The sequence below is a fragment of the Oryx dammah genome, unplaced genomic scaffold (assembly GCF_014754425.2).
Source record: "Oryx dammah isolate SB20612 unplaced genomic scaffold, SCBI_Odam_1.1 HiC_scaffold_12, whole genome shotgun sequence".
Taxonomy (NCBI): domain Eukaryota; kingdom Metazoa; phylum Chordata; class Mammalia; order Artiodactyla; family Bovidae; genus Oryx; species Oryx dammah.
Genome location: NW_024070196.1, coordinates 53,165,221 through 53,228,023, shown reverse-complemented (window position 1 = coordinate 53,228,023; position 62,803 = coordinate 53,165,221). Strand labels below are relative to the sequence as shown.

Sequence of the window (62,803 nt, the reverse complement as noted above, 5' to 3'; positions counted from 1 at the left end):
AGATAATTAGCCTGACCATCCAAAAATGAAAAAACATAAAACACTCTGAACAAGTAGTAGTATTTGAGGTACCCAGATGAGCACAGGGCCTCCCAGTTGGCGCTAGTGGTAAAGAACCTAACTGTCAATGCAGGAGACTTAAGAGATGCAGGTTTGATCCTTGAATTGGGAAGATCCCTGGAGGAAGGCATGGCAACTCACTCCAGTATTCTTGCCTGGAAAATCCCATGGACATAGGAGCCTGGCCAGCTGCAGTCGAGTGGATCACGAAGAGTCGGACACAACTGAGGCGACTTAGCATGCACACACACAGATGAGCACAAAGGCAGCCTGATGAGAAGGAATAAGAACTTATCACACTTGCACTGAATCCTGAGTGGCCTTCCCTAGTGAGGGGGCTGAGTCAGGTCAGGTCTCTGGGCCTCAGTTTCCTCATCTGTAAAATGGTATTTGGCTCACAGGCATTAGAAATGGTATGTGTGAAAGTACTTAGCTCAGCATCTGGCCTATAGTGGGTACTAGATAAATGACAACTGATTTGATCAGTTATATGTATTCAACAGACAGAATGTTCTCCCAAACAGTCAAGTACTTTTCAAAAGTCTGGGGCAAACAGCTATAGGGTAACACAATAGCAACCTATTAGCTGTTATGGGTTTGGGTGGTGAGTGACTTAACCTCTTCATGCCTCAGTTTCTACATCTGTTAAATGGGATTATTATTATTGCCTACCTCTTAGGACAGTTATGAAGAATGTGTTCTTAGTGAAAATAACAACACTCTGTAAGTCTCAAACTGTTCTCACCTGTCCCAGGACTGAAAACACAATAGCAAACCTGCCGGGGAGAGTTCCCACCATGCCAAGCCCCTGGCATAGGTCATGACCCCACTCCTCTCTTTCCCTTTGAGGATCTATCCTCGGGTCTCTGGTAGAGACCCAAATGCCCATTGGCTATTTACTTTTAGTTTTCTCCTCTTCAAACATCTTCTTCCTTTAACCAAACCATTGATTCTTTTTCTTTTATATTGGACTATAGCCGATTAACAACATTGTGATAGTTTCAGGTGGGCAGTGCAGGGACTCAGTCATACATATACATGTATCCATTCTCCCCCAAACTCCCCTCCCATCCAGGCTCCCACATAACATTAAGCAGTGTTCCCTGCACTATACAGTAGGTCCTTGTTTGTTATCCATTTAAAACATAGCAGTGTGTACACATCAATCCCACACCCACTATCCCTTTTCCCCATTCTTCCCCCTGGGCAACCAGAAGTTCATTCTCTAAGACTGTGAGTCTGTTTCTGTTTTGTAAATAAGTCCATTTGCATCATTTCTTTTTAGATCTGCATATAAGGGATGTCATACAATATTTCTTCTCTGTCTGATTTACTTCACTGAGCATGACAATCTCCAGGTCCATCCATGCAAATCACTGAGTCTTATACCTCTACATTAAACCTCCTGCAATTATACTGTTCTGATTCTTCATTCCCAAATGTTTCACCAGGAAAAAAAAAACTAATTAGCTGTAATCCAGACAGTTATGAGTTTGGGGGTCACTCTGATGTTTCCAAATTTCCATTTAACCTACTATTCCTTCCTGAAGAAGCCAGGCTCCAGTCAGCCAATCTCAGTCACAGACGGCCGGGAGCCACAGACTCTTTTTATTAGCTTTGGATGCAGGCCTGGCAGGGTGAACATGCAGCAAGCTGAGAACAGTGTCAGGCAGGAGACTTCATAGGGGTGCCAACTGTGCATTCAAACAGGGCTCTGTGTTTAGAAGGGCCTGTACCTGGTTTAATGCTCTGCTTAAAATATAGGTCTGATATTTTTATTTTATTCTGGGCCTCACAATTTACGTAGCTGGTCCTGTCAGGTGTAATGATGTCTGGTTTTTGTCACACCACCTCTTGGACTTTCGTACAGAAAGATCTCTTCTTAGATTGGAAGGAGCTTAAGTACAATGACCAAAAATGACACTGGATGAGAGAATACATGGGAAGAATAGAAACTGATAATAGTGGTTACTTCCTGGGAGGAAGAATTACATTTTACTACACAGCCTCTAACAATATTTAAGTTTTACTGTCTACATATATAACCTTTCAAATAATTTTAAGAGTTTTAAATATCAACATACTAATTAGTGTCTCTATCCACACTGAGTCTTTTATTTTCACAGCAGCTGTCTTTGGCCAGTGAACAATCGCACCCTCATGAGTAGGAGTTGTTTTACACTATTTCAAAGAGCTCTGGGGGTAAATTGTTTCCTATCCGAAGGTTTAAATTTAACAGAGAAAGAGCCAATGATAGAAGTTGCAGGATTTGGTTGGTTCCTTGTTGCTGTTCTGGATTTGAAACACAGGGATTTTTCTGTGAATTGCCGAAGACAAATTCAGAAACAGAACAACTGGCTTCTGCTTAATTGAAGGGATGAGATATGTAAATAAGATACAGTGCATATTTGAGTGATAGCATCCACACACCTCTGAGCTTCAGACCCTTTCTCAACTTATAATCACCTTATTCATGATGAATTCCTTATCTCACCCCTCATTTACTTAGTTAAGTAAAGAAAAAACATACTCATGCAGAAGAGATGAGAAAGTCAACACCCAGAAAGTGACTGAAATATGCTCCTTGTCATGGGTCCAAAAATCCATAAAAAGACCTCTTCCGTCTTTATCTCTAGTCAGCGATTGACATGTGCTTGCAGGCACACACAGGCCCACCACGAGCAGCAGTCCAGCAGAACAAAGCAGGGCAGCTTCAAAGGAAAACTCAAGCCTCTGAAAAACCGGCCTCAACCCCCTTGAGAGGTCTACCAATACCCACAAGAGCTCTTGTCTGAGCACAGATGCAAGATGAATTTTACACAATGGTGGAGATTGTGCACGATTTCTAATAAGATATTGGCAGTTTTACCCAGAGAGAATATAATCTTTAACACTTGCACTAATTTAGCAATAAACCAGGCATTTATTAAGAAAAAGTCAGTATCCATTCTATTTTTTCAAAAGAAGAGGGAAAACAAATGTGCTTATTTTAGCAACAAAATAAGACAAGACTAATCAGAATACAGTTTACTGGTAAGACAGACGTCATATACATCATTTATGTGGAGGGAGAGAGTATGAACAAGTCCATAATCTTATACTCTGCACAGGCATCCAGCGGGGGTGTTCTCACTAGAGAAGATTTATCAAGGGCACCCCGTGAAAGGGCAGGTCCTGATGCAGCTGCCGGAAGAGCATCGCACACCGGTTCCTCTCCTGAGTCTTCCCCAGGGTGTGGTAGAGTCTGGCCTGGAAGTAAACGACGTCTCTGATTTGCTCTTTGCAGTCGACCTTTGCAAAATAGTTCTTGGCTTCATTGAGGTTCTCAATGGCGGCCTCCAAAGCTATTGGAAAATGGGGGAAATACCACACATTTTAACTCAATGCTTCACATGTAGTTTTCAGACCTTCATATCTATTTTTATTGATTTAGCATGTACTAGAAACTTTTACATTCTACTCTTTGAGAAAGAGAAAAAAAACAAATAAACAAAAAACTAGGTCTTTAGTCCTGCTTTCCAACCTGGCACCTAGTTCTGCAGGGTTATAATAACAATTCACTTACCTTCAACCTTCATGTAAGCACGCAAGTGAAAGAACTTTAAATGCTGCATGAAATTTTCATGTGTACTTGTGAACACTCAAAATTTTACAAGTTTTTTGTAACAGTATTACCTAAAAATCTTTGTATGGTTTCCTACCTTCTGCTTTCTTCAGTGGCTCACAGGAAGCTGCTGAAGCCACTTGGCACTTGGCCACCAAGAACATGGCCCGGCCTTTGTCCAGGACAGCCCCATCAGCCAAGATGGGCTCGATGGCCATATGGAGAAGACTTAAGGCCTGTTCTGGGATTCCAAGGATGAGCTGAAAAAGAAACATCATGGTGCTATACACACCCGCACCCACTGCCCACTACAGGAAGGGCTTCATTTCTGGCTCTGCTCTCCTGAATTGCAATGTCTGGCTTACTTTCTCCTTAACATGTACTATCTTTAATGTGTACCACACTCTTCGAGAACAGAATGCATCACCATCTGATTTCAGACTACAATAGATAAAGGTGGGAGTAGTTATTTATACTATAGAAAGGTTTCTGTCTTTACAAAAATCTTTTACATTGATGATTCAAAAAGGCTGAAGTAGCTGTGTAAGGGAGGACTTCCCTGGTGGCCGGGATTCCCTCATAGCTCAGTTGGTAAAGAATCCGCCTGCAATGCAAGAGACCCTGGCTCAGTTCCTGGGTTGGGAAGATCCTCTGGAGAAGGGAAAGGCTACCCACTCCAGTATTCTTGGGCTTCCCTTGTAGCTCAGCTGGTAAAGAATCCACCTGCAATGTGGGAGACCTGGGTTCGATCCCTGGGCTGAGAAGATTTCCCTGGAGAAGGGAAAGGCTACCCACTCCAGTATTCTGGCCTGGAGAATTCCATGGACTGTATAGTCCACGGGTTGCAAAGAGTCAGACATGATTGAGCAGCTTTCACTTTCCCTTTCCCTGGTGGCAGAGTGGGTAAGAATCCACTTGCCAGCGCAGGAGAGCAGGAGATGCAAGTTTAATCCCTGGGTCAGGAAGATCCCCTGGAGAAGGAAACAGCGACCAACTCTAGTATTCCTGCCTGGGAAATTCTATGGACAGAGAAGCCTGGTGCGCTATAGTCCATGAGGTCACAAAAGAGTCTGACATGACTTAGCGACTAAGCAACAACAATGTGTGGATCCTACCAGATTGATATACCAGGGAAGAAACAGTCTCTTCTCTCATGGTCTTTACAGACTACAGGGGGAGACGGAAAACAAACGCAAAATGCAATTTAATTTCCGAAACATTTCACTGAACACATGACTTCCTTATTTCCTTATCTGTTCTCTTGTTAAATCGAGCACAGCTCTGTGCCAGCTAAGTCATTAATACCATGCAATATCCTCAGTGAAGAGGTGCATCCTCCTTTGTAAACACACAGCTCTATAAAGCCAGTGCCACTGGGAGGCATCAGCTTGTCACCAAGTTCACAACTCCAGACTTCACGGAAGGCTTGCACAGTGAGACTCCGTACCCAGATTTCAATATTGAGAAGCAAAAAAGCTCACTTAGGCTCCTTTTCAAAACCAAAGAGTAGTAACAGACTCACCAGTTCTCGAGTACTAACATGTGCTATATAAACAGCAATCAGTTTACCTGGGCAAAAGCCAAGTTCAGCACCGTTTTGGAGGCCAAGTGCTGCAACCGGTACTCCTTGGAGAGAGCCAGGGCCTGCAGGAGCACAGGCAGTGCGATGGTCGGGGAGGAAGACCGCCAGTACAGCTCCGCCACAGAGAGCAGGACACTGCCCGCAAAGAGGAAGGCACATGTGAGGAAAACTAGCCCGAAGCACCTCCGAGGGGAGATGCACAAAAGCCCCCCCTTACCTGATCACCATTTCCGTGTGCCTGGTTCTCTGACAGTGGATCAACAACTTCTGTAGAAGCTTGTGTGCCTCTGACATTTGGTTCTGAGCCTGTAGGACAACTGCTTTTCTGATACAGAAAGAAAACAGACGCGAATGGTTATGTCACTGTTTTGCGAGAGTTTAAGTAGAGTCAGCTTCAGGGTTAGAATTGCTGTTTCCTCAATTAGAATGTAAACCTCCCAAGGAGAATAATTGCATCTGATATAATTTGTGTTAAAAGAAAAAAAAAAAGTGTATGTGTGTCTCTGTGAGCACATATGTCAACACACACACATATACATGCACACAAGAAAAAAATCAGGAATTAGAGATAGCATGTTAGTGATTATCTCTGAATAACTTAACTTTCTCCATTTTGCTTATTTGGATTTTCTAATGGCCTGTAATAAATAGGTAATAAACAGAAAAAAAATTTTTTTTCCTAGGCCAAAGTTAATAAATTAATTCACGGACAAAACTAATAAAAATAAAGCCATTTGAGAATTACTTCATTCTGGGGTTGAAGAGTTTTTAAAATTTCTTACCTATATACACCCTCTATGCTATTAAGAGCTGTGATTCCTGTAACAAGCGAATTAGCTAAATGATATTTGCCATCATTCATTGCTCTGTCAAACTGTATTTTTTGATCACACAGCATCCATAACTAATGAGAAAAAAAGAACAAAAACAGAATGATAGATGTTCACCTCATTATTCAATAGAAACAAAAGTATTTTGGCTCACTTAGCAAATATCCTTGCAATTCACACACATATTTTTTTAGACTTAAAAAAATTTTTTTTAATATTTCAAGTATTTAAAGATAAAGCACTAAATAAAATAAACACGTGTGGCAATCATCAACTTTGTCAAATCACAATATTTTGCTTTATTTGCTTGAGATACTATTACACTTTGAGGTCCTTTGAAAATTCCATTCTCCTCTCTGTTTTCAAAGGAAACATTTGATTTGTTATCATTCCCATTCATGTTTTTATATTTTTACAAAATATCTACTCATCCTGAAACAATATATAGTATGATCTTACATTTTTTTAAACTTTGTATAAATAAATAGAATCATACTGTATGCATTCTTTGACAACTTGCTTTTGAGCTCAACATTATTCGGGGGGGCGGTGCTTATGCATGTTAATACAAGTAGTTCTAATTTCTTTTCACTGGTGAATAGTTTTCAGTTGTATGAAAATGTGACAACTTATTTATTCTCGTGTTGATGGTAGTTCCAATTTCTCACTTTTCTGAACAGTGCTGCAGCAGACACTCTCCTACATCACCTGGGTGCAATACTTATCCTGGGTACACAGCAAGCAGCAGAAAGGCTGGGCTGTTGGATATACACACCTTGTCCTTAACACAGAGCCCATTTGTTCTTTAAATGGGTCACACCAGTTTACACTCCCCCCTGGCAGTGTATGATATCTTATTGCTTCACACACTCACCAACAATCAGTGGTGCCAGATATTTTACTTCTGGCCCATCTGATGGTATGAAATATCTCACTGTTTTTTCATTTGTATTTCCCTTGATCAATAGCCAGGTTGAGTACCTTTTCATCTATTTATCAGCCCTATATAGATGTATTTTGTAGAATGTGAGTTAAATTGTCTTTTTCTTTACTGTGCACCTTCTTTAAAAGTGAGCGCTACCACAGAAACACGCTTAATTCTTTTTTCCGCACAGCATCCTTGGGTGCTAAGCTTCTATTTAGTTTGCTCACTGCCTTTCTGTCTGGGTACTTTGAATTTACCTCAGTCTGCTGAGAGCAGCAATGAGATCCCAGCACAGCTTATAAGCAGATGGGCATCCATACCATATCTACTGAGGTGGGGCCAACAACCCATGTGAATGGCAGCCTTCCTCTAGGGACCAACAGTAGGAGATCCTCAGGCCATCGCCTCTTATGATTTCAAATTCTCTAATCGTCTGAAGACTAAACTGGATAAGGGGAGGAATAGAAAGATGACCCTCGTCATACATTTTCTTGGCTCCATCAGAGATGGAAATCGGTGCAACAAGGAACAGAGAGCCTAGGACTGCTTTATAAAGCTCATTCCCTCTGGATACAACATCTGCCCAAAAGGTTGGCAGCTGGAGCTGCCAAGTAGAAGACAGAGTAACAGAATGGAGACCTAACTCTTGATCTATCAAAGGACAATCTATTAGAGATATAAGGAATATTCATTTAAAACCATGAAGACAGGAATGAAAAAATATCCTACTTTAATCTCTTTTCAGAGTTTATTTCTCAACCTTGAACACATCTTACAGTGTCTCCTATGCTGTCCAGACGTCACAGAAAGGAAGCAAGGGGAGATGCTACAATGTTCTATTTCAACAATAATACAGTACAAATGGTCTTTTCAAAAATAAATTGATGACACACAAAAGGCAGGTTACCTGGGCATGCTGACTATTAGGTGGGAATCTCTCCTTCAAGTGCTTTAATACTTCTGAAGCGGCGGCGAAACAGCCCTGAGAGAGAAAGCCACAGTTTGTTTAGCAGACCTGTGCTGATGCCCTGCCGGCTGCCCCACCCACAGGATGTTGCTGCGACTCACCTGTTCTTGTGCAGCCCTGGATGCCTCTAGGCAGAGACTGGCAAATATCAAAGGGCCTTTTTTTTTTAGGCTCTAACGTATTTCACGTATACTTAAAATCATTTTTTAAAATTACACGTGTAACACATGTTCACTCTAGGAAAAAAACTTACAAAATACACGCGAACAATGAGAAAAAACACAAATTACTTTTAATCTCACAGAAGATAATCATAGTAATTTCTTGGCACATACCCTTCTGAACTTCTCATATGCACATGAATATAAAACATGTAAGTATTCCAAAAATAGGTATATGTACCATTTTTATATATTGTCTATAGTACTCTTTACCACACAGTAGGCACTCAATAGATATTTTTTCAATGAATGAATCTTTCCAGTGTCAACAAGCTCAAATCTATACACCATAGTATTTTATTAGGTGAATAAATTATAGTCTATCAAAATAATCTCCTTGCTTGGAATATTTTGATTGCTTCCAATTTCTTCCACTTTGAAAATGCTAGAATGATTATCTTACTGCATATATCTCTTCATACTTGTCCAATTATTTCCTAAGGATAATACCTTAGAAATAGAATTGCTGGGCTAAGTGGTAGGCACGTTTACGCTTTTTGACACATATATTACTAAACTGGGCTTCCCTGGTGGCTCGGACGTTAAAGAATCTGTCTGCAATGCAGGGGACCCAGGTTCAATCCCTGGGTCAGGAAGATTCCCTGGAGATGAGAATGGCAACCCATTCTAGTATCCTTGCCTGGAAAATTCCATGGTTAGAGAAGCCTGGTGGGCTACAGTCCATGGGGTCACAAAGGAGTTGGACACGACTGAGCAACTAACACACACACACATTACTAAATTACCATATAGCAATGTACCAAATACTTTCCTTTTGTTTTTATTTGTCTTACATTTTGGCTGTGTGGCATGTGGGATTTCCGTTCCCTGAACAGGGGTCAGACTCGTGCCTCCTGCAGTACAAGCAGAGTCCTAACCACTGGATCGCCAGGGAAGTTCCCTCGGAAATATACCAAGTACTTTCACACCGGCATTCTGCACCTTTATCCTCCCCTTATATTTAAGCTTCTTTCCCTACTTGTTTGGTGAAACTGGTTACTTCACTGTATTAATTTTAATTTCTTTAATGACTAGATTGAAGTTTTTTTCATGTTTTATAATCACTTATGTTTTTTTCTGTGAATACATGTCCAAGTCTTTTTCACATTCCTAAATTGCTATTTATCTTATTAACCAAAAAGCTTTTCAATTTATCCCAATCCTTTAAGTAATTTATCTTAAAAAAAAAAAAGTTTATTTATTTTGGTGTGCCAGGTCTTAGATGGGACATGCAGGATCTTCCATCTTCACTGTGGCATATGAGATTTAGTTGCGGCATGTGGGATCTAGTTCCCCGACGAGGGATCAAACCTAGGCCCCCTGCATTGGGAGGACAAAGTCTTAGCCTCTGGACCACCAGGGAAGACCCTGATTAGGTAATTTATCTTCAGTCTATATAGAAGCTCACTTAAGACCACAAGTGAACTTCTATTTGAAGTGGATGAAATGGAAAGTACAATTGAATTACAACAGAAGATCATTAATCTCTGGCAAGATTAGCCAGTTATTTTCATGACTACCCTACAGAGTTGGGTGTGTGGATGGCTGTCAAACCTTCAGGCCAAGTAGAAAGAACAGTACACAATTGGCAATACTCGTCCAAAACATTCCCATCGTGACCTGTCACTTCCTGAGGCCGGGAGAGGAACATGACACAATCAATCAGAATTATGCAGAGAGAGCAAAGGGGGCCAGCTCTCTCAACACTTCCTATGGACTGTAGGAGGAAGCTTGCCAACAGCAGCTCAGACCCCATCACTTCTTTACAGGTTCACCCAAGCGCCAGACACTGCCATATACTACAGGCCTACTGCTGCTGCTAAGTCGCTTCAGTCGTGTCCGACTCTGTGTGACCCCATAGATGGCAGCCCACTAGGCTCCTCTCTCCCTGGGATTCTCCAGGCAAGAATACTGGAGTGGGTTGCCATTTCCTTCTCCAATGCATGAAAGTGAAAAGTGAAAGTGAAGTCACTCAGTCGTGCCCAACTCTTAGCGTTTTAGCGACCCCATGGACTGCAGCCTACCAGGCTCCTCCATCCATGGGATTTTCCAGGCAAGAGTACTGGAGTGGGGTGCCATTGCCTTCTCCGTACCACAGGGCAGCATCCAGTTTATCTGGAGATCAATTTCAGGATACAACTTGAAGCACACACAAAGGAAATAAAAGCAAATAGAAACTCGTGATAAAACTGCCTTCTCTGCAGCTGGCCAAGCTTAATTTCACAGGTGTAAATCTAATCTGTGTAATTGAAAATGTAACAGTCATCAGCCCAGTGGGTTTATCTACATGGTCGATGTTCTGACATTACAGAAGTCTTTCTAAGGCAGGTTGAAGAGCAGCGGGGAAAGGGACTGAATGGAAATAAAGCAGCCACTGTCTTCTAGCTGTGCAATTAGAGGCTTCCAATGGAACCAGGCGATGAGGAGGGCTTTCACAGATGCCCAGAGATGGAAGTGGGGGCAGGAGATGGAAAGATTAATATAGAGTCAAAGAGCGAGATTACTTTTCAGGTCTAACCCCCAGTAAAAATCACAGAACAATTAACAACTGGCCTTGGAGAAAGTGTCAAGGCTAAAGAAGTGAGCCAAGACCAGATTTTTGTCAAGTAGTTCTCTATTCCAGCAGAAAAGAAATAATTTCTACCCTACATAACCCAAAAAGGACCAAAGGGAAGTTATCTCACTGTTTATTTTTACTTTTTTGGTTGTGCCACTTGGCTTGCAGGATCTTAGTTCCCCAACCAGGGAATGAACCTGGACACTCGGCAGTGAAATCGTGGACTCCTAAACACTGGACAGCCAAAGAATTCCCTATTTCACTGCTTAAGGCTCGAGTCAGTAAGAAAGGGGCTTCCCAAGTGGCTCAGTGGTAAAAGAATCCATCCACCTGCCAATGCGGGAGATGCAGGTTTGATCCCTGGGTTGGGAAGATTTCCTGGAGAAGGAAGTGGCAACTCACTCCAGCATTCTTGCCTGGAAAATCTCATGGACAGAGAAGCCTGGCAGGCTACAGTCAATGGGGTTGCAAAGAGGCAGACATGACTGAGCAACTAAATAACAACAGTGGGGAGAATACTATGAGAGAGAGTCACCAGGGGACACTTTAAATGGGTGGACTGTGGGGCATGGAATTACATCTCAATAAAGTTGTTGGGGGGAAAAAGTCAACATGAAGCTTATACCAATACCTAACTGAATGTGCCCTCAGTCATTCGTTACAAATGCTCCACTTAGCCAAGGCACCAGCAGAGGAAAAGAATCAATGTTAAAGAGGTTCCAGTGCCATTACAAGGAGAAAGTGATTTATGTGCAGCATTCCTGGAGGAAAGCAAACGGCAAGCGCCACTGGCTTGTTTGGATGTTAGGAAGCATGGGTGATGCTTCCCAGGTACAAGAAAGCAGCTGATGGAAGTACAGGAAGATGCCATTGGCCAGAGCTCATTCACGCCCTCTGTTTCCATAGCTAGTTAGAGAATTGTAAAATGCTAAAATATATCCAGCAGAAAGAAGTATTTACAGACTTCTGAAAGGGGTGGAAACCACTCAAGGATCTTCAGGCTGAGGATTAAAGAATATTGAGTGCTATGATGCAACCTAGCGATCATTATTATACCACAAAGAGGTGGAGAAAATGATATGATCAAGGAAATGCACTTACAGCAAGGCAGCAGTTAGTGAGTTAGCTCTAGATAAGAGCGTTCCCCGACCTTTTCTCATGAAAGAAGATGTTTTTGAGCAGAGGGAAAAGAAAGCCAAGAGCAACATGAGCAACCCTTGCATCAATCCCCTATAAAGAGATTTATGTAAAATTACTTGGGCTGTAAGTCAAGGTTATGCCCTACTTCCAATGTCTTTCTTCGGAATCAGTAAGCCTTGGGTTGAAGATCTGACACTGACATTCACTGGTCGTGGGTCTGGGACTTCGCTCCTGAGAACTCGGTTTCTCTTCTGTGAAATGGGATGATACCAAAGCTGACCTGATGGGGCTACTGTGAGGAATATGGATGGTCACACATGGAAATCACTGAGCCCGGCACAGAACAAATATACGACACACTTTAGCTGTTATCATTTTAGCTGTGTTCTTATTATGTTCTTCCCTTTCCCACAAACACACAGCTCTTCCACCCTAAATTTCAAAGGCTCCTTTTGATTCCATCTGTTACCTAGAAATAGCTGATCTCTTAGTCCCTTCCCTGATGCCGGAAGAGGTCCTCAGCTCCACAACCCTTGTAGACTCTGTACCCAGTCCATTTCTACTCATGGGATTTCACCATTCCACCACCTCCATCCAACCAGAGCAGTCTAGTGCTTTTGTTGGAGGAGACTCTTGAGAGTCCCTTGGACTGCAAGGAGATCCAACGAGTCCATTCTAAAGGAGATCAGTCCTGGGTGTTCATTGGAAGGAATGATGCTGAAGCTGAAACTCCAATACTTTGGCCACCTCATGTGAAGAATTGACTCATTGGAAAAGATCCTGATGCTGGAAGGGATTGGGAGGCAGGAGGAGAAGGGGACGACAGAGGATGAGATGGCTGGAGGGCATCACCGACTCAAAGGACATGAGTTTGAGAGAACTCCTGGAGTTGGTGATGGACAGGGAGGCCTGGCGTGCTGTGATTCATGGGGTCTCAAAGAGTCGGATGCAACTAAGCGACTGCACTGACTGACAGGAAAGAAATGGCAGAGCCTGTACTGCTCCAGAAGCATGCTGGCCCGGTCCCCTGCCTACCTGCTCCGCGTGTAGCTCAGCGAGGTGACAGAGCGCCACAGCAAATGACTCTGTGTTGTTCTGCTGCACGCCTGCGTTCACTGACTCCAAGCTGTTCATGCTCAGCAACATCTGGGCTTGCTGCAGGGCCATAGTGCTGGGGAGGGGACGAAAAGGCATCCCCGTCAGTTGAGAGACCCAGGTGCCCCTCAGCTACACCCTACAGTTACCCCGAGAGGAAATGGGAGGAAGTGACGCCTCTCTGCAGGTTCTGGTTCCGTGAGAGCAGCTGTCTCCCAATGCCGGGACAAGGAGAGGAGGAAAGCAATCTAGATGTGCGGCCTCAAAGGAAACACGTGGTGGTTATGATGCAACTGGGAGCTCCAAGTTCCAGACCTCCCCCCACCCCCACCCCCGCCTCTAATCTTCCCTGGGGCCACAGTGTGTTAATTCGCTTTCACGGTAAATTCAGACCTGATGCCATCTTGGCACCAGCTGCTCTGACAGTGGAAGCAGTGGCCAGTGTCCGCATCTGTTTCACACCACACTGTGCCAACAATTATTCCAAGTACAAAAACAAGACTGATACAATAGGCACTTCCTTTCATCACTGAATTCCTAGAAACAGCAGATTGTCTAGGTGAGAGGTGAGGTAGCAACAGGGCTCCAGGATTAAAAATCTGGTTCAGAATTTACTTCCAAGCTTGGACATGAATGTGAGCAAACTCTAGGAGAGAGTAGAGGACAGAGGAGCCTGGTGGGCTGCAGTCCACAGGGTCGTAAAAAGTCAGACATGAACAGCAACAAAGGAGGCTAAATGGGAATTACACACCAGGCCGTAGATGGTCCAGAAAACACACCCTGTTAACAGGGAACCAGCTTTCATTACATAACAGCTTTGGGGTTAAGAGGGTGTTCGACTTGAGTGACCATGGCCCATGACATCTCAGAGCACAGGGGCATGGTGTTTAGAGTCCAAGGACCTCAGTTGAATGTGGAGGTCCACACTTGTTAACTCAATTGTTATCTGGGGCAGATCAGATGTGTGAACCTTCTCCTATGTATCTGAGAATGGAGATCACCCCCCAAGTCACCTCCCAGAGCAGCTGGGAGGAATAAATAAAAACAGGCAGAGAAGGAGCTTCTCTGGTGATCTAGTGGTCACGAGTCTGCCTTGCAATATAGGGGACATGGGTTCAATCCCTGGTCATGGAAGATCTCACAATGCCTCAGAGCAACTAAGCCTGTGGACCACAACTACAGAGCATGAGTTCTACAGCCCTTGAGCCACAACTACTGAAGCCCGCCTGTCTGAGAACGAGTGCTGCACAACAAGAGAAGCCACTGCAATGAGAAACCTGTGCACCGCAACTAGAGAGTAGGCCTGCCTGCTGCAACTAGAGAAAGCCCGCACGCAGCAACGAAGACCCAGTGAAGCCAAAAATAAATAATTACTTAATTTTAAAAAGAAGTAGATTTAAAAAAACGAGCATAGGAAAAACCTTTGCAAAGTCTGTGTGCAAAGTAGAAAATATTTTAAAATTTTAAAGCACTTTGTTTAACCCCCTGCACAAACAACCTCCATCCATTTGGCCCTCAGAGCACTAGTCTGCTGGCTTCCGCTCATCTGTAAGAGGACTTGTGTCCTCGCAGCCTTGATGGCGGGCTTGAAGACGCACCTACGGCCATAGAGTCTCCAGATGGCTGTCTTCTGGGCGATGCTGATATCAATGAGCTCGGACAGGCTGTGCTTCCAGTGCAGGAGGTCCGAGTCCTTTAGGGCATCCATAAGTTTGTTTGCCGTCTTCCCAGCAAAAGCTCTCTGCTGAACCAGGGACTGTATTCCTAAGGAGGCGAGGTACTAAGGAGAGAGACAAATGCACAACTCAAGATAGAGACGACAAGACAGCATCTGTTTTGCTCTTCAGAAAGTTGGCCTATTTCAACACGTGCACAATGACATCACTATTTATAAAGAAAGTACCTGCAGCCTGACCCTGACCCATATGAGGAATGTTCCTGGAAAACTAGAGGATGGAAGAGAAGCTAATGGTACAGTGAGAAGGGCCAGCTCTGAAGTTAAATGGATCTGGACTTAAACACTGCCTCTGCTCCTGACTGTGTGACCTAGGACCAGTCACTCAGCTTCTTAGACAAGCCTATCTGTAAAATGGGCATCAAACCTATCATGCAGACTTATTTTAAGGATTAAAATGACATAGTATATGTCAAACACTGCTGAGTACATTATGTAGTAGGAGATTAAGGAAAAAATGCCTATTAGGGGCATAACTATCTCTTCATTAACTTCTGGTATAATTTTCAAGGATGAAAGCTCAACTAAAAACAAGTCCACTTAAATCCATAACAAAAATTGTGCTTACAAAGCCTATCATTTTTTTTTTTTTGAGACAGAATAAGGTTCTTTGAGCAACAGTAATCCAGATTCTACAGTCATTACTATTTCATGTGTAGGACTTGTGCCCTTTCAATGCCCCTCAGCATCTGTCATTGGGGAATACAGGTTTACTGGTTCGTGGCTTTGTTTATTACTTAAAACAAGGATCAGTAAATTTGTTCTATAAAGGGCCAGAGAGTAAATAATTTAGGGTTTTCAGGTCACATTTGGTCTATGCCACATATTCTTCTTTGTTTTTTTCCCCCAACTATTTAAAAATGTAAAACCCATTCTTAGCTTGAGGGCCATACAGAAGCAGGCAGTGAGCCAGGTTTGGCCCGTAGGCTATAGAGTTTGCCAGTCACTGGTTTAAAAATAAGTCTTTCTTAAAATTTTTCTAAATAAAGACGTGGAAGTTTAGTGCTGATCAATATACTAAACAAAGATCTCATCAAGTTGATAAATGGAACTTTCACGGATGTTATTAGGTAAGAGGAGGAGAGAGAAACCTATTCAAAGAACTTAGTGGTTTGATTAATAATTAAGGTCACATGAAACTACCAAGAATAAAACCACCCCAATTGTTTAAACAATCTCATAGAAAGATGAGCCTTACTGGTAACCCAAAATGTACAGCTTTCTTCACAGAATGTTCCAGCAGAACATGGCTATCAGATCTCTTCTGTCCCAGCACGTAAAGCCAGCTCTGGCAAGAGAAGTCATCAAAATGTATCAAAACAACAATAATGGCTAATGTTCTACTGAAAGCATCAGCATGGTTGTAAGAACAAATTAACAAGGGACAAAATAAGCCCTCTAAAACACACTTTCACAAATTATGAACTGAAATGAAACCCATCTAACACATTAAAACCATCAGACTGAAATAAACAAGCCGTTTATCTTCTTCACCTCTGAGAGCCATGAGCGGCAAATGTTCCAGAAAAAAAAGACATGAGGCCCCCGGAAGGCTTGGAAGTGAGAAAGTGAAATTCTCAGGTGGTTGCCGAACTGGGTTCTACTTGTTTGATGATGTGCTTGGCGATGACGCTTTGACAGCACAAGCTCTTATCCAGTTACCAGGTGCTGCAAACACATTTCCTTCATGCCAATGTCTGGTGCAACAGTTTTACATGGCAAGCTGCATTTAAATTTGTGCCACTGTTTGCTGTGACAGTTTTGCATGGCAAGCTGCATTTAAATTTGTAGACAAGAAATGCCCCCAAATGAAATGGACATCAAGAATTAAGAAAGATAAATACAGCTGGGTTGCCTTTCCTGAATCCCCCTGACCATCCAACTAGTTTCCCATCACCACTGAGGACCTTCCAACTGCAAAACAACCTAATTCATATGGGATCTTTCAGAGGCCAACAACCCAACCCACGGGCAGAACTTCCAAGACAGGAGGGTGGCCTCACCAAGCAATGCTGGAGACACACGTGATCGTTGGACTCCTGGGCAATCCTAATCGCCTCCTGCAGGGCAAGTTCTGCCTGTTGACTAACGACAGACTGAACATTAATAACTCATTAACAACCGCAAACATGTGTAAGCAACGGTAACAGGAAGTCATCTGTATGGTAATTCACCAGCGTGCAGGCCTCTGGGTTGGAAGTTGAAACCGTGGGCTTACTCCTCAGACAGCCCCATCCCAGTAGCAAAAGAAACAGTAACACTAGAAATACAGAACATGTCCCTTCTAAGGTGGAGTTCTACTAAAAGGGACCTGAAGTACTGGGTTTTCCCTGTCTCAGCGCCTAAGTTTTTTTTTTTTTTAGTTGTCTAATGCTGAGGGCTTCCTCGGTGGCTTAGCATTAAAAGAATCCTCCTGCCAATGCACAGGTTCAATCCCTGAGATGGGAAGATCCAATGGAGACGAAAATGGCAACCTGCTCCAGTATTCTTGCCTGGCAAATCCCATGGACAGAGGAGCCTGGGGTGCTACAGTCCATGGGGTCGCAAGAGTTGGACACAATTGAGTGACTAAGCATGTACGCGTGTAGACACACACACACCCACACACCACACACACACACACACCCTGCTGAGGGGAGGGACAAGGAGAGGATGTAAGATTTTACTTTTCATCACCTTCCCTTCAGCATTATTTGAAAAATTTTGTGAACTATGGCATTTGATATGTCTATAATTTTTTTCAAAACTAGTTTTGAAAAGTATTTGGAAGATTTTCACTTCTGAGATTTCGTTTTTATGCTCATGTGGTTACTCTCCATCTGGGATGTCTCCCCCAACCTTGAAACTTTTGTGGAAATTGAGTCAACTATTCTTGGCCCTGGGATGATTTGGGAGAATGGCACTGAAACATGTATACTATCACGTAAGAAACGAATCGCCAGTCTATGTTCGATACAGGGTACAGGAAGCTTGGGGCTGGTGCACAGGGATGATCCAGAGAGATGATATGGGGTGGGAGGTGGGAGGGGGGTTCAGGATTGGGAACTCATGTACACCCGTGGCGGATTCATGTCAATGTATGGCAAAACCAATACAGTATTGTAAAGTAAAATAAAGTAAAAATAAAAATTAAAAAAATAAAATAAAATGCAACATGGCAAAAACAAAACAAAACAAAACTATTCTTGGCCCCACTGAGACTTCACTTCTGAAAAAGTCCATAGAAATGGTATCTGCTTGCAGTGCTTAATTAAATATTAATACTATTGTATACCACCCTCTATTTAATGTTAGTTTTATTTCTTTAACCTGCAGGGGGCACCAGAGATGTCTTAAACTTGGGGTTTCCCAGGGGCAAGTCACAGAAGTTCTGTAAATGCTGGGTCACTGAGATCTCAAAATAAAATCATAAATTCTATGGGTATCACTTATGTAGGGAAAATTTTGTTGAAAATTTTCTTTTAATAAGAGCAATATTAACTTTGTTAATTTTAACAGGGAGAGCTGAATTCTTCCTCAATACTATCTGTTTGGATAAAGAAACATTTTAACCTATTTTATATTTCTTTTGAAGTGAAGTCGCTCAGTTGTGTCCAACTCTTTGCGACCCCATGGACTGTAGCCCACCAGGCTCCTCCATCCATGGGATTCTCCAGGCAAGAGTACTGGAGTGGGTTGCCATTTCCTTCTCCAGGGGATCTTCCCGACCCAGGGATCAAACCCAGGTCTCCCTCATTGTAGGCAAAAGCTTTAACCTCTGAGCCACCAGGGAAGCCCCTATATTTCTTTTAAATCCCTTTTAATGCTAAGATGCACCAGGCTATTTGAAGGCAGGAAGCATATCTTCACACAGAGGCCCCTTATAAATACCAGTCAATTTAACTTTGTTGAACATCTGATGACCAAATAAATTATGTTATGTTTAGAAAAAGTCTTCTGGGAGAATTGTACAGATAGGATGCTAAAACAGGACTAAAGAAAGATTATTTTTCCCAGACAGGAAGAAAAAGTAGATTATCAACACAGAAACTTCAAAGTTTCTGGCAAATCCTTGAAGAACCAATGATTTTCCATTGCTGCTCATCAGAAACACCTCTGATAAAAATTTTCATTAAAGAGCAAGAAGCAAACTGGTTGAAATATTCGAAACATGCTGGATGTCACACTGTTTGCAAAATGCCAGAGCAGAAAGATCTGTAGCCTCTAACAACAGCTTCCTATGTCATTCAGAGTAAAAGCCAATGTCCTTACTTGGGCCTACAGGACCCTAAATGCTCTGACCTCTGCCACTTCTATGACCTCATTCTCTTCTATTCCCCCCTTACTTATGTCACTCTGACCACACTTCTTGTTCCTCCTCAAACATGCCAAGTAAATCCTGCCTCAGGGCCTTTGTACTTGCTGTCCTAGGCGATATGAATACTCTTTCTCCAGATACACACACAGATTACTCACTCCCTCAAATCCTTTATTTAAATCTCTATTCAAATATTAACAAAGGTTAGGGAGGGCCTTAATATTTAAACAGAAATTTTACAAATTGAAGATTAACACCAGTGCAATTATCTGGAAGAAGAGTGTTACTTATGAAAACAATAGCACTCATCATCTCTCTTTAATCCCTTATCCTGATCTATCACTACCTGATAAATTATGGTTAGTGTTATTTATTATTTATTTCTCCCATTGGAAGCTCCATGAGAACAGAGTATTTTTTTTCCCTCTTTTTTTCACTGCTCTATCCTTAGCACTTAGAACAACGCCTAGTACATAGATTTTTAAGAAATTACCACAATCCTATTAGCTCAGAGGCAATTATACAGTCTCATAGCTCCAGGACTAAAAATAAAGAAGCCTGGAGTTGATTAAATCAGAAATTAACTAGTAATTAATTCCATACAGTTAGCTGCCTATCCATTGATAATACTGCAAACACAGAGAAATTCTATACATCAACAGACTAATTATTTGTGTCTACCAGACTACATACAAACTTCCAAATGCAAGGGCAAGCTGTGTGTAACACAGAAACAGGTTATTGGCAAATATTCAAATGGTGTTGCTATTTATTACGAGTACATAAAACATGAAAGGCTGTGATCAAAGAGGTTGCTAAAGCTGGGTAGACAAAAAGAAGGTGACTCTTAGAATACGGAATCTCACAAAATCATGGAGTTCAGAGTAGCCTTAAACATTTTTTGGTTCAAGTATCAATCTGAGGCTTGAATTCTCTGAATGTCACCCCCGCTGCACACCTGAGCACTCTGCTGACACCTTTCTCAGAAGGTTCTATACAAAGAAATCTCCTCATAAGCAGCAAAAATGTTTTGCCCTTTAACTGGCACTTACCAGCTCTCAATCTCCTCTAGTAGTCACACCCTTGATCAATCTAAGTCCTTTTCACACGACCTTCACTACAGAAAGATATGTCAAATACATGCTTAGCTAAACTGTTTCTTTTCCAGGCTAAACATTCTCACATCCTTCCCACACTATTTATATGGCATGACTTTGAATGCCTCCACTGAGACTGTTCCCCAGGCAAGCTCCAGCTTGTCTATGTCCCTTTGAAAATGTGACAAGCAGAATTAATAGAATTTCCTTATTGTTGCCTGGGCCATGGAGCAAGGTGTAGAAGTCTCAGTTCTTGAACTCTGGACACTACACTTCTAGAAATACACACTCTAGTCTCTACTTAAAGATGCCTGTGACAGAAACCAATTTTTCTTAAATGGGAAAAAGCCATAGAGAGGTGGAGAGACCTATCAGTAATTTCCTACCTTTTCACCATTATTCACGTTGTTTCATTATTTTCAAAATAGATTCCATATTTTGAAAGACTATCCTGTTAACTCTATTTACTATATATTAATAAAATAACTGATCAATTTCCTATTTTTATTTATTAAAATCATAGGCATACCTTAACAATGGCATAAGTCATTGTCACCTCACTGAGCCCCCTGAATTCCAACCAAAAACACAAACATGTGACTTTCAGCAAGCCACATAGTCTTTTGTCAAATAAAGGCACAGCTTCCTTTTGGCTTTTTGAAATACTGAAAATAACTTTTACATACCCATTATTTCCTCTGAAAAATCCTGTTGGGAATCTTTGGCCTAATGACCTAATTTCCTTTTAATTCAGTGCCCATTGTTCTTAGAAGTAATGCAAGAGGCCAAGCAGTTAAACGGTAATGCTAAATAGTTGACTCCAGGGGGCAGACTCTTTCATTTTCTTCTGTTCAGTGGAAAAAGCTTCCTTCTTTGCAAGTTATTGACAAGGTCAGGTTGAACAATCTCTTTTTCTCTTTTCTTCCCCCTCCTCCTCTTTTTTAAAAAATACACAGCATATTTTTTAAACTTTTTATTTTATATTGGAGTATAGTTGATTAACAATGCTGTGTTAGTTTCAGCCGTACAGCAAAGTGATTTGGTTATACATCTATTAAATACATGTATCTATTCTTTTTCAAATTATTTTCCCATTTAGATTATTATGTAATATTGAGCAGAGTTCCTTTGCTACACAGTTGGTCCTTGCTGGTTATCTATTTTAAATATAAAAACAGTGGGTGCATGTCAATCCCAGACCCCCTAACTATCCCTACCCCCTACCCTTTCCCCTCTGGTAACCATTAATCATTCTTTAAGTCAAATACAGCCTATTTTTAAAAACACATCTCAATTAACATTTGAGAGATAGTTTCTTCAATTTCTACATGGACAAAAGTTACTTACTAGTGACCAAAGCGGCAGTGCAGCGCGGCCAGGTTTAGAGCTGCGTATCTCAAGCTCCGGCCATAGCCCTCTTCCCCGTTACTCTTGCTTTCGGCTCCAGTAAGAATCAGGCGGTCAAAATAATGAAGGAGGCTGTGTGTTGAACTGAAAACATCTTGGACTCGGAGGTTGTTTAAGTAGCTGAGGTAGTGCTAAAAGGAGGAACATTCAACATATTTTAAATGTTCTGTTCCTCTTGTGTTAGATTAATTCAGAGAGGTCCACTGGCTGTAGACATCCACGTATCCCCTACCCTCCTAAGTCACAGTTTAGCTTAATCTTTTCCCCACAGGCAGAGTAAAATAGACTTAAGGTATATTAGCTGGTTTTTCCCCTAGAATGTGTCCCCAAACAAAAAATAGGGAATTCCACCAGCATGGGTGTCAGACTTTTGTCCTAAATATTCATCCACTGGTTATATTAGGATCCATGGATTATACATGAGGATGGAGGGGGAATCACCTAGCTGAGGTATTAAGGAATTGTGTCAGTATAAAAAAAAGATCTTAAAACCTGAATTCATACAAATATAAAACCAATTTTTCTAAATGTCCAAATTAAAACCCAGTGAGACTTTTACTAATTTATTAGTTTTAGAAGTTAATTATCTTCTATTTTGACACTATTTTCATTTTGTTTGGTTCACTGAATTAAAACTCCCTCCAGCAGGCAGATCCCAGTTACTAAGGCAGATGTACTTCTATATGTGGATAAAGTCAGATGGCAAAACCCAGGTGCTATTAAGAAAGTTCTCAGGATAAAAATTCAATAAGGAATAGAATTATTTTAACTTAAAAAATATATACAACAACAAAAACAAAAACATTTACAAAAGAGGAGAAAAGAATCTTTGGGCCTCAAACTTAAAAAAAATCAGTCTGTCATCTCCTTCATCTCCTGTCCATAATTCACAGCATCAGAGAGATGATGAATGAAAGAGAACATCAGTAGATTGAAAAAATCCCTCCTGGGCCCCGGGGTGGGGGAGGAGCCTAGGCTAAGTCAATTACGTGCTGAGCCAACCGCAGGATTTCTTTCCAAGAACCCAGGTCAGCAGGCCAATCCACATTTACTCGACTATTCAACAGTCTTGTCCCTGCTTTTTAATTTAGGAACAGATTCTGGAAGAGGCTCACCGCTTCAGCAAAATCAGGATTAAATTTCAATAAGTTGTTCAATTCTTTCTGCAAAGAAGCTGGAGTGAGGGCTTTGGTCTCGTCATTCTTCAACAAAGAAGCCTGAAAGTTAAAAATGACAACTCTCAGTAGAAAGAAATGGCCAATAAACATACGGACATATATGCTAAACAGCATCATCTGATTACTTTCTTTTCTGCAGCTACATTTTCCTCTTTTTTTTTTTTTTAACAATCTTATTCATTTATTTATTTTTGGCTGTGCTGGGTCTTTGCTGCTGTGCGGGCTTTTCTCTAGTTGCAGCAAGCGGAATCGACTCTCTAGTTGCGGTACACAGGCTTCTCCTTCCAGTGGCCTCTCTTGTCACAGAGTGTAGGTTCTATGGCTTCAGCAGTTGCAGCACATGAGCTCAGGAGTTATGGCTCCCAGTCTCTAGAGCACAGGCTCAATGGTTATGGCGCACGGGCCAAGTTGCTCCCCACCGTGTGGGATCGTCCTGGACTAGGGATCAAACCTGTGTCTCCAGCATTGACAGGCGGATTCTTTACCACTGAGCCACCAAGAAAGCTCCTACACTCTCCTCTTGACCTTGCAGAACACTGTTTCCTCTTCCTGGAATTATGTCTCGCAACCACCAACCCCACCCACACACTCTTCCATGCAAACGCCTGCTCAGCCTTCAGGGCCCAGGTTAGATTTCAGCCACCTGCTTCTCCCATAAGCACCTACATGCTCCTATAAGCTCCCTGCACTAACCCTTCCTGCAGTACTTATTAAATTATATTAAAAGTGCTAGCTGACCCCACCCCCAGACTATAAGTGCCTTCAAGGCAGGAAGTATGTATTCATAGTCTGGCAAAGAGCCTTATGGCACACACTTGCCCTTCTCCTGGTTATCTGTTTCATATGGATGTTACCAGCAACGATTATATAAAATACGTAGAAAACTACTTCTAAATTAATGATTAGTCCTTAACTGGGTTATAGACACTTCAATTTTACCTAGACAAATTTTTCTTTGATTAACAATAATTTCTAGCTCCATTTTAATTCACTGTAGCATTATAGAAGATTCCAAAAATATGAAAAAGGATACAGAAGAAAATAGAAAAGCACACAGAAAATCATCTGTTACTCCTCCATCCAGAAATAACACCATTTTTATGTCAGTGTATCTTATTCCAGTCTTTTTTCTATGTGTGTGTATATGTATGTGTGTTTGTGTGTATATGTGCTTACACATATACACTGGTGGGCTGCCGTCTATGGGGTCGCAGAGTCGGACACCACTAAAGCAACTTCGCAGCAGCAGCAGCAGCATGCACTCTTTTTAAACAAAGTTAGAATGTATCATTTTACTATCTGCCCTTTTCAAATATACATTTGTCTCATCATCAACTGGTCTTTGAAAATACCATTTTTAAAGCAAAAGTATCAATCCTTTGTCATATGTATTGCAAATCCTTTTCCCATTTTGTTGTTTGACTTTTATTTTATTTTGTTTGACTTTTAATTTTGTCAGAACATGTACTAACATGCAGACATTTTTCATTTTTATGCTGAAAAAAGTCAAATGATCTCCTACATGTTTTCTTCCACAGTTTTTATGTTTGGAAAGTTCCCCATCCAGAGATCAGTTAAAAGTTAATATGGAGTTCCTTCTAGTCTAATTATAACTTTAAATATTTACAGTGAAGCCTTTAATCCACCTGTAAAGTACTGAGGTGCAAAGATGAGGTGAGGGTCCAGCTTTATTTTCTCCTCCAATTGTCTAGATGGGTTTTTCTAATCTGTCTAAAATTCATTTGCAGGGGTGACTCTATTATCTGCATCTAGATCTAAATATTACATCTTTCAGCAGAAAGAAAATTAATAATAAAATTAGATGAAACTTAAAAATAGACCAAAAATCAAAATTATTTGCTGAAAACAACATGAAAGAAAAACGTTCAGCTTGTAATAACAAAAAAAAAAATTCTAAAGTAGGTTCAAAAACAGTAGTAAGAAATGTCTGGGCTAAAGTGTACTGGTGTTTGCAACTTGAAATGTATCAAAAAAAAATAAGATGAAATGGTGACCAGATGGGTAGATGTATGAGAAACAGAGCGAAATATTAATTGTAGGACCCAGATGATGGGTATGTGGGTATTCGCTGTATAAGGCTTTTCAGTTTTATTTCTGTTTGAAAATGTCCTTGATAAAAAGTTGGGAAAAGGGTAGTAAATCTTCCAAATCACGTTTTGGGGCTGTGTTAGTCACACACCATTACTAAATGAACATGCATTACAACTCTAATAGAGAAATAAAATCACATACAAAATAGGGAGGGACATATAGCTACGTTGCATTGTTAGTGAAGAAAAAAGGACCAAGAGTAAGAATGATGCCGCTTTACTAATAAACCTACTCGCATAACAAACATATGTCATGACAGGAGATGGTGAAGGACAGGGAAGCCTGGTATGCTGCAGTCCATGGGGTCACAAAGAATCGGACCTGACTGAGCAACGGAACAGCAACAACAAATAATGTCAGAATTAAAAAAAAAAAAATTATGACAAATCACAGAATCAACTTACCTGTTGAGAAAGAAAAAATTCTGCTTGTTTTTGGGACAGAGGCCCACTGCAAGATACCTCCTCTTCTCTGGAAAAAAATTAAGTAAAAACAATAAAGAATTACACAATAGTGAAAAATGGTAATGCTTACAAAGTCAAATAGACTCTTCATCAGAAAAGCTTAAAAACCTTTAAATTCTCTCTTCTCAGGAATGATGCTGAATGTCCTGATAAAGTTTACACGATTTAATAAGCAGATCTCAACTCTATACAGCCTCCACCATGATCTTTCTAAAATGCAACTCTAGGGACTTCCCTGGGGGTCCAGTGGTTAAGACTCTGCTTCCAATGCAAGGGATGCTGGTTGGATCCCTGGTCAGGGAACTAGGATCCCACATGCCACAAGTATATCACCCCTGATTTAAAGCCCCTCTGGGGAATCCCATTGCCTTCCAGAATAAAGCCCACAGTGCTTACCAGGGCAGGTGCAATGCTTCCTGAGTGGGCCTACCTCTCTCTTCTGCCTTCTCATCTACACACCAGCCCTGATGAACTCCTTACAATTTCCTATCATGCCAAGATGCACACCCGCCATTTCCTTGACCTACAAGGCCCATTTTTCTATCTACTGTTTGATTGTTGCACCATCCATCATTCAAGAATACCTGAAGTGCCATATCCTCCAAGAATCTCTCCTGACATCTCTCATTTGAGCTCCCATTGTCTCCCAGAAACACGGGTCACAGCATCTAGCACCGTCACACTGGCTGTTTGTATATTCGTATATGAACACCCAGTCCGTGCCCAGGCGCACAACAGGCACTCAAGAGTTTGGGAGATAAATGAATAGTTTTGCACACTTCACTACAGATATAAGATGGTGCTGAACTCAAAAACAAGAGGATTCATCTAAAAAATAACCATTTGCCTAGAAGCTGAGATTACACAGAACAAATAAACAAGATATATACTGATAAAAATCTAAACTTGAGAAATCTATGCATGCACAGTCTTATTTTTGAGAACAGGGTATGAATAATACCCTTTTGCCACATGATTCTGAAGAAATGCTTTCTCTATACAGGATTATAATAGATATAAAGATTAATGTTTACTCAACAATATTTCTATAAGCACTCTGTCTAATACAGCAGTTCTCAAACTGTTTCATGCAAACAATATGGAAATGGGTATTCTAAAAGAAAAAAATGCTGCTGAGCTTAAATCACTTGGGGACAGCTGTATACCCTCTCCTCCTTGGAGATTCAAGTCACACATTAAATAAATCCAACAGAGAGACACTTTATTCACTTTTGTTTAATGCACCATTTACCAAATTCATCTGAACGAGGAATTCTTTCCTCACATCTATCAAGAAGGGCTAGCATCCCATAGAAAATACTCTGGGAAAAGCTGCTCTAATATTCTCTTGGTTTCACAAGGCAGCAAGTATATCAGATTCTGCAGGTATCAGAGATGCCCAGGACCAGCCCCGACCTGGTACAACAAAGATCAGTGAAACAACAGTGACCTAGAGGGAAATGGAAAGAAAATCCATAGGCCAAGTTCTCAAACAGAAAAGAGTAAAGTGTCTGGGCAATAAGATGCCCTTTTCTCTTAACATATCCCTCAAAGAAAGTAAGCCCAAGTCTTGAAATAAATACGGCAGTACACAAAAAGGCTACAGGCCAATGAGGATCTGGATGAAATGGGATACACTGCTCCCAGCCCACCCTCCTCTAAGGTCCATGATGCTCACCATCACCAGGTGCTTTATTTACTTAACGCTTTCCCCAAAAAAAGATTTGAGGTAGTTTATAATAAAGGACACAAGAACAATAAACGTTAATAAAATAGACAGAACCAAAATCACACAAAGCAAAAAGCTACAAATAAAGGCAAATAGATTTACTATAAATGAAGATCAAGTTTGGCCTCGGACATGACTGAGTGATTTCACTTTCACTTTTTTCCATGGTGGCAACAGTGGCCAACGTGAACAAGGTTGGGAAAAGTAAGTGAGAATACCACCGCCCAAACCATCCTTCTACTGACTCCTCCTGTGCTTCCTCAGGGCCTCAAATATATGCCAGAGAAAGTAACTCTTAATAGGCCACAAAGGTATTCAGTTTAGGAAGGGTGTTATTCATTTAGGAAGAGGACTCAAATAAATTTGTTTATGAATCCAATTACCAGCTGAGACAGAATTTTAGACTTACAAGTGGCTGTATATCAAAGGCATTTAACCTGGGCCTATGAAGGGCTTTAGGAGCCCATGAGCCTTGTAAAACTGCATGCAAAATACACATTTTTAATGCAAGGATAGTACATGGCATTCACCTGATTTTCAAAAGGACTCTGGAAACTCCTCTAAAGTGCTTAAATCACCCACTATAACTGAAATTTTAAAAATACAACAGGATTAAACAATCAACAAATGGGGCCAGGGGCATACATAAAACACAAGTCTACGTCCTTGAAAATACAATGTCTTTAGGGGTTCACAGTCTTGGTGAAGGCTAAGTCCAGCCCATGTGACGTGATGGCAGTAAACAATATGAATGAGTGAATATTATCGCTGCATTAGAAACGAGAGCAACCACTCCACTTGGAGTGGTGAGGACTTTAAAAGTGGGGAAGGAGTGGAGAAACGAGGAGGATGGAAGAAGGCATTCTAGGAAAGGAAAATAAAAGACGCAGAATGGGTAAACGCCCGGCCTGGTGGAGGGATACGAGCAGAGCTGGATGGCTGGGGTAAAGGACCCAAGCTGAGGAACAGAAATGAGGTCAGAAAGGTCAACTGGGGAACACCTCAGATACCAGGCCGGGAGACTCTGTCTCTGGAGATTTCCTGAGCAGGGTAGCGACAAGAGAAACGCAGGGGAGGGGAAGGCCTGAGACAGGGAACAGTTTCAAAACACCCAAGGAGGCCATGAGGACCTGAATGCTTGGAGGTATGTGACCAGAGGGGTGACCTAGCCCCCGCTCCTGACCTCACGTGCTCAGGCCACACTGTCCTCCTTCTGTCCCTCCGGCATGTCAGTCTGTCCTGTCTTGGGAGCTGTGAGTGTGCAAGAGTCTGACAACTCTTCTCAGGGCTGGTTCCTCTGTCAGCAAGCTCCCAGTCTGAAAAGGCCCTTTCCTGACAGCACTCCACAGTTACTCTGTATCCTCGAGCCCTAGGTATTCCTTTCCTGCGTGGCATACTCTGAAGTTACATTACCTGTTGATGTAGTTACCTCTCAACTCCCCTCTCACCCTCCCCACGTAAACTCCACGAGGACGGGGACTTTCTCCTCCGTGAAGACAGTACAGCACCTAACATGGTACCTGGCGCACCAGAAGCACTGAATAAGCATTTGTTGAATAAATTAACGAAGTTGGGAGATTTTTATTAAATCATTGACAAGTGAAGAAACACCAAAGACTTTCTACTTTTGTTAGAAATTTTTGTTAAAGGGGACTTTTGGGGCTTCCCTGGTGGCTCAATGGTAAAGAATCAGCCTGCCAGCCCCTTTCTCTTCTGCCTCTTTCACCCCTGGCCCTTCAGCCCTCCTCCCCACAGAAGCTATGGAGCTAAGGGGGCAGCCACCCTCTAGCCAAATCCTGGAGGTTTACTCTGCCTGGCCACCCAAGTCAGTTCACCTGGATTTCCCTGAGCTCCCACGAACCTTCTGAGATCCGCCTGGATTTTAGGCTTAGGGTGTGTCTAGGGAAGAAGGTAGGCTTCTGGGTGCAAAGACTAACCACAGGCTTCAGCCTTCCCTTCACTCTGTTCTGGAGAAACTCAACCTCCATTGCTATTCCTCTACACGAAGTCTCCAGGAAACAGAATCGGCAAAAGCCAGTAAGCCTAATGCAAATCTAATTCTTTTCTGGAGTGAAGATGGTTCCTCCTCTCTCAAGCCTGGGAATAAAGGCTCTTAAGTTGTTAACTCCTCAAATTAAAGGCCACAGACCCTTCTGGGCCCTTGGTGTTCTCTCTGTGGGAGGGCAGTACTGCTCCCTGTAACCTTTACCTAGCCACACTGGAGAGTCCCCCACCAGGGGAGGAGGACAGTTCTGGGAGTGCCCCCCACCCCGGGGACCCCATTCAGTCGGCACCAGAGCAGACAGGGAGACAGCCGCTCCCCCAGAGGCAGCGCCGGCCTGCCTGGCCGTGGGCCTGGCCATCCTGCTGATCGTGGTGGGCATCCTCAGGTTCCTGCTCACTTTCTGCGGCTGCATCAGATGATCTCTCTGCGAGAACGTTTTGCAGGAGGCAGACCATTGTCTTCCTGCTACAGCTGGCAGCTGGGGTCCTGGGCTTCGTCTTCTCAGACAAGGTGCGGGGCAAAGTGAGTGAGATTATCAAGAATGCCATCGTGTACTACCGAGATGACTTGGACCTTCAGAACCTCATAGACTTTTGGCCAGAAGGAGTTCAGCTACTGTGGAGGGATTTCCTACAAGGACTGGTCCCTGAACATATACTTTAACTGTTCAGAAGACAACCGCAGCCGTGAGCACTGTTCTATGCATTACTTCTATTGTCTGCCTACCCCCAACTAGGGAGTGATCAACACCCTGTGTGGCCAAGGTATGCAGACCTTTGACTACTTGGAAGCTAGTCAAGTCATCTACACCCATGGCTGTATTGACAGATTGGTCAACTGGATACACAGCAACCTCTTTGTACTTGGTGGTGTGGCACTGGGCCTGGCCATCCCGCAGCTGGTGGGAATCCTGCTGTCCATGAACCTTGTGAGTCGGATCAAAGATCAGGTCAAACTACAGTTCTACAACCAGCAGCACCGGGCGGACCCATGGAACTGAAGATCCATCCTGCACCTCCTCGGTAGGGCAAGAGGCGAGCCTCATCAACTGACAGCAGTGGTTACAGCTGTCGATGCCCAGTGGAGAATGGATTTCCAGACGCAAGCCACAGCCCAGTGGGAGGAAGCAAACTCCACAGACAGCAGAAGGCACAGGTGGCTCTAATCTGAGGATGGGCCTCCGCTCCCCATCCCAGCTCTCAGCATTGTTATTTTGTATTCTCTCTAACCTCAATCATTTGGGTTTATGTTTTTGTTTTGTCTGAGCAGAGATGCTTGAGCAACAGCAGTTGAAAAAAAAAAGAATCCACCTGCCAATGCAGGAGACATGGGTTTGATCCCTGGTTCAGGAAGATCCCACATACCAGGGAGCAATTAAGCCCGTGCATCGCAACTATTGAGCCTGTGCTCTAGAGCCTGGGAGCCATAACTACCGAAGCGCCTGGGCCCTGAAGCCCGTGCTCTGCAACAAAAGAAGCCACTGCTATGAGAAGCCCATGCAAAGCAACTAGAGAGTAGCCCTCCCCGCTGACCCCCCACTCTCTGTAACTAGAGAGTCTGCATGGAGCACTGAAGACCCAGCACAGCCAAAAATAAATAAATGAATAAATAATTTTTTTAAAAAAAAAAGGACTTCTGTTAGGTCCTTTTTGGAGCACAGAGAAGACATAGTTCCAGCGACTAATAGTCTCTGCTGCAAACCCACATGATGTAACCCTATAAGTCTCCTCTCTTATTGCAGGAAACAAATGCTGCCCCGTAGCAACAATAAGCAAATGAAAAGCTGAAGCTAAATGTCAGTCTGCACGTTCTTCTGTAATGGGATTTTTTTTTTTTTTTTTTTTTGCCACACTGTGCAGCTTGTGGGATCTTTAGTTTCCTAACCAGTGACTGCGCCGAGTACTAACAACTGGACCACGAGGGAACTCCGTAGAATAACATTTAAATACATTTCTTCTATTTCAGTGATGAAATTCAGTTTACTGAATGCATACTATTTTCTGAAACCATACACCTTAACATTAGACATACTGTTACATTACACACAAATGAATTCTTAGAACAGGATCAAAACAATGTAATTAGACCTAAGTAAATCAGATTAATTTAGGAGAAAGTCAAACCTAATTAAGAAAAGTCTGAATTTTAACATTTCTGAAGAACTGACATTCTCCTACTTTAAAAGCATATAAAGTAGCTAGGACAGAGATCACATTGCTTCCTGGAAGCTTCTTAAAAGAGAAATTTCAAGAAGAATAGCATATATTTGTCCAATGTTTACTATATACCAGGCACAATTCTAAACATTGTATACAGATTTATCATTTAATTCTCACAACAACCCTCTGAGGCAGTGACATAAGCCCCATTTTGCAGGTGAGAAATCTGAGGTACAGAGAAGGTGACCTGCCCAAGTGAGGGAGTGGAAGAGCCAGAATTCAAATCCAGGGGTCTGACTCCAGAGCCAGACTCAACTCTACAAGGTACAGCCTTCTACTCCACGAGAAGCATTGGGAGCAAGTCTGAGTTTTTGCAAGTACTCACTGGTACTATAATCTTCTTGCTCCCAGTGTGTGCTGAACAAATCATATAACCATACAAAAGCCACTCCTAGGAACTGCAGGGAAATATTCTCTGGCTACACCTGCAGGCCCCAAGGGGGTTGGCCAGCCTATGCAGGGCAGGTGGGGGCTTGCTTCTCTCAGTGCTCTGAACACACCGTTACTTGTCATTATCTGTTTCCATGTCAGTCTTCCTCCCCAGACCTTGGGCTCCCTGAGATCATATACACACACACGTTTTTCCCTACACACACACACACACACACACACACACACACACACGTTTTTCCCTACACACACACACACACGTTTTTCCCTACACACACACACACACGTTTTTCCCTACACACACACACACACACACACACACACACATTTTTCCCTCCAAACACAAGTGGTCTATTTGGGAGGTGATCCCAGGTAACAGCTGGGGAGAAGGGACGTGAAACAGCAAAGGGAAGGGAGTCAACACAAAGTGTTTTATGGGGCCAGTTACCAGTGCGGGCATTGGACGACATGTTCTGATTCTCTCACTGGACACGTCTCATTGAATGACATGTTCTGATTCTCATTCGTCCAACACATATTCAGACACTGCAAGCCAAGCACTGAGGAAAAGGAGGACATATAACAGAGAAGGAGGGTCCTAACTCTTGATGGAGTACAAAGGCAAATACAAACGAACAGGTACGTAAATGCAAAAGGTTGCTCACTGAGGAGAGCTATGAAGAAATAAAGAAGATGGAAGTACTTAGGATGGAGGTTACTTCACACACGTAGTCAGGGAAGGCCTGTGTGAGGCTATGGGAGCCAAACAGTGAAAGGGAGGGAGGGAGGTGAGAAGCCAGGGAGAGTACACCCTGAGGCAGAGCTTGGCTGGGCGTGTCAAGAAACTGAAATCAAGCCAGAGGCGTTAGACTCTGACAGTGAAGGGAGAGGCAGGAAAAAGAGGTAAGGAAGATGACAGGGGCCAGATCAGACAGGTACCAGGGCCACAGTAGCTCCAATTTCTGTCTAAATTCCATGGACAGTCAAGGAGGGTTTGGGGCGTAAGAACATGTGGTGTGATTTACATCCGTGATGGTTCCCTTGGATGTTGCAGGAAAAACTGAGAGTAAGGAGACAAGAGTGGAGGCAGGGAAAGCAGCCAAGAGGCTGGAGCAGTCATCCAGGAAAAAGACCAGGTACTGAGACCATCAGAGAAGCAGTGGCAATGGAGAGAAGTGAACTGATTCCAAACACACTGTGGAGGAAGTTCTGGCCGGATCTGCAGAAGGACTGGCTGTTGGGGTGAGGAAGGGAAGGACCCAGGGACACACCGAGGCTTTGGGCTTGAACAACTGAACGGTGCCACCACATCGCCAGGGCTTAAACGTTAGGAGGCATTCAATAAGTTTTCACGGAATTAATCAATTGTTAATTCACTGTGATATAATGAACACTACACTACTGCTCGGGGTCCCAGCAGAAAACAAATGGCATAGTCAAATGGGGTAACAGGAGAAAAGTTTAATAAAGGACCACTTTCAGAAACAGCGGCAGGGGATGGAGAAGCCATAGTGAGTAACACAGTCCCCTGGGCTGGGAACAGTGGGGCACCTTTCACACCAGGCCTGGGAAACCTTCCCAGTAACCGGAGCCTTGAGGTCTGCAGAGCAGGCCACCTGACGGAGGCGGTGACCCTACACCCAGTCCACCATGACCTTGAAGGGAGGGAACCAGTGAACCAACACCCTGACCTTACTCTCCTTGACCCTCTGAATTTCCCATCAGTGCCTCCCAATCACAGGTTAGACGGGAAGGAACTAACTGATGTAAAGGTCCACTTCCTGGATCTGGAGGGACAGAAAGATGAGAGCCAATGCAGAAACTCTGGATGCATGAGGATTTATTGTGCCTGTAATGATGCTATTTCACAGGAAAGGGATTCACGCTGGAGAAACCCAAGTTACCTTATAGATACGTCAAGTTCTTCTTTTTCCATTTTCCTTTCGCCCTCCTCTCTGCTGGCCAGTTCCATATCAGCATCTTCCACGGTCTTTTTCTCACCATTCTGGAAGTACTGCTGAAGGGCAGTGTACAGTTTAAACACTTGACTGAAAGACAGCTTACTGTAGGCCAAGATCATGTGACGCAGAAATAAGCCTACAAACAAGACACAGACCAGGCGAAGGCATTAACTCAAAAACCAGGCGACTCCAGGTCAATGACCATTTGTGCAATTCTTCCTTCAAAATAATTGAAAAAAAGACACTTGCAGTTGCTATTTCCTCCACCGAGAATATTCTTTCATCACCTTTGAAGCTGATTTTCTCTTTATATTAAAAGCTCAGTCCTTCCACCCACACTCCACTTTTTATCCAGCCAATGTATCCTCTCGTGACTGTTATAACTATCAGAAGTTATCGTATTTGTTTACTTTTTACTATCTGCCCACCCTTCTCCCCACAACCACAAGAATGTAATGTGCGTTAAGAGAAAGGTTCCAGTCTCTCTTCAAGTCCAGAGCCTGGCGCATGGAAGATCAACAAATAACTGATGGTGAATAACATAAAAACTACCAGGAAAGAAAAGTCAGGTGGATGGAGCACGGCTATAAAGCTAACAGAAAAGCATCAGGAAACTTCACGTATACCCTAGACTTATAAACTATAACAGTAATCTACTCCTACTCTCTTCATAAAACCTTAGCTGGTGACCCTGACTTAGTTGTGCAACGTGTACAAGTGAGCAGAGGAGCATGGGAAAGAGCTGAGAAACCCTGAAAGGCTCCACAACCAGTCTAATATTCTGATGACAGTAGACAAAACAGAAGATGCTTTCCCATGAGACAGTTATTTAAACACAGGTCAAAATGGCAAGGCCATGGACACAAACTAAAACGTCCAACATCCCCACTGCCTGTGCTCGGATTACAGCAGAGTTAACAACAGATGTGACTCAGACAGCCGTTCACTTCAGTGAAAATATTCTCTGCTCTCCTTAGAAGAATTTCATACCTACTACACTTGTTTTGTGAACCTCTGGTTCGGTTCCAGAAAAAGAATCTGAAAGATCATCAAAAAATTGCTCCATATCCTTCAATTCGCCTTCAGCCATCAGTTTGATTCTGAACAAGAAAAATGAGGTAAGGATTTTAGGAAGGCCCTTTGAATATCTTCCCACATTTCATATTCCACAATCACCTAAAATGAATCTATTTGAAAATCCAAAATGTCACCCCCATATTCTGAAAAGTATCATTGCTGATGTTTTCTTGATTACAAAATTTCTCAAAGTAGCATTATCAGCCAGTAAAAATGAAATTCTCTGCAACAACTAAAGGGAACAAAGTAGATCCATACAGAATAATAAATTTTGAAGCAGTATGTTTAATGCTATCCATTTTTTAAAAAAATCAAATTAAGGTACTTAGGAAAACAAGCTAGAATAACAAAGATATCTTTTTTTCACGAAATAATCACCATGTGCCCTTTTCTAATTTCCATCTACTTTGACATCTTTTCATATATACATATGAAAATGGAGCTTACCTGATCTGCACTGAGTTTGCCAGCTGAGGACAAGATTCTTCAATTAATTTGTAAAGTTTAGACAGTGTAATATCTGGGCCCTGGGTAAAGGAGAGATTGAAAGGTTACAGAAAAATTTTAAAGAGCTGGAGATTGATAAACAGCTGCATACAGGAACTCATCTATCAACCTCTCTGCTTTCTTTTTAAATTGGAATGTAGCTGATTTACAGTGTTGTGTTAGTTTCAGGTGAACAGCAATGTGAATCATATGTATATATACACATATATATACATATCCGCTCTTTTTTAGATTCTTTTCCCATATAGGCCATTACAGAGTATTGAGTAGTTTTCTGTGCTATACTGTACGTCCTTATTAGTTATCTATTTTATGTACAGTAGTATGTATACGTCAATCTTAATCTCCCAATTTATTCCCCATGAGTTCGAAATGAAAACTAAAGAATCTATAAGACCATCAATATAGACCTCATTTATAATCTATAAATTTTAACATTAATGAAAAGTATGAGTTAAGGACTTCCCTGGCAGTCCAACGGGCAAGACTCTGGCTTCCACTGCAGGGGGCATGGGTTCAGTCCCTGATGTGAGAACTAAGATCCTAGATGCCTTAAAGTATGGCAAAAAAAAAAAAACTGCTTAATTTTTTTAAAGTATGAGTTAAATCATGTTTCTTTTCTCAGTGTGGAATACAATGCAGCCATTACAAAGGATGAGGCAAATCTACTCAAACATGCTGACATGGAATGATCTCCAAGACTTATTAAGTGAAAGGAACAAGCTGTAGAGTAGAAGTAGCACTTATGTAAAATGAACAAACAAAAAAAATGCAGAACTAAACAAAAAGGATACAAGTATACATACTTATGGGCTTCCCTGGTGGCTCAGAGGGTAAAGCATCTGCCTGGAATGCGGGAGACCCGGGTTCGATCCCTGGGTCGGGAAGATCCCCTGGAGAAGGAAAACCCACTCCAGTACTCTTGCCTGGAGAATCCCATGAAGGGAGGAGCCTGGTAGGCTACAGTCCATGGGGTCGCAAAGAGTCGGACACGACTGAGAGAATTCACTTCACTTCACTTCACTTCTTCATACATACTTATAATCATATGCATCAACCTATCTATATACACATATACATAGCAAAAAGTCTAGAAAGATCCATTCTGAACTATTACTCAGTAGTAATAGCTGAATGAAGGAATATGAACCCTGATAATCTCTGAGAGGAAACAGGATTAGAGGGCCTACAAAAGAACCATCAACTTCCACTCTATCAATTTTAGTATCATTTAAAGTTTTACAATGAATCTTTGTGTATTAGTTGAGTAGTTAAAAATCAGCTAATTTTTAAAGTCAAACAGTAAGCAAATAAGTAAAGGCTGGAACTTAGCTAGATGAATTCTATATCCATGTTGATTAAAATGCCAGGCTGGATGAAGCACAAGCTGGAATCAAGATTGCTGGGAGAATTATCAATAACCTCAGATACACAGATGACACCACCCTTATGGCAGAAAGTGAAGAACTAAAGAGCCTCTTGATGAAAGTGAAAGAGGAGAGTGAAAAAGCTGGCTTAAAACTCAACATTCAGGAAACTAAGATCATGGCATCACTTCATGGCAAATAGATGGGGAAACAATGGAAACAGTGTCAGACTTTATTTTGGGGGGATCTACACTTATAACAGTAATGCAGACAGGGCTGGGAGCTGCAAGTTCTAGATACCCTACTACTTTTATTAACTAATTGGGCAAGTCACTTAATCTGTGTCCTCAGTACTCCTCCCCCTGCCCCAAAGAAGGTGATGGATTAAAAAAAGCCCTTTATAAGGACTTCCCTGGTGGGCCAGTGGTTAAGACTGCCTTCCAATGCAGGGGGTGTGGGTTTGATCCCTGCTCAGTCCCACATGCCTTGCAGCCAAAAAAATCAAAACATAAAACAGAAGCAATATTGTAACGAATTCAATAAAGACTTTAAAAAACAGTCCACAGTTTAAAAAATTCTTAACTGAAAAAAAGCCTGTTATAAACGACAGTGTACTAGGCTTTGGGGATACAAGGTGAGCAAGAACAGGACACAGTAATGCCCTCATGGATGTTACAGTCTAGTAGGGGAGAGAGATGTCACTCATATAATCACCCAAATAAATGGAAAAACCACAACTGATCTAAGGGAAAGTGCATGAGATTAAAACGAAAATAGCTAAAATTGATCGAGCATTTATTATGTGCCAAACACTGTAAAATGTTCTCATGGATTTTCTAACTTAACACAGCCATCACATGACAGCTCCTATCACGGTTTTCCATTTTACAGAGCAAAAGCAAAGACCCAAAAATACTTTATGGAACTTGCCCAAGTCGCACAGCAGGTAAGCAGTAGAGTTACAATCTGAGTCTGCAAAGGGAGATAAAACATGTAAAGTGCTTGTGTTAGTTGCTCAGTCGTGTCCGACTCTTTGCGAACCCATGGACTGCAGGCTGCCAGGTTCCCCTGTCCTTGGAATTCTCCAGGCAAAAAATACTGGAGTGGGTTCTTGCCATTCCCTTCTCTCAGGGCATCTTCCTAACTCAGAGATTGAACCCGGGTCTCACGCATTGTGGGCAGATTCTTTACCGTCTGAGCCACCAGGGAAGCCCATCAAGTGCTTAGTACACAGTAAGTGATCAATGTTGGCTGTTACTTTTATGTCATTCTTACCGCTTATTACGGTCCTCTAGGGTACAGCGCCTATACCTGTGTCTCCAACGCTCAAGCCTACATGTAGCCTCATTCTACATAAGACGGAGGATCTGCGAAAATAACTCTTTCCCCCGTCACTCTGCTAATAAATGCTGGAGTCATATATAAACCCGCCCAAAAAACTGCATGTCAAGTGCCTGGTCCACCGTAAGTACTGTTAGCCGGTGGTAATAACTATATTTTTCGCGGTCCAAAAGGGCAGAGAGAGTATCCGATAAACCCCCGTGCCCGCAGCCCCCAGGGAGCTGTCCCGTCACAGAGCCAGTGCACAGTAAGGGTTTGCTGGATGAACGAAGAGACCCTCACCTGCAGCAGCGGCAGGAGCAGCTGGTTGAGCCTTCGCCGCTCCATGAGGCTAACGGCGCCCTCGCCCGTGCGGCCCATCTCGTTCAGCAACACTAGCACCGCGATCTTATACGGCGTCACCCAGTCCTTGATACCGAATACGTTGGCGTGCACCACCCCATTGGTCATCATGGGGTTGAAATAGAGGCTCTCGTGGACGCTGGCCATGGCGCCCACGAACTAAGTCCAGGAGATCCGGTGCGAGCCCTGGCCGGATTCCTGCTCAGGGAACCTCACAACCTCCCCTAGGCCTCCGCCGGCCCACGGCGTATCCCAGGAAACTGGCATCCTCGCGATGACCAATCAGAGCAAAGAAACCAGAGCTCTATAGCCAATAAAAATGCCCAACAATACCGTGATGGGTGGGGCAAAGGCGGCGCACCTAAAGACTGAGTCCCTACAGAAACTTTTGCAGAAGGGCAGGTTCCGGGTCGGCATGGACTGGCACTGAGTGAGAGAGTCGACGCTTTCGGTCAAGGTTTGAACGGCCAGGAGGCCGTTCATTTGTTCATTTAATTTGAAAATAGTTAAAATTAAATTTTAAAGTGATTGAGGTTAAGTCAACGAAGTTAGGGACTTCCTGGCGGTCCATTGGTTAAGAGTGGGAGCTTCCACTGCAGGGGGCCCGCGTCCCGGAGCTAAGATCCCGCTTGTTGCGGGGTCCGAACAACAACAACAAAAAAAAAAAAAAAAACAAGAAAAAGCAACGAAATCAAACGTGCACCTTTAAAATTTGTGTTTAACTGATCAGGTTAATTTTTTAATTCAAAGTTCGAAAGTTTCATTTAACTCTGTTTTAATGCGTGAATAAACTTTTTTTTCCTCCTTAGAATTTCACGAATGCCATTTGCAGACAGCCAGGTCAGGTTGCAAGTAGCCGTGTATCCTTACGCGTAATAGAAGATAATATCACCTCCATGTAGTGAATCTCTGTTTCAGTTCAGTTCATTTCAGTCGCTCAGTCGTGTCCGACTCTTTGCGACCCCATGAATCACAGCACAGCACGCCAGGCCTCCTTGAGCATCACCAACTCCCGGAGTTCACCCAAACCCATGTCCATCGAGTCGGTGATGCCATCCAGCCATCTCATCCTCTGTCGTCCCCTTCTCCTCCTGCCCCCAATCCCTCCCAGCATCAGGGTCTTTTCCAATGAGTCAACTCTTCACATGAGGTGGCCAAAGTACTGGAGTTTCAGCTTTAGCATCAGTCCTTCCAATGAACACCTGGGGCTGATCTCCTTTAGAATGGACTGGTTGGATCTCCTTGCAGTCCAAGGGACTCTCAAGAGTCTTCTCCAACACCACAGTTCAAAAGCATCAATTCTTCCGGTGTTCAGCTTTCTACAGTCCAACTCTCACATCCATACATGACCACTGGAAAAACCATAGCCTTGACTAGACGGACCTTTGTTGGCAAAGTAATGTCTTTGCTTTTCAATATGCTGTCTAGGTTGGTCATAACTTTCCTTCCAAGGAGTAAGCATCTTTTAATTTCATGGCTGCAGTCACCATCTGCAGTGATTTTGGAGCCCCAAAAAATAAAGTCTGACACTGTTTCCACTGTTTCCCCATCTATTTCCTGTGAAGTGATAGGACCGGATGCCATGATCTTCATTTTCTGAATGTTGAGCTTTAAGCCAACTTTTTCACTCTCTTCTTTCACTTTCATCAAGAGGCTTTTTAGTTCCTCTTCACTTTCTGCCATAGGGTGGTGTCATCTGCATATCTGAGGTTATTCCTATTTCTCCCGGCAATCTTGATTCTAGCTTGTGCTTCTTCCAGCCCACCATTTCTCATGATGTACTCTGCATAGAAGTTAAATAAGCAGGGTGACAATATCCAGCCTTGACGTACTCCTTTTCCTATTTGGAACCAGTCTGTTGTTCCATGTCCAGTTCTAACTCTTGCTTCCTGAACAGCATATAGGTTTCTTAAGAGGCAGGTCAGGTGGTCTGGTATTCCCATTTCTTGGATAATTTTCCACAGTTTGTTGTGATCCACACAGTCAAAGGCTTTGGCATAAAGCAGAAATAGATGTTTTTCCGGAACCCTCTTGCTTTTTCAATGATCCAGTGGATGTTGGCAATTTGATTTTTGGTTCCTCTGTCTTTTCTAAAACCAGCTTGAACATCAGGAAGTTCACAGTTCACGTATTGCTGAAGCCTGGCTTGGAGAATTTTGAGCATTACTTTACTAGAGTGTGAGATGAGTGCAATTGTGTGGTAGTTTGAGCATTCTTTGGCACTGCCTTTCTTTGGGATTGGAATGAAAACTGACCTTTTCCAGTCCTGTGGCCACTGCTGAGTTTTCCAAATTTGCTGGCAAATTGAGTGCAGCACTTTCACAGCATCATCTTTCAGAATTTGAAATAGCTCAACTGGAATTCCATCACCTCCACTAGCTTTGTTCGTAGTGATGCTTTCTAAGGCCCACTTGACTTCACATTCCAGGATGTCTGGCTCTAGGTGAGTGGTCACACCATTGTGATTATCTGGGTCATGATGATGTTTTTTGTATAGTCCTTCTGTGTATTCTTGCCACCTCTTCTTAATATCTTCTGCTTCTGTCAGGTCCATACCATTTCTGTCCTTTATCGAGCCCGTATTTGCATGAAATGTTCCCTTGGTATCTCTAATTTTCTTGAAGAGATCTCGTCTTTCCCATTCTGTTGTTTTCTTCTATTTCTTTGCATTGATCACTGAGGAAGGCTTTCTTCTCTCTCCTTGCTATTCTTTGGAACTCTGCATTCAAATGGGTATATCTTTCCTTTTCTCCTTTGCTTTTCACTTCTCTTATTTTCACAGCTATTTGTAAGGCTTCCCCAGACAGCCATTTTGCTTTTTTGCATTTCTTTTCCATGGGGATGGTCTTAATTCATGTCTCCTGTACAATGTCACAAACCTCCGTCCATAGTTCATCAGGCAGTCTATCTATCATATCTAGTCCCTTAAATCTATTTCTCACTTCCACTGTATAATCATAAGGGATTTGATTTAGGTGATACCTGAATGGTCTAGTGGTTTTCCCTACTTTCTTCAATTTAAGCCTGAATTTGGCAATAAGGAGTTCATTATCTGAGCCACAGACAGCTCCCGGTCTTGTTTTTGCTGACTGTATAGAGCTTCTCCATCTTTGGCTGCAAAGACTATAATCAATCTGATTTCTGTGTTGACCATCTGATGATGTCCATGTGTAGAGTCTTCTCTTGTGTTGTTGGAAGAGGGTGTTTGCTATGACCAGTGCGTTCTCTTGGCAAAATTCCATTAGTCTTTGCCCTGCTTCATTCCGTATTCCAAGGCCAAATTTGCCTGTTACCCCAGGTGTTTCTTGACTTCCTACTTTTGCATTCCAGTCCCCTATAATGAAAAGGACATCTTTTTTTGGGTGTCAGTTCTAAAAGGTCTTGTAGATCTGTCTTGTAGTTAAGTTTTGTAAAACCCTAAACAACAGTCTTAATCTAAATTGGTAAGGCTTTCAAGTAATTCATTCTTCTATTCAAGAAATTATGTGCTGAGCTCCTTCTATATTCAAGGCCGTGTTCTAATCATAGTACTCAAAGAGGGTGAACTTTTAAACCAGAAGTTGCAAACCAGTGACCTCTGAACTAAATAAGACCCATGAGATGTGTTTTACTTGTCTTGCATATTTGCCAAGCTTCCCAGGTGGCTCAATGGTAAAGAATCCTCCTGCCAGTGCAGGAAATACAGGAGATGAGTTCAATCCCTGGGTTGGGAAGATCCCCTGGAGAAGGAAATGGTAACCCACTCCAGTATTCTTGCCTGGAGAATTCCATGGACAGAGGAGCCTTGCAGGGTACAGTCTATAGGGTTGAAAAGAATTGAATATGATTGAGCAACTGAGCATGCACATACAATATTTGCCAACACTTAAAAATTGAGACATTTCAGTGGACACCTGCCCCAAATCTTTATTTCCAGCTTCACTTGAAAAATTGGAAAACTTGGCAACTTGGTTTATTCTGGGGTGGTAACTCTTAACTCAGTATAAGCAGCAAGAGCCACCTTTATTCAGGCCATGATATCCCCCAGTCAATACAGTCATGGGCATATGGGCCTAGCAGAGCTGATCAGATCCTTCTCTGGATCACTATATGGACTCTAGAAAGAAGAGCCCTCTTTCTCTCAGGGTTGCTAGGCAGGTTGTCAATGTCTCAATACCTCCTTCCAGAAAAAGGCTACCTGTAGGAAGCGAGATCAAGCCAATTTGCAAGTAAAAGCAGAATCAAGCAGAATCGGAGGTCAGGGAGGGGAGAAAGGAAATGGCAACCCACTCCAGTGCTCTTGCCTAGAGAATTCCGTGGACAGAGGAGCCTGGTGGGCTGCTGTCTATGGGGTCGCACAGAGTCAGACACGACTGAAGCAACTTAGCATGCATGCATGGATTGGAGAAGGAAATGGCAACCCACTCCAATATTCTTGCCTGGAGAATCCCAGGGACAGATGAGCCTGGTGGGCTGCCGTCTGTGGGGTCGCACAGAGTCGGACACGACTGAAGCAAATTAGCAGCAGCAGCAGCAGCAGCAGAGGGGAGAAAGAAATAGGTTTGGTTCATTGATTTCTATTTTTATCTTGATACCCTGTTTCTTGCAGCTATTTCAATTATCAGCTTTCCTAGAAGATAATCCCCCAACCACAAAAAAATTAGCAAATGTTTGTTGGTCTGGGTTGGAGGTTTTGTTTTGTTTTGTTTTTATTTCATGTTGCTTGAGCTTGATTGAGAAAGATTTTAGGCTCTTGTAACCAAAATCATCAATAAAGGTGATAATAAATAATTGAAACCCTGAAATCTATTCATCCTACCAGAATTGTTTAGTACTCAGAAAGACCTTCAGGCTCCTTGATTTGTTACTAGAGAAGCCTTTATCTCATCCTATGTGTTATTCAGGGACTGTCTCCCTTCCTTCCTCAGTCAGCAGGTATTCTCCTGCCAGTCAGAGAAAACATGATTCAAATAAAGTTATGATTGATGAAACAAGAAGAAAGTTGGCCTGAGAATTAGAGCCCTCAAGTTCTAATGTTGGCCCTGAAATTTACTAGCTTTGTGGATTCAGTAGCTACTTATTCTCCCTAAACTTGGGTCAGTCACATTAACAGTGAAAGGTTTGGACTGGATGATGTGTTAATTCCTCTGCAGGGCTAAGATTTTTTAACTTGTTACTCTTGATTTTTATTTTAAAAATTTTACTGTGGCAAAAGCTTATCACTAACAATTTACCATTTTAACCACATGAAGGGTACAGTTCAGCAACATTAAATACATTCACAATAATGTGCAACCTTCACTACTGTCTAGAATCAGAACTTTTTCATCACCCCAAAAAGAAAACCCATACACATTAGCAGTAACTCCTCATCTATCATATGATGATAATGTACAGCATTAATAAGGTTTATAGGAAACAGGTAGTTTCACATACTGTGTGCATGCTCAGTTGTGTTCAACTCTTTTGCGACCCCATGGACTGTAGCTCACCAAGGTCCTCTGTCCATGGAATTCTCCAGGCAAGAATACTGGAGTGGGTTGCCATTTCCTTCTCCAGGGGATCTTCCCAACCCAGGGATCCAAACTACACTCACTATTGGAAGGAATTTAAGTTGGTTTAGCACTTAGTCCAGACAGGAAATAGAAGGCACTCTAGGTGTTTCAAACACAGGGAAATTAATACAGAGAATTGGCTCCACAGGTGATAGTAGATCTGAGAAACCAAACCGGATAGAGATTAGCAATAACAAGAAGATGCTGCCACTCCCAGGACAGAGAGGACAAAGAAAAGAGATGGTTACCACAGCCCAGAAACTGAGGCCACTGGGTGGGAGCCAGAACTGCGGGTAAATGCAGACACTACAGGAGGATGGAGAGAGAAGGCAAGAAATCCCATGGATTCTCTCTTTCTCTCACCCTCAGATCTCCTGTTCACCCCAGCCAGTTGACTCAGGAGCTGGGAAAGGAAATGTACAAGGGAATTCCCTGGAGGTCCAACAGTTAGGACTCTGTTCTTTCATTTTGGAAGGCCCAGGTTCAATCCCTGCTCAGGGAAATAAGATCCCAGAAGCTTCGTGGTGAGGCCAAAAAAGAAAAGATATATGCAGTTTTTTAAAAAAGGAAACATGTAACCATCACCATTATCTATTCCAGAACATTTTCGTTACCCTAAAAAGAAACCCCATGCCCATTAGCAGTCACTCCCCGTCCCACTGCCCTTTAGCCCCCAGCAACTACTAATCTGCTTTCTCTATGGATTTTCTCTTCTGGACATTGCATATCAATGGAATCATACAACATGTATGGTCTCTTGTGTTCGTTTAGCCAAATCTTTCTGAGGTTTATCCATGTTGTGACATGTATTAATACTTCATTCCTTTTCATATCTTAGTTATATTCCATTATATGGACAGACTATATTTTGATTATCTGTTCATCTGTCAGTAGGCGTTTGGGTCATTTCCACCTCTGGGCTATTGTAAATCATGAGACTGTGAACATTCATGTGTATGTCTTTGTGTGAACATGTGCATTTGGTTTTCTTGAATATATACCTAGGGAGTGGGATTTCTGGGTCATACAGTGACTCTACACTTAACTTTTGAGGAACTGCTAGACTCTTTTCTACAATGGCTGCATCATTTCACATTTCCACCAGCAGTAAATGAGGGCAGCCACTTTTTTCTTCTATATTTTTTGGCTCTGTGGCGTGCAGAGGACAGCCACATTCTAACGAGGATCAGGAACTCAGCTTGCTATTTAATCATGAATCATCATTAGCAATGTCATGATTCTGAAAGAACTGAACAACCATCAAAGATGTTTAAGTAGTTCTGAGAAATGGATGACTATCTCCATGATTTTATGTATCTCTGAACACTGTCGTCCCCCAAGGAGAACTGTGCCAGGTAGAACCACTTTTCCCTGTTGCTCATTAGAGAGTAGCTCACCAGCAGTTAAGCTGGCAAGTCACCTGCAGGTCCCAAGACAGATGGAAAAGCCAGCCTTTACTACCCAATCAGATGGGAAACTTCTGAAAATGTCAAACCCTTGTGCAATTCTGAGACACCATATTAGAGGAAACAGAAAATTGCTCTGAACGAGGAAAAATATAATATGTGAATCAGGTCTCCTGTGTGCATGCATAATCATTTTCTTTTGATAATTCAAGAAAATCCAGCTGAGAGGGAAGAAAAGATCCCCTGTTGAATAAAACAAGGCCCGACTTTGCCAGAGTCACGCAGAGTCTCAGGGTTCAATCAATACAAAAAGTTCTGGGTAATTAACTGAGCTGCTGGGGAAACTTGATCGCTAGCCTGACAAGCATCGCTAAGTATTTCCAGACCCAAGGTAACATTCCAGCTTCTCAAAGCTCATGAACTGAATTGACCTCACTCCCTGGGGAAAGAAACTCTCCTTGTTTCATCTGGACCTCCTATATCATCCAAAGTCGACATCACCATCTGCAGCTGGAGGGATCAATGGACACATTAATTAATTGAAATTGAGTTTACGTTTCTATTGTCAACTCTCATTATTTGTTTTCGGGAACCCACTTCCCATATCTCTTAGTGCTATTAAGCAAAAGATAATATGCATTACGTATTTTTCACAAGTCTATGAGTACATCTTATACTCATCATTTTTTTTTTTTCTGTTACCGTGACTCACTCCCAATACTTGACTTAATAGCAGTTTCCAGGAGAAGTGGTTGCTTTCAATAATAGAAGCAGAAACTACATTGAGTCACTGCTTTTCTTCCTTTGCAGGATGATTAATTCCTTAGTTTGTAAAATGTTTTTTAGACATTTCAGTTTGCAAAAGTTTCTGCATCTGTAATGTTTGATGATCATCTACCGCCATAGTGGCAACGCATAGCTCTCTACTCAGCGATAAGGCTGTGTAATAGCTACAAAACCCTGAAGGCATGACAAGACACATGTTTGATTGCACATCTAGGGTGGTAGGCCAGGGAGCTCTGCTAATCTTGCTGGGGCTTGGTCACAGATGGGAAGTGTGGCTGACTGGGTGATCCAGAATGGATATGCCTGGGGACAACTGGAGTGGCTCTAGGGGTCTCTCCTCCTCTGCAGCCCACCTGAGAGCATGGTAGACACAGAGATGCAAGAAGGTGGGAACAAGTATATCCTACAGTCGTAAGCTAAGTGGTGGCTTGTATCAGTACTTCTGTGCATTCCTTTTTTTTTTTTTTTTTAATTTTTGGCTGGGTCTCAAGGCTTTTGAGTCCACCAGGGATCAGACTTGTACCCTTGGCAGTGAAAGCGCAAGTCCTAACCACTGGACCACTGTGTTCTATTAGCTAAAGCAGAAGGCCAGCACAGATCCAAACTTCAGGAAGTAGAGTGGATCTTTGGCAAGAGGAGCTGCAAAGTCATGCAGCATCAAGTGAGGAGAGAGGGAAAAGTAAAGAATTGGAGCCAGAAGTGCAATTGCCCAGAGGCTGTCCCTTCTCATCCCCTTGAACCTCAGCTTATTTAGGCAAAGGGAGAGTTGAGTCCAAGAGGCATAGGTATAACTGATTTTTGTGTGTTTAATCTCACACAAACAATTATATGGAGCTTCCCAGGTGGCTCAGTGGCAAAGAATCTGCCTGCAATGCAGGAGCCACAGGAAACTTTGGTTTGATCCCTCGGTGGGAAAGATTCGCTGGAGGAGGAAATGTCAGCCTACTCCAGTATTCTTGCCTGGAGAATCCCGTGGACAGAGGAGCCTGGTGGGTTACAGTCCATGGGTTTGCAAAGAGTTGGACACGATTGGTGTGACTTAACATGCATGCACGCAAACAATTATATAAATAGATGCATCGGCTGTCTTAGTTTGCTCCAGCTGCCATAACAGAATACCATAGATTGTCTGGCTTCCACAACTTGAATTTATTTTCTCTCAATTCTGGAGGCTAGAAAGTCCAAGATCAAGGTGTAGACCAGTTCAGTTTCTGGTGCTAGCTCTCCTCTTGACTTGCAGATGGGTGCCTTCTTACCATGTCCTCATTATGGCAGAAAAAGAGAGCTTCTCTGATATTTCTTCTTATAAGGACATTTAACCCATCATGAGCACCCCCTGACCAGGAGCTCATCTAAATCTAATTACCTCCCAAAGGCCCAACACCAAATACCATCACACTGGGGTTTCAACATGTGAATATGAAGGGGGACACTATTTAGTTAATAACACGAGCTAAACTTAATTTCAAATTGGGGACTTCCTTGGCAGCCCTGTGGTTAAGACTTTGCCTTCCAATGCAAGAGTGTGGGTTCAATTCCTGGTAGGGAACTAGATCCCACATGCCACGGGGCCAAAAAAAACCAAAGCATAAAACAGAAGCAATACTGTGAAAGTGAAAAGTGAAAGTGTTAGTCGCTCAGTCCTGTTTGACTCTTTTCGACCCCTTGGACTGTAGCCTGCCAGGCTCCTCTGTCCACGGAATTCAGGCAAAAACATAATATTGGAGTGGATAGCCATTTCCTTCTCCAGGGGATCTTCCTGACTCACTGATTGAACCCTGGTCGCTTGCATTGCAGGTAGATTCTTTACCATCTAAGCCACCAGGGAAGCCTTTAATAAACTTTATAAAAACTTTAATAAACAAATAAATTTGGTATCTTCATTCTTTCCCCCAAATGTATCTCTCACTTGTGCCACGACTGAATCTTCCTAATGTTAGAATTCAAAGCCAGAACTTAACTCTGGAGTCTAGAGATTGATCAGGACATCATGGAATTTCTTATTTAGTCTTTAAAAACATGTCTGTTTCTACTAGAGTTAAGGATAAAATATGTTACCTGATCTAAAGTTTCAATTGATGTTAAACTTGAAGGAATTATAAACCGTCCTTGTCATCCCAGATTTATTGGAAAATTCAAAGTGATTCGATGCTTCCCAGCCACAGCATTGGAGGTCACTCTTCCCATAAGTGTCTGGAACTTCTGAGCATTATTCATTCAATCTGAACAAATACATGATTTTTTCATTCTTTATTTTCAGGCTCCTGAATGCCTTGAACCATGAGAGCAATTAAGTTGCCAGAGAACTTCTCTGATATCCTGTTCCTTTTAACTTCTTCAGAGAGGTTTTTATTCAATGTGTGTGTTGAATAAAACACAGAGAAAGGAAGAAAAACTCTTCTTCAGGATCTCAATTTGTTCCTATCAGTGAATTAAAGAATGGACAACTTGCACTTCCCTGGTGGTCCAGTGATTAAAAACTCTGTACTTTCACCACAGGGGGCTTGGGTTTGATACCTGCTCAAGGAACTAAGATCCCACATGCCACATGGCACAGCCAAAAAATTAAAAATAATAAAATAATAATAGTAAATAAGATAAAAAAACTATATACATGATTCTTGATATATCTTGCACAAATGATAAGTATTCCTGTTTTATGCTGCAAACAGACACATACACACATGATCTCAGTATAAATATTAAAACAGAAAAATATACTTGGCACACAGGTGACAAGTCTTGAAGAGATGATTGAATATTTTGAGTTTCTTCCTCTGTTGATAATGAATCCATTTTGGAATGTAAATTTCAACTAATCTCTTAACTCCTCTACAGCCACTCTAGAGTAATAGGGGGTAAAAATGGTAAGTTTTGGATTTGATTCTTCCTTTCCAAGTACAAATTATCTTGAGGATATAAATTACATGATTTACTTTTTTTTCCCAGAGTAAGCCTTAAGGGGGATATTAAGAGGAAAAACACCATGCCAGTAATTCGCTACACATAAATATTAGTGATTAAATAAGCATTGAGAGTAGAAATATGTTAAAGGAAAGAACATATTTTGAATATTATTTATGCCCCCACTATATTACAGTGCTTATAAAACTTGTGACAAGGCCAAAATGAAAGGAAAAATTCTTTTTTTCTAAAAAAATTTTTTTGAGGTGTAATTAACCATCTAAGGTGAACAATTCAGTGACAGTACATTTATTTTGTGCGATCTCTTGCTCTACCTAGTTCCAAAACATCTCAGTTCAGTTCAGTTCAGTCACTCAGTCATGTCCAACTCTTTGAGATACCATGGACTGCAGCATGCCAGGCCTCCCTGTCCATCACCAACTCCTGGAGCTTACTCAAACTCATGTCCATTGAGTCAGTGATGCCATCCAACCATCTCATCCTCTGTCATCTCCTTCTCCTCCTGCCCTCAATCTTTCCCAGCATCAGGGTCTTTTCCAATGAGTCAGTTCTTCGCATCAGATGGCCAAAGTTTTGGAATTTCAGCTTCAGCATCAGTCTTTCTGATGAATTCAGGACTGATTTCCTTTAGGATGGACTGGTTGGATCTCCAAAACATCTCTAGCTCCCCAAAAGGAAACCACATACCCACTAAGCAATTTCTGCCCGTTTCTCCATCCTGTAAGTCTCTAGGAACAACAAATCTATGGTTTTGACTCTGTAGATGTATCTATTCTGGACAATTCATGTAAATGGACTATGATCTTTGGCATCTGGCTTCTTTCAGTTAGCGTGGTATTGATGTTCAGCCATGTTATAACATGCATTGTACTTCATTTCTTTTTATGCTCGAATAAAAAATATGTATGTATATCACTAATTGATACACACAATCATAAATTGACGGACATTTGGTTTATACATATCTTTTGGCTATAATGAATAGTGCTGTTACAAACGCTCATGTATGGTATTGACCAGAAGGTTTGTTTGGGTTTTCCCATACAGTGCTATGGAAAAATCCAAATGAACCTTTTGGCCAACCTAATATAAACCTTAGTATTTCAATTATTTGGGGTGTTTCCCTCACAGTGAAAAATTGCTAAGTCTTCAAACTTTTCCCACTGCCCACAGAATCCAGTGTAGCCCAGCTCTGAGCTGCTTCCTGAGGGTGCCTGTTTTGGGAGAGAAACAAATGCCATTAGCAGGGTAGAGGAATTCTATTTATTAAGGACTAGAGCCTGATATATTCATCACACAGTTCAAACAAACATACAAACAAAAATCTTAAGAGGGAATTCCCTGGCTTTTCAGTGGTTGGATCAGGACTTTTACTGCCAGGGCAGGTTCAATCCCTGGTTGGGGAACTAGGATTTAATTATTTATTTGTGGCCAAAAATAAATACATATAAACAGTTTAAAAAATCATAAGGGATATATATATAAAATATGCTTTATAGGATATTTGAAAGTATGGCTATTTAAGATTGACAGTTACAGGATCTACCTTTTCATATACAAGAGTCAGTTCCAAACCAGTTAAGGCTGAAGGCCTGTTTATCTGTTGCAAGATTCACTGGTCCCTAAAACATATAGGCACTACAATATTTGGCTTGATGAAAAAATGTTAAACTCTAGAAAAATAAGTGCAATCAAGACAAGAAAGATGCTGTTATGTAGCTATAATATTAGCCAATATTTAAATAAATTGATAAGTAATTACTAATCAAAATGAAGGGAATCAGGACCTTTCTTTACAAGACTGGTAAGAAGGCAAATTGATACAGTATTTTCTGTGGACAAATTTAGGAATTCTTATCAAGACCTTAAAAATGTTTATATTCTTTGACTCCATTTTTCTCTTTCTGGCTATTTAACCTTAGAGAATAACCACAAGTATTCATGATGATTTTTTAATGTATTCTTCACTACAGTGTTATTATAATGAAAAATTGAGAGCTACCTGAAATCCATTAACAGATATTAGACATAAGTTGATTCACAATTAAGAAGAATACATGTGAAACAAAATTATTTGATAGAAAATATTTAATGACTTGGAATAATGTCCATTATATTTTTAAATAGAAAATAATATGTGTACTACAACACTAAATTTCTAAAAATGTATCTGCATGCACGCAAAAGAATCAGTTTCCTTCCTCTATAAAATGGGGATAATAATAGCATGTATCTCATAGGATGGTTATAAGAATGAAATTTAATGAGAATGTTCATATGCCAATGCTCAGCATAGTGTCTAGCATATTTAAAGCATTCAGTAAATGTTTAATTATTGCTATTGTTGTTGTCAAAGGATATACATCAAAATGCGAACTTTAGTTATCTTTGGGTAGTGGAATTATGAGTGATTTTCATTTCCTTAAATATGCTTTTCTTTATTTTCCACAATTAATGTGTTTTTATTTTCTACGCAGGGGGGAAAAAAAAAGGCATTACGAGAAAAACATTGACTTTCTCCAAGCAAGATAATTCTACTCAAGAATTATTCTCACTTCCTTGCCAGAGAGAGTTGATAGCAGATAAAGATGTTGATATTTCCAGAAAGGTATCCTAAACTTTGCTGCCTTCTCTTTTGATAAGAGTAGAGATGAAAGCAGTATCAGACAACTTTAAAAAAAAAGAGAGAGAGACTTCCTATTAGGTCAGCTCTCTAGGATATTTCTATTCTTAGATATGAAATAAAATTTAGAGAGCAGTGCTTTAGAAGTTAGACAAGAATTTTAAAAAGCCACAGATTACAACAGTTCAGTTCAGTTCAGTGACTCAGTCATGTCCGACTCTTTGCAACCCCATGGACTGCAGCATGCCAGGCTTCCCCATCCTTCACCAACTCCCAGAGCTTGCTCAAACTCATGTCCATCAAGTCAGTGATGCCATCCAACCATCTCATCCTCTGTGATTACAACAGAGGTCACTAATTTCAAATCAATCAAGCAATCAAAGTTGGATTATGTCATTCACCTGCTAACATATTTTACAGCATCTCTTTGCCTAACTTAGAAAATATACAATATTCAGCCAGACATTTGAAGCCATTTAAAAGATAATTTTCAGAGTGAATTAAAGCATTTTTTTCTTAATCTAAGTTTTGGAGTTTCCTGCTTTGCACTTTGGGATTTTAATTTCATACCCAGAGATAAAAGTGTCAAGAGAAAATTCCAAGAACTCTGTTCTTTGGATGTCACTACCACACACATAGTTGAAAACAAAACTCGAGAAACTTTCAGAAAAGGATTCTTCTATTTAACAATCTTTAGATATGGTGAGAAATTCTTGGTCAGGTAGGTTGGATGGGATTGGTCCCACTCTCAGCCAATGGAGGGCTCCTACTCCTCAGCCATAGTGATTGGTTTAGTGGTGGGCAGGAGGCTCAAGTTAGACCATCAGTTCCTCAATATGCGGAGGTGAGAAATGATGGGAAATAAATTATGCCCTGGTGCCAGTGTGCAAACACTAGATTAAGCTCAGTCTAAAGGAATCTTGCTGGAATAGCCTGTTTAGTTGAGTTATTACCTTGCACCCTGTTTTGGGGTAGCATATTAGCAGCGCAACGGCTAATAGAGTTTTGCCAAGAGAATGCACTGGTCATAGCAAACACCCTCTTCTAACAACACAAGAGAAGACTCTACACATGGACATCAACCAATGGTCAACATAGAAATCAGATTGATTATAGTCTTTGCAACCAAAGCTGGAGAAGCTCTATACAGTCAGCAAAAACAAGACTGGGGAGTTGACTGTGGCTCAGATCATGAACTCCTTATTGCCAAATTCAGACTTAAATTGAAGAAAGTAGGGAAAACCACTAAACCATTCAGGTATCACGTAAATCAAATCCCTTATGATTATACAGTAGAAGTGAGAAATAGATTTAAGGGATTAGATCTGATAGAGTGCCTGAAGAACTATGAATGGAGGTTTGTGACATTGTACAGGAGGAGGCTCAGAGGGTAAAGCATCTGCCTGCAATGCGGGAGACCTGGGTTTGATCCCTGGGTCAGGAAGATCCCCTGGAGAAGGAAATGGCAACCCACTCCAGTATTCTTGCCTGGAGAATCCCATGGGCGGAGGAGCTTGGTGGGCTACAGTTAATGGGGTCGCAAAGAGTCGGACATGACTGAGCGACTTCACTTCACTTCACAGGAGGCAGTAATCAAGACCATCCCCAAGAAAAAGAAATGCAAAAAGGCAAAACGCTTGTCTGAGGAGCCCTTACAAATAGCTGTGAAAAGAAGAGAAGTGAAAGGCAAAGGAGAAAAGGAAAGATATACCCATTTGAATGCAGAGTTCCAAAGAATAGCAAGGAGAGACAAGAAGCCCTCCTCAGTGATCAATGCAAAGAAATAGAAGAAAACAATAGAATGGGAAAGACTAGAGATCTATTTAAGAAAATTAGAGATACCAAGGGAACATTTCATGCAAAGATGGGCTCGATAAAGGACAGAAATGGTATGGACCTAACAGAAGCAGAAGATATTAAGAAGAGGTGGCAAGAATACACAGAAGGACTATACAAAAAACATCATCATGACCCAGATAATCACGATGGTGTGATCACTCACCTAGAGCCAGATATCCTGGAATGTGAAGTCAAGTGGGCCTTAGAAAGCATCACTACAAACAAAGCTAGTGGAGGTGATGGAATTCCAGTTGAGCTATTTCAAATCCTGAAAGATGATGTTGTGAACGTGCTGCACTCAATCTGCCAGCAAATTTGGAAAACTCAGCAGTGGCCACAGGACTGGAAAAGGTCAGTTTTCATTCCAATCCCAAAGAAAGGCAGTGCCAAAGAATGCTCAAACTATCGCACAATTGCACTCATCTCAACACACTAGCAAAATAATGCTCAAAATTCTCCAAGCTAGGCTTCAACAGTGCGTGAACTGTGAACTTCCAGATGTTCAAGCTGGATTTAGAAAAGGCAGAGGAACCAGAGATCAAATTGCTAACATCCATTGGATCATCGAAAAAGCAAGAGAGTTCCAGAAAAACATCTACTTCTGTTTCATTGACTATGCCAAAGCCTTTGACTGTGTGGATCACAACAAACTGGAAAATTCTGAAAGAGATCAGAATACTAGACCACGTTATCTGCCTTCTGAGAAATCTGTATGCAGATCAAGAAGCAACAGTTAGAACTGGTTCCAAACTGGGAAAGGAGTATGTCAAGGCTGCATGTTGTCACTCTGCTTATTTATTTATATGCAAAGTACATCATGAGAAATGCCAGACTGGATGAAGTACAAGGTGGAATCAAGATTTCCGGGAGAAATATCAATAACCTCAGATATGCAGATCACACCACCCCTATGACAAAAACTGAAGAAGAACTAAAGAGCCACTTGATGAAAGTGAAGAAGGAGAGTGAAAAAGTTGACTTAAAACTCAACATTCAGAATACTAAGATCATGGCATCCGGGCCCATCACTTCATGGCAAATAGATGGGGAAACAATGGAAACAGTGACAGACTTTATCTTCTTGGGCTCCAAAGTCACTGCAGATGGTAACTGCAACCATGAAATTAAAAGACGCTTGTTCCTTGGAAGAAAAGCTATGACAAACTTGAGTGAGTGAAGTCACTCAGTCATGTCCGACTCTTTGCAACTCCATGGACTGTAGCCTATCAGGCTCCTCCGTCCATGGGATTTTCCAGGCAAGAGTGCTGGAGTGGATTGCCATTTCCTTCTCCAGATGACAAGCTTAGACAGCATATTGAAAAGCAGAGACATTACTTTGCCAACAAAGGTCCGTCTAGTCAAAGCTTTGGTTTTTCCAGTATTCATGTATGGATGTGGGAGTTGGACTATAAAGAAAGCTAAGTGCCAAAGAATCGATGCTTTTGAACTGTGGTGTTGAAGAAGACTCTTGAGAGTCCCTTGGACAGCAGGGAGATCCAACCAGTCCATCCTAAAGGAAATCAGTCCTGAATATTGATTGGAAGGACTGATGCCAAAGCTGAAACTCCAATACTTTGGCCACCTGATGTAAAGAACTGACTCATTGGAAAAGACCCTGATGCTGGGAAAGATTGAAGGCAGGAGGAGAAGGGGATGACAGAGGATGAGATGGTTGGATGGCATCACCAACTCAATGGACATGAATTTGAGTAAGCTCTAGGAGTTGGTGATGGACAGGGAGGCCTGGTGTGCTGTAGTCTGTGGGATCACAAAGAGTTGGACACGACTGAGTGACTGAACTGAACTGATTAGGGTTGTTGTTGTTCAGTTGCTTAGTTGTATCCGACTCCATGGACTGTAGCCCACCAGGCTACAAGGGTCCATGTAATTAGTCTATGGGGTTTTCCAGTCAAGAATACTGGAATGGATTGCCATTTCCCTCTCCAGGGGATCTTACTGACCCAGGGATCAAACCCAAGTCTCCTGCCCTGCAGGCAGATTCTTTACTTTCTGAGCCACCAGGGAAGTCTGTACTTCCCTGTACAGGAAATACTGTAGATTATAATTGAATATCATATGCAACTGTTTAGTGCTTTGGTCATGCACATATTTCTTCATTGCAGCTCATTGGACAAGATGCTGTATCTCAAATAATATAACATTCCTCTTTTAAATCTACCCTTTCGCCTTGTTTTTAACTTAATGTAAGATTCATCTTGCTTCACCAGAGAATTTTTTTTCAAGTGTCAAATGATGAAATGACTATTTGAATAAAAGAGACCATTCTAAATCGAGTTACCTTGAATTAGAAGAGAAAAGAATCAAATAGAATTGAGCTAGTTGAAACAAAACATCTTCAATGTAAGGTCAAAAAAGCTGTTTTGGATATCTTTTCATCACCACCAGTGATGAAAAGAAAACACGATTTAAAGACAGTGGTGTGTTAGGGAATATCATTCGACAGCGTGATCTATACAAAATTATTAATGCTACAAGCATCATGACCCCAGAAAAGGGTTTTAGAATAAGGATGATGAAAGATTGACATTTTAGGGAACAATTATGAGGCACTGACATATTATTATGTTTAAGATGTATTTATTTACTTTTGGCTGAGCTGAGTCTCTGCTGCTGTGCAAGGTCCCCAGCTGTGGCGAGTGGAGGCTACTCTGTTGCAGTGTATGGACTTCTCATTGCAGTGCCCACCTCCCCCACCTGTTGTGGAGCACAGGCTCCAGGTACAAGGGCTCAGTAGTTATGGTTCACGGGCTTAGCTGCCATTCAGCATGTGGGATCCTACCAGAGCCGGAATCGAACACTTGTCTCCTGCATTGGCAGATGGAGTCCCAACTACTGGACCACTCGGAAAGCCCTATATAGCCTTACATGATTGTCAATGAATATGGTGTCGAAGAGAAAAAAGTACTAAGCCTGCAACTGGAGTTTTTCAAGATGACTATCCTTATCTCAACCATCTGAATATCTCCATCCCTGCATGTTTATCTTGTTCATTTATGAGTTGATAGTGTTTGTATTCCATTGTGTCTGCCAATTTGTCTGTAAATGTGATTGAGCGTCAGCCTGTCTGCCTTGGACTGTAAATTGTTAAAGAGAAGAGGCAAGGCTTAGCTAATTCTCTCTGTGAATCACTGAGCCCAGCATAGCACCACATGCAATTAGAGATTTTATAAATGTGTTTATTATGGCCCTTGGAAGGAGGCTGAGTCCTGTTTATTGCCTTCTTGATCCTGTCGGCACTTCTCAAGAGAGTGGGGAAAGTCGACTTTATTTGCACTGTGAGCCTGGAAGCAAATGCTGAATGTGATGCCATATCGCTGAGGCCTCTCAATGATGTCTGCTGGTCAAAGTCTGTGTAGTATAATAAATACATTTGGTCTTTATCCCCAGGTTCATGGCACAGAGAACTTAAAGCCCTTGGAATTTCATGATTAATCAGGGTATCTTTTGTTATCCCTAGGAGCCCCTTTTGAGCACACCTGAGCTAATGAGAGGTCTTAGGGTGGGGTCCCTAGATGCAGCTTGGTCACCAGAAAGATCAAGTGATTAGAGAGTTAGGCTTTTCAGCTGATCTTTTCAAACTGCTCATGGGGTTCTCAACGCAAGAGTACTGGAGTGGTTCACCGTTTCCTCCTCCAGATTTTATTTTCTTGGGCTGCAAAATCTCTGTGGATGGTGACTGCAGCCATGAAATTAAAAGATGCTTGCTCCATGGAAGGAAAACTATGGCAAACCTAGACAGCGTATTAAAAGAAGAGACATCACTTTGCCAACAAAGGTCTGTATAGTCAAAGCTATGGTTTTTCCAGTAGTCATGTATGGATGTGAGACTTGGACCATAAAGAAGGCTGAGGGCTGAAGAACTGATGCTTTCGAACTGTGGTGCTGAAGAAGGAAGACTCCTGAGAGCCCCTTGGACTGCAAAGAGATCCAACCAGTCAATCCTAAAGGAAATCAACCCCGAATATTCACTGGAAGGACTGATACTGAAGCTGAAGGTCCAATACCTTGGCCACCTGATGTGAAGAGCTGACTCATTGGAAAAGACCCTGATGCTGGGAAAAATTAAAGGCAAAAGAGAAGGGGGCAGCAGAGGATGAGATGGTTAGGTAGCATTACTGACTCAATGGACATGAACTTGAGCAAATTCTGGAAGATAGTGAAGGACAGGGGATCCTGGTGTGCTGCAGTCCATGGAGTCGCAGAGAGCTGGACGTGACTTAGTGACGGAACAACCACCACCACTGATCTTTGGGGAAGTGGGTGGGACTGGAGATTAAGCTCTATAAAAATTCTTCAACAAGATTTGATGAGCTTCTGGATTGGTGAACACATCTGTGTACTGGAAGGGTGGCATACCCCAGTTCCATGGGGACAGAAGCTCCTGTGCTCAGGACTCTTCTAGACCTTGCTCTCTGTACCTCTTCATCTAGCTGTACATCTGTATCTTTACAATACCCTTTATAATAAACTGGTAAATATAAATAAATGTGTCTCTGAACTTTGTGAGCTATTCTAGCAAATTATCTGTCCAGAGGAGGGGATCATGGGAACCCCAATTTATAATCGGTTGGTCAGAAGTACAAGTGACAATGTGGACTTGCAATTGGCATCTGAAGTGGAGGCAGTCTTGTGGGACAGCCCTTAACCTGTGGCATCTGATGTTATTTCCAGGTAGACAGTGTCAGAATTATGTTAAATTTGTGGGACCTCCAGTCAGCGTCTACTGAAAAGTGAAAGGTTGGGTGGTGATACTGGAAAACATTCCAGTCTGAAATGTTATGTTTTCACTTTTTTTTTTTTGCCATGCTGCATGTCCTGTGGGATCTTAGTTCCCCAACCAGGGATTGAACTTGTGCACCCTGCATTGGGAGAGTGGAGTCTGAACCACCGGATGGCCAGTGAAATTCCTCAATAGCAATTTTTTATTGTCACAGGTTGGACGGGGGCGATGCTACTGGACGGGGGCGATACATCCCTGGCTGTTAAAGGCCGGGGATGCTGCTAAATATACTACAGTGAGCAGGAAAGTCCCCCTGCCCCCCAGCAATGTTTTCAGTCCAGAATTTCAATGGCGCTTGCATATTACTGGTTATATCTTCTAGGAGGGTTGGCCCCTTTATCGTTACGTAATATCTTTTTTTATTCCTGATAACTTTGCTTACTTTGAAGTCTGCTCAGTCGGATCTTAATAGAACTCCTGATTTCTTTTGATTAGTGTTAGCATGGTATGTTTTCTCCATCCGTATACTTTTAATTGATATTTGTGTGTGCACTTAAGGTGACCCTCTTGTAGGCAACACACAGCTGGGCTGTGTTCTTTGATGCGCTCCAACAGTCTCTTTGAGTTGGTTGGTGTGTTTGGAGCTTTGATATTCCAAGTGATTATCTGATCTGGTTGGATTAATATTGACCCTATTTGTTACCATTTCCAGTTTGTTGCTTCTGTGCTTTATTTCTTGTCTTCCACACCTTCTCTGCCTTTTGTGGTTTCAGTCAAGCATTTTTTATTTCATTTTCTCTCCTTTTTTAGCATATCAGTTATACTTCTTTTTTTTTTTTACTCTTTTTAGCAGCTGCCCTAAGGTTTGCAATATACATTTACAACTAATCCAAGTCCACTTTCACATAACACTATATCACTTCATAGATAGTGTGAATACCTTCTATTAATAATAATAAAGTAACCTATTCCTTTCTCCTTCCTTGTGTCATTGATGTCATTAATTTCACTTACATATAATTATACATAAGTGTATATGTAATATAAAATATGTAAAGAAGCATGTATAATCAAATACATTGTTGCTATTATTATTTTGAACAAACTGTATCTGTTGGATTAATAAAGAAAAGTAAGTTCTTATTTTGCCTTCACTTACTCCTTTTTTTTAAATATGCTCTTCCTTTCTAAATGTAGACCCAAGTTTCTAACCTATATTATTTTCCTTCTCTCTAAAGAACTTCTTTTTAAACATTTTTTGCAAAGGAGGTCTACTGGCAACAAATTCCCTCAGTTTTTGTTTGTCTGAGAAGATTTTTTTGAAGAATTATTTCCCATGATACAGAACTTTAGGTTGGTGAATTTTTCTCTCAGCACTTTAAATATTTCACTCCATTCTCTTCTTGCTTGCATAGTTTATGAGGATAAGTTGTATGTAAGTCTTTTTTTTTGAAAATATTTATTTAGCTATAGTGGATCTTAGTTTTGGTGTGTGGGATCTAGTTCCCTAACCAGGGATCAAACCTTGGCCCCGTGCATTGGGAGAGCAGAGTCTTAGACGCTGGACCACCAGGGAAGTACCTGGATATGTCTTAACCTTGTTCTTCTATATGTAAGTTGGGTTGTTTTTTTTTTTAACCCACCTCTGGCTTCTTTCAGAATTTTTTCCTTGATTTTCTGAGCTTTGAAAATGATATGCAGAGGTGTAGTTTTCAGACATTTGTCCTGCTTGGTGTCCTCTGAGATTCCTGTTATCTGTGTTTTGGTGTCTGACATTAGTTTAGGGAAATTCTAAGTCCTTATTGTTCTAGATATTTATTCTGTTCCTTTCTCTCTTTCTTCTCCTTCTGGCATTCTCAGTACGTATATGTAACACCTCTTGCACTTGGCCCACAGTCCTTGTACAGGGTTGGCTAAAAGTTTGTTTGGCTTTTTTTCCCATATGATGTAATGGAAAAGCCAGAATGAAATGTTTGGCCAACCCAGTATTAGACTACTCTGGCTTTTTAGCCTTTGTTTTCTTGGCTTTTCATTTTTAGATTCTGTTGCGATAGCCTCTAACTCATTCCTCAGCTATGTCCAGTCTACTAATAAGCTCATCAAAGTCTGTCTTTATTTTTACTTTTTTCTTTCTTAGGATTTCCATCTCTCTGCTTACACTGTTCATCTGTTCTTGCATGCTATCTACTTTATCCATTAAAGCCTTTACCATATATATATATATATATGTATGTATATGTATATATGTGTATATATATATATATATATTTTTTTTTTTTTTGGCCACACACCCAGCATGTGGAACCTTAGTTCCCCTGACCCAGATTGAACTGGCGTCCCCTGCATTGGAAGGCGGAATCTTAACCACTAGACTACTACCAAGGAATTCTAGAGCCTTTAGCACATGAATCATAGTCGTTTTACATTCCCCCAGTCTGATAATTCCAACGTCTCTGTCATGCCTGGTTCTGTTGCTGGCTTTGTATCTTCAAATTGTTTTTTGCCTCTTGATATGCCATGTAATTCTTTTCTGATAGCCAGTCTTGATGTACCAGGTACCTGTAGTACAGTGATGGTGAGGTGTGGGGAAGGGAAAGCCATCTATAGCCCTATGATTAGGTCGCAGTCTTTTAGTGAGCCTGTGCCTCTGCATTGAGAACTTCACGTGTTTCCAACTTCAGAAGTGTTTCTCAGTTTTTTCTCCCACCTCTCGCAGGATGGCCAGAATGGGTTGGAGTTGCCTGTTTCCCTTCTCCAAGTCACTTAGGCTCTGATGATATACCAGTGGGGTAGGCTCTGGTTAACTAGTTTAGTTAACCAGGCAGGCCTTGTTAAAAACAGTGTTCTGGCTATTTCAAAGTGGTTCCTTTTCCTGCCTGAATCCCGAGGAGATTGTTCTTTGATGTTTACTATGGGAACATTGTCTTGCTCCTGGAGGCAAATCTCATGATATCCCCACCCACACCCCTGACTGGAATTCCCTGGAGTCTTAAATTCTCAAAATCAGTTATAGTTCAGGCACTGGTGCCCACTGGCCATTTCTCCTGATTTTCCTGTCTGTCAAACTTGGAGGCAGTGGTTTGCTTTGTGCTCTCTCCTTGCATGTGGATTCAGACAGTTGTTGGTTTTTCAGTCCCTTCAGCTTTTTGCTTGTCAACATTCAGAAAACTAAGATCATAGCATCTGGTCCCATCATTTCATGGCAAATACATGGGGAAACAATGGAAATAGTAAGAAAATTTATTTTGGGGGGCTCCAGAATCACTGCAGATGGTGACTGCAGACATGAAATTAAAAGATGCTTGCTCCTCAGAAGAAAAGCTATGACCAACCTAGCATTGACTTTGCCAACAAAGGTCTGTCTGGTTAAAGCTATGGTTTTTCCAGTAGTCATGTATGGATGTGAGAGTTGGACTATAAAGAAAGCTGAGCACCAAAGAATCAATGCTTTTGAACTGTGGTGATGGAGGAGACTCTTGAGAGTCCCTTGGACAGCAGGGAGATCCAACCAAGCAATCCTAAAGGGAATCAGAACTGAATATTCATTGGAAGGACTGATGTTAAAACTGAAGCTCCAATATTTTGGCCACCTGATGCAAAGAACTGGCTCATTGGAAAAGACCCTGATGCTGGGAAAGGTTGAAAGTGGAAGGAGAAGGGGACAACAGAGGATGAGATGGTTGGATGGCCTCACCGACTCGATGGACATGAGTTTGAGTAAACTCCAGGAGATGGTGATGGACAGGGAAGCCTGGCATGCTGCAGCCCATGGGGTCGCAAAGAGTCAGACATAATTGAGTGACTGAACTGAACTGAGGTATAATAGAGTGGCAACTTTGAAGCTCCTTACTTGCAGAACTGGAAACAGGAAATTCCACTTATAATATTTTGATAGCTATCTCAGGGACCTCCCTGTCCATCACCAACTCCAGGAGTTCACTCAGACTCACGTCCATTGAGTCAGTGATGCCATCCAGTCATCTCATCTTCTGTCACCCTGTTCTCCTCCTGCCCCCAATCCCTCCCAGCATCAGGGTCTTTTCCAATGAGTCAACTCTTCGCATGAGGTGGTCAAAGCATTGGAATTTCAGCTTTAGCATCATTCTTTCCAAAGAAATCCCAGGGCTGATCTCCTTGAGAATGGACTGGTTGGATTTCCTTGCAGTCCAAGGGACTCTCAAGAGTCTTCTCCAACACCACAGTTCAAAAGCATCAATTCTTCTGGCGTTCAGCTTTCTTCACAGTCCAACTCTCACATCCATACTTGACCGCTGGAAAAACCATAGCCTTGACTAGATGGACCTTTGTTGGCAAAGTAATGTCTCTGCTTTTGAATATGCTATCTAGGTTAGTCATAACTTTTCTTCCAAGGAGTAAGCATCTTTTAATTTCATGGCTGTAATCACCATCCGCAGTGATTTTGGAGCCCCCCAAAATAAAGTCTGACACTGTTTCCCTATTTCCCATGAAGTGATGGGACCAGATGCCATGATCTTTGTTTTCTGAATGTTGAGCTTTAAGCCAATGTTTTCACTCTCTTCTTTCACTTTCATCAAGAGGCTTTTTAGTTCCTCTTCACTTTCTGCCATAAGGGTGGTGTCATCTGCATATCTGAGGTTATTGATATTTCTCCCCACAATCTTGATTCCAGCCTGTGTTTCTTCCAGTCCAGCGTTTCTCATGATGTACTCTGCATATAAGTTAAATAAGCAGGGTGGCAATATACAGCCTTGACATACT

At 41.8% G+C, this 62,803-nt stretch overlaps 1 protein-coding gene and 1 pseudogene across 1 annotated transcript; one reads left to right on the top strand and one right to left on the bottom strand.

The window, feature by feature from the left end:
• Window positions 1-2,963: 2,963 nt before the first annotated feature.
• On the bottom strand, window positions 2,964-38,484 carry ANAPC5 (anaphase promoting complex subunit 5). The gene is made up of 17 exons (XM_040250657.1): window positions 38,150-38,484; window positions 35,100-35,179; window positions 34,566-34,675; window positions 33,519-33,711; window positions 25,212-25,278; window positions 22,633-22,734; window positions 21,458-21,648; window positions 16,720-16,801; window positions 15,915-16,004; window positions 14,580-14,761; window positions 12,922-13,057; window positions 7,909-7,983; window positions 6,029-6,150; window positions 5,464-5,571; window positions 5,234-5,381; window positions 3,762-3,924; window positions 2,964-3,404 (listed from the first exon to the last, which is right to left on the bottom strand). Exons 1-17 carry the CDS (start codon window positions 38,354-38,356, stop codon window positions 3,193-3,195), a joined length of 2,268 nt encoding a protein of 755 aa, XP_040106591.1. The 5' UTR covers window positions 38,357-38,484; the 3' UTR covers window positions 2,964-3,192.
• On the top strand, window positions 27,892-30,005 carry LOC120871619 (annotated as a pseudogene).
• Window positions 38,485-62,803: the final 24,319 nt, after the last annotated feature.

Coding starts and splice junctions, on each gene's coding strand:
- ANAPC5 (XM_040250657.1), bottom strand. CDS start 38,356: ATGGCCAGCGTCCACGAGAGCCTCTATTTCAACCCCATGATGACCAAT. Junction 16,005..16,719: donor TGTGTCTCCAGCATTGCTTG/GTGAGGCCACCC, acceptor TTCTCTTGCCAG/AGCTGGCTTTACGTGCTGGG. Junction 3,925..5,233: donor TGAACTTGGCTTTTGCCCAG/GTAAACTGATTG, acceptor TTTCTTTTTCAG/CTCATCCTTGGAATCCCAGA.